This window comes from Prionailurus viverrinus, chromosome A1 (assembly GCF_022837055.1).
Source record: "Prionailurus viverrinus isolate Anna chromosome A1, UM_Priviv_1.0, whole genome shotgun sequence".
NCBI classification, from domain to species: Eukaryota; Metazoa; Chordata; class Mammalia; order Carnivora; family Felidae; genus Prionailurus; species Prionailurus viverrinus.
This window is the reverse complement of record NC_062561.1, coordinates 87,569,849-87,641,937: the sequence shown is the minus strand read 5'-3', so window position 1 is coordinate 87,641,937 and position 72,089 is coordinate 87,569,849. Positions and strand designations below refer to the sequence as shown.

Sequence of the window (72,089 nt, the reverse complement as noted above, 5' to 3'; positions counted from 1 at the left end):
TACACCCCTGGACTATGCTGTCATCATTTATCACCTGAATTATTGATCTAGTATCTAAACTTGCCTCCCTGCTTTTCTCATTAGTTCCCTTCAGGGCATTCTGAACACAGAGGCCAGAAGATTATGTTAAGATACAATGTGATCATATGTCTCCACTGCTTAACACCCTCATTTTCTTTGAGTAAGGCTTGCAGTGTCTTTCTCCCAAGACATCCATCCACAGACTTGCTTTCTCACCCTCTTCAGGTTGTTTTTCAAAAGTCATCTTCCATTGAGGTAAATGTGTTATATTTTTTGTTTTTATTTAAATTCCAATCAGTTAACCTATAGTGTAATATTAGTTTCAAGTGTACAAGATAGTGATTCAGCCCTTCCATACACTGAAGCAAAGGTGTAATTTAATAATGAAAACCTCCCAGCTCCCTTCTCTTCCTTTATTGCTTTATTTTTATTTGTATTACTTATCACCATAGAACAAATATGCTATTCTAATTTATTATGTTTGTACCTGTCTAACTCAGCTAGAGTATAAATTCCATGGACTCATGACTCTGTTTATTTTGCTTCTGGGTCCCCAGTGCCTAGCTCAGTGTGGCTTATGAAGATCCCTTAATCAATAGTAATTGAATGAAAAATTGTGAAACAGGTCATTAGAATATGTTTATGGTCATGATGGAGGAAGTACCAGAATGATATAAAGGCATAATTAAGGAATCTTCAGTGTAATCTCACAGCAGTGTTTTCAGGAAAGAACTATTGACCCAGATTAGTCCCTCTTCTTACACAGGTAGAAGAGAATAAACCATGACTTAGCAGGGAGAATGTGGGAAGCCAGAAATCCACATAGAGAAAAATGGACAATTCCAGTCTGCTTCAGATGTGCATGAAAAGTTCTGAGGTCCTTCTTTAAAAAAAAGCATTAATATTTTTCTTCCTTGTCTTTTACAAGGAAGAATAAATTCATTATAACTACAATCCATCCAGGTGTGAAGAACAGAACAGCTATAAACTCAATTGTCATCTCTTTTAAAATCCCAAGCGGTTTTAAAACTCTAAACTCATCTCTAAAACTGGAGGTTAACCAAGGAAAATAAACTTAAACACATGTGTTCATTCACATATTTAAAAATACATACACAGTTTCCATCATGAATATATAAAAATGGGGCTCAGAGAGCTTCAGCCATTTGCAAAAATGTATGAGCAGAAGCTGTACCAATGTGGAGGACACTCAGCCAACATTAGGAGACAATTATCTGATTGTTATATAGTAGATCAGTATAGAACTGATGCTCTGTAAAAGCATCTGGAAGATGGATTTGGACCCCCTTCAAACTGGGGAAACATTGAGAGTTGTGAGAACATAGATGGCTTCATAATATGGATATGAAAGAGAAGTGAATGAGGACAGATGTGTGCAACTGAACCATGATACAATAGAGTGATTATCCCTTACAGAAGTCATCTTGGGTGAGCATGGGGACATGCAAAAGTAAAGGGCAAAACAGAAAACTATATTGTTGCCTGTAGATATTAGCTTACCCTCTGTGGGGATGGGGAAAGCACATGGACTCACATATGAAGAAAATGTATGAACATCACCAGAGATGGTGGCCATAAGGTCAGTCACGACATAACAGTTCAATAGAATTTTTGAGGAAGTAGAGACCTTTATGGTGACCTGATCTATTTCTAGAACTTTTCAGTGATTTACCCAAAGTTCCATAGCTGCTCAGTGCTAGTACTGCAGCTACACCAGAGACTTTCAGATTCTTAGTACAAAAATAGCATTCCAAGTAGAGGAGAAGGTTTGTTCATTCACAGAGATTCACCAAAACTGTCACAATAAATAATAATTCTTGAAAATGTGATCCCTGTCCAAAGTCTTTGACATGATGACAAAGAAAGGTAGCATAGAGACAGTTATGAAAATGTTTTGAGTTCAAGTTTTGAGTCAGTTATGCAGTCACAAACTCTACTTCTGGATGTAGATAACCTGCTAAAATACCAAAGACCTCAAGAAGAGCAAGTCAGATTATTGAAATAGATCAGTGTTCATCAATCTTAACTGGAATTGACAGAAACTCTGTGACACCGGTTCACCTTAAATACCATAAACAAACAAATAAACAAACAAACAAACAAACAAATAAACAAAGCCAAGAATGTCACTTACTGATGGTGATCTAACAGCAGCATCTCCCTGTATGGAGATTGGAAATGTTATATAATGAAATATAATGGGGAGTATTTTACTTCAAAGATGGATAAAGTCCATAAATTCAGTGGATGTGGCATTAAAAAGTAGGAAAATAGCCATGGGATTTGAGAAGCCCTAAAATATTGTAAATCTCCAACTCACTGATGGAAGACATGTTAGATCCTATTTAAATGCATGTCTAAAAACACATTCTTGAGTTTTAAAATCAGAATAGGTTGAAATTAGAAACACTTTTTTTCCCCTATGAAAACTGTTAGCAAAAGGAATGAGGATGGCTCACAGTGTTTCCAGAATGGGATATACATGCCAACCCTCAAAGGACCAAGTATGTCATAAAACCTGTATAATCATGAGACATTCATTTTATCCTCTGGAGCATTGAGGAGGGAGACAGAGGGTGATGTATATGTCAGGGGAGTGAAACTGGAAGGAAAGAAACTTTTGGGATTTTTTTCCCTACTGAATAATTATAATTTCATTGTAATCAAAATAATTGATTACTTTTATGAATAAAACATTATTTTGTTTTTATACTGCCAAACATTGTTTATAAGAACATAAGAATGAAGTCTCTTTACACAAAGATTTATCATGCAGTGGAGGAGAGTCTGAATATTTTCTTATTACAGTAATTTTAGTACATGCTGCTATAGATTTTTTAAAAATTTAATTGTATAATCATTTGTGTATACCACAGCAATGAGCTAACATCTTTTCTTTAAAAATGAGATTATTTTTTATTGTATTAAAATGCATACAACATATAAATTTACTGTCCTAACAATTTTTGAAGTATACAAATCAGTGAATGATGTGCATTCACAAAATAGTGCAACTATCACCAACATCTAGTTCCAGAACTTTTTTGTCACCCCAGATGTTACTGTTCATTTGCTTTCTCTCTCCAGGCTCTGGCAACCACTAAACTGCTTTCTGTCTTTAAGAATCTGCCTATTTTGAATATTCCACATAAATGAAATCAGATATTTTATGGCTTTTTGTGTTTGGATTCTTTCACTTAGCATAAGTTTTCAAGGTTTATCCACATTGTAGCATATATCAGTATTTCATTTGTTCTGATAGCTGAATGAATATTCCATTGTGTGACTTCACCATATTATATTTACCTATTCATCTGCTGATGAACATTGGATATATTTGTTGATGGATATTTTGGCTGTTTCTACTTTTGGCTATTGTGAATAGAGCTTCTGTGAACCTTTCTCTACAAGTTTTGTTTGAATGTCTTTTTTCAGTTATTTCAGGTGTGCAGCTAGGAGTGGAACCCCTGGGTCATATGATAATTCTGTGTTTAACTTATTGGAGAACTGCCAAACTTTTTACAGTGACTGCACCATTTACATTCCTACAAGTACTGCACTGTATGTTCCAATTTCTCCACATTTTTGCAAATACTTTTTATTTGCCACTTAAACATTTTTTTTGTAATAATCCTGTGGGTGTGAAATCAGATTCCATTGTGTTTTTTATTTCCATACCCTAAAGACTGATGATATTGTGCATCTATTTATGTACTTTTGGTGAATTTATCTTTTTTAGAACAGTTTTATTCAGATCCTTTGTCCACTTTTAACTGCATTACTTGTGTCTTTTTGTTGTTAAGAGTTATTTATATATTCTGCTTATATCAGATACATCATATACAAATATTTTCTTCTGTGTTTCCGCTTTTTTCCCCACTCTTTTTTGTAGTGTGTTTTGATAATCTTTTTTCCTTATGAAGTCCAATTGTCTATTTTTTCTTTTGCTTCTTATGTTTAGGGTGTCATATTTAGGAAACCATTGCCAAATCAAGTCATGAAGTGGTTCTTCTGTATTTTCTTCCAAGAGTTTTATAATTTTAGCGCTTATAATTAGGTCATTTATCCTTATTTACTTACTTACTTATTTATTATTCATGTTTAAATATGGCATAAGATAGGGATTCAACTTCATTATTTAAACAGATATTTATCCAGTTGTTCCAGAACTATTTGTTGAAGGAACCGTTCTTTTCCCATTGAGTGGTCTTGGCACCCTTATCTAAAATCAGTTGCCATAGATCTATGAGTTTATTTCTGTACCACTGGTCTACATGTACATAGTTATGTAAATACCACACTTTTGATTACTATAGCTCTGTAGTGAGTTTTGAAATTGGAAAATGTGAGGTCTCCAAATTTGTTATTTTTTTTCCAATGTTGTTTTGGCTATTCTGGGTCCTTTGTAATTCAATATGAATATGATAATTGGCTTTTGTATTTTTGCAGCAATGACAAGAGAAAACATTGGTATTTTGATAGGCATTGCATTAAACCCATAGATCACTTTGGGGGATATTGCCATCTTAGTGATATTAGGTCTTTCCATTCATAGACATGGATGCCTTTCTATTTGTTTAGGTCTTCAATTCTTTTCATTAATAGTTTGTTGTTTTCAGTCTTAAATATCCTTAAATTTATTCCTAAGTATCTTTTTTCTCCTATGATGTTGTGATAGAATTATTCTGTTAACTTCCTTTTGGAATTGTTTATTGATAGTGTACAAAAATACAACTGCATTTTGTGTTTGATCAAATATCTTGCAACTTTAATGAATTCCTTTATTAACTTTAATAATTTTGTGGATTCTTCAGCATTGTACACATTGAAAATCATGCCATTTGTGAGTAGAGATCATTTTACTGCTCAATTTTCATTTTGGAAGTCTTTTATCTCTCTTGTTTGCCTAAATACTGAGGCTAGAACTTCAACACAATGTTGAATAGAGATGATAAAGTGGACACCATTGACTTGTTCCTGAATTTAGGAGTAATCTTGGGTTTTCACAATTGAGTATGATGTTAGCTGTGGGTTTTTATTTTTACTTTACTTTACTTTATTTAAATATTTATTTATTTTTGAGAGAGAGAGAGGGTGAGCAGGAGAGGGGCAGATGGGGGGGACAGAGGATCTGAAGCAGGCCCTGTGCTGACAGTAGCAAGCCTGATGTGGGGCTTGAACTCATGAACTGTGAGATCATGACCTGAGCTGATGTTCTATGCTCAACCAACTAAGCCACCCAGGGGTCCCATAGCTGTGAGTTTTTAAAAACATATTACGTTATTATGTTGAAGCAGTTTCCTTCTTAAATTACATGAATTGATTTTTGTATGTTGAATCATCTTTGCATTCCTGTAATAAATCTGACTTGGCATATAATGTTTTCAGTATGCTCTGAAAGATTTAATTTGCTATTTTCTTTGAAGATTTTTGTATCTATATTCATAAAGTACATTGTTCTGCAATTCTCCTGTCTTCAATGTCTTTATCTGACAGCAATACACTTTTACATATATTATGGAATAATTTCACTGGATAGTATTTCTTATTTCTCTAGCACTGGTCCCCAACTGAACCATGATTAATTTACTCTTCAGTTTGTGTAAACATTTGGGTAAGCATAATTACTAAGAATTTGGCTTTTGAAATTTGTCAAGACTGGATTTGCACATTGCACTTCAACTAACTAGTTCTGGCTATTAGTCTAGCCTCTTAAATTACTTGCCTTCCATTTTTTGATATGTACATTAAAATATTTGCAGAATATAATTCTAAATTTTTAAATTCTGTGAAGATAAGGGCTATATTTACTCTAGTTACTATTACATTGTGCCTTATCCTAATATATGCCTTGATATGACAGCATCCAATACATATACATTATTATTATTATTATTATTAATCAATGAATGAATGATTCTGGGTCTATTCTGTTTAGGAGTGTATAATGCTTTTGATATAACACAGGAATATAGTCATTGGAATATGCAATTGACATGATTTACTCCAATATGAGTCATTTTACATCCAAAATAATTTTATCTGATTTTTGAATTATCCCTGAATTATCCAGATTACTCCTAATTTAACTCTGTAAAGGGCTATTATGAATGCCATCTTAGAAATGGGGCCCCCGGGGCTTTGAATGGGCTTGCTAAAGGTCAAATGGCTATTAAAGGGTAGAGCAAGGACTGCACATAAGCTTGCACTTCTAAGTGATGTTTCTTTTATATTTCATGCACTTCCTTAGTGACCTAGTGTAATCCCTTCAAATACTAAATCCTGAAGACTTTCCAAATTATATCTGTGACCAGCACCTCTAAGCCAAACTTCAGATTTATGTAGCTAACTGCCTTTACTGAATCTTTGTTTGGGTGGTGGTATGGACTGAATTGTGTCCCCCCGCCCCCAATCTCCAGTGTAACTCCCATCTACAGTGAAAGAAATGTACTTTTAATTTTTCTTTCCTTGTGTTTGTGTTAGTGAGTTAATATGTGTGTGGCAAACTGTGATGGGAACATATGCATTAGTTTGCTAATGTTGATAGAACAAAATATGAAAAAAATGAGTATCTAAAGCAACAGGAATTTATTTCTCACTGTTCTGGAGGATACGGTTCTATAAAGATCAAGGTTCCATCAGGGTTGGTTTCTCCTGAGACATCTCTCCTTGGCTTGTAGATGGTAACACCTTTTTGTGTCTTGACATGCTTTTTTTCCCCCTCTATGTGTGCATTTCTGGTGTCTGGGTGTCCAAATCTCTTTTTATAACACCAGTCATTTTGGATTACTACCCACCCTATTGGCCTTATTTCAAGTTAATTACTGCTTTAAGGATTCTATATTCAAATATGCATTCTAAGGTACTGGAATCAAGCCTTCAAAATATGAATTGGGGGGAGGACATAATTCAGTCTGTAGCACTGTGGTTTTTCAATTCTAAAAGTTCAGAACAATGGTCAATGCCTTAAGAGGAAAAAGTTCAATTTTTTTTCTGTTTTATTGAGACATGATTGACAAATATATATATTTAAGGTGTGCATAGCAATATTTTTACATATGTATGCATTGCAAAATGATCCCCTTAATTAAGATAATTAACCTATCCATCACCACACATTTTTGCCTTTTTGGCCCCTGTGTGTGGTGAGAACATAGACTTATTCTTTTAGCACATTCCTTTTTTTTTCTTTTCCAGAAAGAAAGAGAGAGTGAGAGTGGGAGTGGGAGAGAGGAACAGAGGAAGAGAGAGAGAATATTAAGCAGGTTCCACACTCAGGACAGTGCCCAACATGGGGCTTGTTCTCATAACTATGAGATCATGACCTGAGCTGAAATCAAGAGTCAGATGCTCAACTTACTGAGCTACCCAGGTGCCCATTTTAGCACATTTCAAGTATATAACAGGATTTTTAGCTACAATCACTGTGTTGTATATTACACCACCAGAACTTATGAATCCTATAGCTGAAAGCTTATACCCTCATGTTAGTTAGCTCTGACAAATTCTAAAACTCTCATTTAAGCAAGCAATACAGAAACAATGTCACAAAGGACACCTCTCAGGCTAGCATGTGAGTTCTTACATCCCTCCCAGACAATTTGAGAAGACAAATTTTACTTAGGCAAAGACTCATGATACCTGTGTGCATGGCTGCACACATTCACATACACATACACCCACAAATACACATCCTATTATTGTCCACCATCTTTGCTGAAACACAGGTTAGCATCTGAGTATCATTCAGTCTACTTACAGAAATAGAAAAGAAATTTTTCTAATACCACAGATACATTAGAGCAGCTTGCTGGTTTTGGAAAAACAAAAGCAGGATGCTATTTGACTTGGTTATTATTATTTTTTTTTACTGTTTCTTTGCTTAACTGATCATGATCTATGGAATTAATTGAGATTTAAACTGTGGATGCTGAGGAACATCCATACTGTTTTCCACAGTATCTGTATCAATTTAGAGTCCTATTAACAATGCACACAAGTTCCTTTTTTCCACATTCTCACTTATTTTTGTTATCTCTTATCTTTTTGAAAATAAAGATTCCAGCAGGTGTGAAGTGCTATCTTATTATGGTTTTTATTTGCAATTCCTAATGACGAGTGGTGTTAAGCCCCCTTTTTATGTACCTGGTTTTCCATGTTCATTGTAACCTTATTCACAGTAGCCAAAATATGGAAATAACCTGTGTCTATTGGAGGGTGAATAGATAAAGAATATATGGATATACAAATATATAATGGAATATTATTCAGCCATAAAAGTGAAATCCTGCCATTTGAAACAACATTGGTGAAACCGGAGGGTGTTATGCTAAGTGAAATAAGTCATACAGAGAGAAAAAATACTGTATAATGTCATCTACATGTGGAAATGAAAAAGGGAAGAGGAAAGAAAGAAAGAAAGAAAGAAAGAAAGAAAGAAAGAAAAAGAAAAAGAAAGAAAGAAAGAAAGAAAGAAAAAGAAAGAAAATGAGAGGTAAAAGAAGGAAGGAAGGAATTCAAACTCATAGAAGCAGATAATAAAATGAAGGTTGTTAAGGGCTAGGGAGTGGGAAAAATGGGGAGATACTACTCAAAGGGTACAAACTTTTAGTTATTAGATAATTAAGTTCTGAGGATCTAATGAACAGCGTGGTGAATATTGTTTTATTGTTTTTGTTGTTGCTGTTGTTGTTTTTGGTTTCAGGAGTAGAATTAAGTGATTCATCATTTACATATAACACCCAGTGGTCATCACAACAAGTGCCCTCTTTAGTGACCATCACACATTTAGCTCATCTCCCATCTGCTTGTCCTCCAGCAACCCTCGGTTTGTTCTTTATAGTTAAAAGTCTTTTTTATGATTTATCTTGCTCTCTCCTTTTTCTTCTTTCTGCCATATTCATCTGTTTTGTTTCTTAAATTCCACATATAATTGAAATCATATAGTATTTGTCTTTCTCTGACTGACTTATTTTTCTTAGCATAATAAGTCTAGCACCATACAAGTCATTCATTGCAAATGGCAAGGTTTCATTCTTCCTAATGGCTGAGTAATATTCCTATTTGTACGTGTATGTATATATATTATATATCTGTGTGTATATACAGCCTGAAGTCCAGAATCTTGATGCCTCCATCTTTGCTTTTCTTTTTCAAGTTTGTTTTGACTATTCAGGGTCTTTTGTGGTACCATAGGTCTGTCCTAGCTCTGTGAAAAATGCTATTGGTATTTTGTAGGGATTGCATTAAATGTGTAGATTGCTTTGGGTAGTATGAACTTAAAAAAATATATTTGTACATCCATTCAAGATATATTACAAAGCTGTAATCATGAAAAAAATATGGTAGAGGCACAAAAACAGACACTCAGATCCGTGGAACAGAATAGAGAGCGCAGAAATGTACCCACAAATGTATGGCCAACTAATCTTTGACAAATCAGGAAAGAATATCTAATTGAATAAAGACAGTCTCTTCAGCAAATGGTGCTGGGAGAACTGAACAGCAACATGCAGAAAAATGAACCTAGACCATTTTCTTATACAATAAACAAAAATAAACTAAAAAATGGATGAAAGACCTAAATGTAAGACAGGAAGCCATCAAAATCCTAGAAGAGAAAGCAGGCAAAAACCTCTTTGACCTCGGCCCAGCATTCTTACTCAACACATCTCTGGAGGCAAGGAAAACAAAAGCAACACTGAGCTATTGGGACCTCATAAAAAAAAATTCTGCACAGTGAAGGAAACAATCAACAAAACAAAAAGGCAACCTATGGAATGGGAGAAGATATTTGCAAACGACAATGCAGATAAATTGTTAGTATCCAAAATCTATAAAGAACTTATCAAACTCAACACCCAAGAAACAAATAATCCAGTGAAGACATGGGCAAAAGACATGAATGGGCACTTCCAAAGAAGATATCCAGATGGCCAACATGAAAAAATGCTCAACATCACTCATCATCAGGGAAATACAAATTAAAACCACAATGAGATAACACTCCAGTCAGAATGGCTAAAGTTAACAACTCAGGCAATGACAGATGTTGGCAAGGATGTGGAGAAAGAGGATTTCCTTTGCACTGCTGGTGGGAATGCAAACTGGGGGCAGCCACTCTGGAAAAACAGTATGGAGTTTCCTAAAAAAAACAAAAAACAAAAAACAAAAACAAAACAAAACAACAACAACAACAACAACAATACAAAACTACCCTATGACCCAGCAATTGCACTACTAGGTATTTATCCAAGGGATACAGGTGTGCTGTTTTGAAGGGGCACATGTACCCCAATGTTTATAGCAGCACTATCATCAATAGCCAAAGTATGGAAAGAGCCCAAATGTCCACTGATGGATGAATGGATAAAGAAGACATGGTGTATATATACAATGAAGTATTACTTAGCAATAAAAAAGAATGAAATCATGCCATTTGCAACTACGTGGATGGAACTAGAGGGCATATGTTAAGCAAAATTAGTCAGAGAAAGACAAATATCATATGACTTCACTCATATGAGGACTTTAAGATACAAAACAGATGAACATAAAGGAAGGGAAGCAAAAATAATTTAAAAACAGGGAGGGGGAAAAATATAAAATATTTAAATATGGAGAACAGAGTATTGATGGAAGGACTGTGGGAGGGGGATGGTCTAAATGGGTGAGGGGCATTAAGGAATCTACTGAAATCATTGTTGCACTATATGCTAATGAACTTGTATGTAAATTACAAAAAAACCCACCCTTATTTACTATGAATATGTAAATCATAATGTAATTACCTATAATTAAAAAAATAAAAGTATATAAAAAATGTTTGTACTTCCAGTCCATGAGCATGAAATGTTTTCCATTTCTTTATTCCTTTTATTTATTTATTTATTTATTTATTTATTTTTTTTTTTTTCAACGTTTATTTATTTTTGGGACAGAGAGAGACAGAGCATGAACGGGGGAGGGGCAGAGAGAGAGGGAGACACAGAAGCGGAAACAGGCTCCAGGCTCTGAGCCATCAGCCCAGAGCCTGACGCGGGGCTCGAACTCATGGACCGCGAGATCGTGACCTGGCTGAAGTCGGACGCTTAACCGACTGCGCCACCCAGGCGCCCCTCTTTATTCCTTTTAACTCAAATTTATTTTATAAGTGTTTTATAGATTTTAGAATACAGATCTTTTACTTCTCTGGTTAAGGTTTATTCCTAGGTATCTTACAGTTTTTGGTTGTGTGTGTGTTTCTTTGTGTTGAGAAATTCAACTGTGTCTTGTGCTCTTGACAGTAGTGACTTTATGAAGAGAGGTCCTGTCATGCCCTGCAGTGCATTATCACCTATTCACCAGAACCTGGCTCTTCAGGAGAGTGTCCTATCTGTGTTGCTTACATTCTGCTGTTGTGTCTGAGTCACCTTTCTTTTGAGTGTGGTTTTCTGCACTGACTCTCTGCCTGTTATGGGTCTTGCTAGCTCTTTGTTGCTATATAAAACCCTGCCAGATGAGCTCTAAGGAACCATGTCTGCCAGGGAACTTGGGAGTAGCATGTGGTATTAGCAGAATTTGTGTTTAGCCACTAGTCTTATGCTGGATCCCCTGAAGCACTGTAGCAGCTGGGGGATTTCACGGGGGGCAGTGGGTGTGTGTGAGGCTGAGCACAGAGCGCCATGGCATGGCTGGGCATGGCTGTGCCTGGTTTGTGATGGTGGGTAGGCCCATTCAGAGATTTAACAAAATGTGACATGAGACCTGGATTTAGGCTACAAATATCTGTGCAACCTGACTTCCCGCAGGTGGCTCTGTGTTTATGCTGATGGGCAGGGGAGGAAAATGGCATCTGCCATCTCCCTACTTTTTAAAGAAGTCCCCCAACATGCTCTGGAAACAGTATGAACAGATCTGTCTCTCATTAGTGCCCAGCATTGAGTAACCTGCCAGTTTTTATACTGCCTCTCTGCACAGGTTGCTGTATCTTAGATTTGTGACTCAGGTATCACTTGCTTTCCTGACTTGTCCAGTGCTGAGTCAGTTGACTTTTAATGTTCCAGGCTCCATGTGAAGATTAGTCTTCCTGATTGGGCTCCCTGGTGAAGGCCTATTTCTGTGCCCTCTCTGAATGCAGAGCTCCTGCTCTCTCTCCTACAAGCAACCTCCCTTTGGCTATCTGACTTTCCTAACCTTTCAAGAATTATTTTTTTAAGATTTTATTTTTTAAAGTTTATTTATTTTGAGGTAGAGAGAGAGCACAAGGTGGGAAGGGCAGAGAGAGAGAGAAGAAAAGAGATTCCCAAGCAGGCTCTGCACTATGCAGAGCCCTACATGGGACTTGATCTCAGGGACCGTGAGATCAGGACCTGAGCCTAAACTGAGTTGAATACTTACCAACTAACTCACCCAGGAGCTACCCTTTCTTAATCTTTCAGATTCAATGTCTCTGTATTTAGTTGTGGAGTTTGTTCTGTCAGTCTTGGGATCCCTCTCTGGTTTATTAACTTGAATGTGGATGATATCTAGTTGAAAATATAGGATATTCTGAGGTCAGGGTCCTCCTACTCTGCCATCTTCCTGAGATCTCCCCCATCATGTTGTATACTTTAAATAAATACAGTTTTTTTAAAAAAGCAATTCTAACTAACTAACTAACTAAATTTTTTTAGAAAGTAAGAATGCTGATCTCTGGTCCAGGAAGATGGGGTATGGGGTACTCCACATCCTAAAGCCAGCTCTGTGTCATTCTTACTGAGAACCTTTTCACCAACATATATTCTAACAAAGCACAGCCCATGAGCTGTGCACCATGAGCACCACAGACATGATATGCTTCAAGAATGCAGACCCTTTACTGTCAGGGATTCTGGATCCACTATCCAGAGTAAAAGTTTGAATCAGTAGCTTTAATAACTCTCTATGGGCTTGTTTCATTTCCAGGATAAGGCAGAGCTCAGCTCCCCATCTGGATGAGCTCCATTTTCTGTGGCTTATTATAATGTATCTAGGGACCCATAGAGAGGGCAATTTTGATAATAATCTATTCAATTAGGTATTTTCATATTGTTTCTTTTCTTTTTCTTTTTTTAATTGAAGTATAATTGACATACAATATCCAATCAATTTTAGCTATACATCATAGTTATTAGATCTTTTTATGTTATGAAACAATCCCCACGAGTCCAGGTACCATCTGTCACCATACAAAGTTATTAAATTATTATTGACTTTATTCCCTATGATGTACTTTACATCCTTAAGATTTATTAGTTTTATAGCTGAAAATTTATACTTCTTAACCCCTTCACCCATTTTACCCATTCCCAACACCTCCCATCTCTGATAACCAACAGATATTTTTCCCTGTTTCTAGGAGTCTGTTTCTGTTTTGTTTGCTTATTTCTTTTTCAGATTACACATATAACTTAAATCATATTTGTCTTTTTCTGACTTATTCCATTTAGCATAATACCCTCAAGGTCCATCCAAGTTATATATATATATATATATATATATATATATATATATGTGTGTGTGTGTATCACATCTTTACCCATTCATCTGTCAATGGGCACTTAGTTGCTTCCACATATTGGATATTATAAATAATAATGCAATGAACATATGAGTTCAAATAGGTGTTTTCACTTTCTTTGGGTGAAAACCTAGAACTGGAATTGTTGGATCATATGGTAGTTCTGTTTTTAATTTTTTGAGAAACCTCTATACTACACCGATTTATATTTTTACCAACAGTGTATGAATGTTCCCTTTTCTCCACATCTTCACCAATTCTTTTTATTTTTGTCTTATAATAATAGTCAAACTGACAGATGTGAGGTGATATCTCATTGTGGTTTTGATTTGGTTTTCCTGATACTAGTGATGTTGAGTATAGTCTCATGAGCCTGTTGACCATTGGTATATCTGCTTAGAAGAATGTCTATTCAAGTCTGCTCATTTTTAAAAGTTGGGTTTTTTGTTTTTTGACACTAAATTATGTAAGATCTTTATATGTTTTGGATTTAGCCCCTTATCAAGTGTATGATTTGCAAATAGCTTCTCCCATCCAATAGGTTGCCTTTTCATTTTATTTAATGATTTTCTTCACTGTGCAAAAGCTTTTTATTTTAATGTAGTCCCAATGGTTTAATTTTTCTTTTGTTTCCCTTGCCTCAGGAGACATATCTAGAAAAATGTTGCATTCGCCTATTTCAAAGAAATTACTGCCTGTGCCTTCTCCTAGGATTTTTATAGTTTCAGGTATCACATTTAGATCTTTAATCCATTCTAAGTTTGTTTTTGTGTATGCTGTCAAAAAGTGATCCAGTTGTATTCTTTTTGCATGTAGCTGTTGTTTTCCTACCACCATTTGTTGAAAAGACTGTCTTTTATTCATCGTATATTCTTTCCTCCTTTGTCATAAACTAATTGACCATATAATTGTAGGTTTATTTCTGGGCTCTCTATTCTTTCACATTGATTTTTGTGTCTAGTTTAAGTGGAATATTAGTCATACAGAGGAAGAGATTGTGCCATTTAAGACAACATGGATAGACCTAGTGGGTATTCTGCTAAGTGAAAAAAATCAAACTGATAAAAACAAATACCATATGATTTCACTCATATGTGGCATCTTAAAAAAACCCAATGAACAAAATATAAAATTAGAATCAGACCTACAAGTACAAAGAAAAAACTGATTGTTCCCAGGTGGAATAGAGTGGGGGGTGTTGGGTAAAATGGGCTAAGGGGAGTGGAAGGTACAGGCTTCCAGTTATGGAATGAAGAAGTCATGGGTATAAAAGGGACAGCATAAGGAATGTAGTAAATTATACTATAATAGTTTGTAATGGGGCAGATGGTAGCTACAGTTGTGATGAGTATAGTGTAATGTACAAAATTGTTGAATCACTATGTTGTACACCTGAATGTAAGTTAACTTTTCATGTCAACTATATCAATTAAAAATGGTTTTGAAGTGAAAAAAATCATAGTGATAGGATAGAGCTGGTAGCTAATTGACAATGCAGGTGGTAATCATTTTGTGCTGTATGAATGTATCAAATCAACACATTATCTTATACTTCTTATACTTCTACAATATTATATGTCAAGTATATCTTAGTAAAAAATTAAAGGTGTTGGCATACTTAAATTTTTTTAAACGTATATTTAATATTGAAAGACAGAGAGAGACACAGCATAAGCATGGGAGGGGAAGAGAGAGGAATAACACAGAATCCAAAGGAGGCTCTAAGCTCTGAGCTGTCATCACAGAGCCCTACGTGGGCTGGAACTCACAAACCACGAGATCATGACCTGAGCCGAAGTCGAACGCTTCACCAACTGAGCCACCCAGGCTCATACTTTAAAAAAAGAAAGAAATGGACATAATTTAAAAAAGAAAGAAAATAGGAGAAGGAAATGCCCATGCATATGTAATTTAACCATAAAACCTGATTAATTGTCCTCAGTATGATGTGTCTTTCTACTGGAAAAGAAAGCAGAATGTTCAAATTTTATTTTGAGGAATATGTGAAAATATTTTTATTGACTTCCTCCTTCCTCCTCCTCCTCCTCTTCTTCTTGTTCTTCTTCTTCTATTAATTATTGAGGACATAGCAGAATGACAAAAGAGCTTGTTCTAAGAACATTTTGTTTTTTTTTAAATTTTTTTTTTTTCAACTTTTATTTATTTTTGGGACAGAGAGAAACAGAGCATGAACGGGGGAGGGGCAGAGAGAGAGGGAGACACAGAATCGGAAACAGGCTCCAGGCTCTGAGCCATCAGCCCAGAGCCTGACGCGGGGCTCGAACCCACAGACCGCGAGATCATGACCTGGCTGAAGTCGGACGCTTAACCGACTGCGCCACCCAGGCGCCCCAGAACATTTTGAATAATAGAGATTTTTGTTATTCTACAGTGACAAAATTAAGATTACTAAATTATATATAATTTTAACGTTATACTTAGAACAAATCTAAAACCACCTGCTTTTCTATCAGTGATAAGTGCATAATAACATCAATTTCTACAGCTTTACCTCTAATATTGTTAGAACATAAGCACTAGAAACCTTAAAATTTGCTAATTCCTAGTGTCAAAGAAAACAACAGAGTACCAGGGCACTAAAGGCAGCTGAGGTAGTCCAGACAAGAGACAATATGCCTGGGGAAAAGTGCACCATGAAATCTGCTGAGAGGAAAGTTCCCAGGAAGTTACAGGAAGAATGTTCATAACAGGTGTGCTAATGAAAGGTTAAATACTTGCATTCCAGACACATGCAGTAAGGCCACAAATCTGTGCAGTTTGTCAAACCAAACTGCAACGTTCATCGTTCAGGCAAATGTTTTCAACTAGGTTCTGATCCTAAAAAGGATGGTGGATAGGACCTCCTCAAATCCTCCAACACTTTGACTTCTGTAGCCTTCAAATTTCTGGTCATTTTTGAGCAACAGCACTGGAGGAAACACAACACTTCATTGTGACATATTCAGGCAAGTGGCATCATAATAGGAAATTTTTCTTCTACATTTGCAAATATTTTGTGACCAGGTACATTCCCAACAAATTCCTGATGAGGACCAATTAGGCCAATTATATAATTCTTAAGCACAAAGCAATCATGATCATGATAGAGATCATCAGCCAAGAAATTATAAGGGAAGAAAACTTTAGATAAAACTTAGTAAAAGCTTCAGTAAAAACATGGTTCCTGGGGTCTTGTGAATTAAACTAACAACAGAAAGATTAACCGAGACAAAGCTTACAAATTTATTAATTTTTAGTTTTACATTCATGGAGTTTCACAGCAAGGAAGTGAATTTCTAATGGACCAATAAAATATGAGAGCTTATATACCACCTTATCAAGGTAAAGTAAAGGGACAAAAGCACACTTAAAAACTTAAAAATTTGTTAGAAGAATATAACTCATGTTAAGTATTTTTAACACACACACACAGCCCAAAAGGACATAAGGAAACTACTTTTGGAGGTGATATATACCCTTATAACTTTGATCGTGATGATGGTATTATCATGACTGTGTTGTATATACAGCCAAATTCACCAGAGTGTAACTATATTCAATAACAACACTCGGAGGATTGGTGGCCTAGTGTCTAGCTACTCAAAGGAACTGCTGGAGTGGCATGACCAGCAGCTTGTTAGAATGGCAGAATGTTGAGCTGAGTTTGACAGAATCAGAATTTGCATTTAACAGAGTCCTCTGATGATTGGTAAGATGTGAAAGTCTGGGAAACAGGGTTTGGTGCATAAGTTCTCAAATATGAATTTGGTAAAGCATAACCCCAGCATGCGGTGTGTGACAGTCCTGCTTCAAATACAGTTTTCCCATGCTCTGATTGAAACAAAAAAAGAGTAATACAATATTTAGAAATGATTGCAAAGCATTTGAAACCCTTGAGCTCTGCTGATGGGGAGCAGTAACAAACTTCCTCAGTCTTGGTGTCATCATACAGTTTAAAAAAACACTTTGGGATAGATGAGCATATAATTCTGAAGTTAGCAAATCAATTCCTTGTTGGATAAAAACTGAAGTTTTTATCTGTTCTACACTCTGTTGGGTGAGAGACATTGTGAATAAGCTACTTCATTCCCCCAACAGCAACAACTCAGGGTCAGCAGTCAGCTAATCGCCTGTCTGGAAATTATCACTGAGGCCAGCTTGTACTCTGTGGCTCTGCTGGGTGGTGTAGGGGAGGAAGTGGGAGACCAGATGGTAGAGATGGGTCTGTCAGGCTCTTCTCTTTCCCCATTGCAACACTAGCCTTGGAACAACAGGAAGAAGCACATTTGCTTCTTTACCTAGCTTGAATAACATCAGTACTCTTCTATTTTCATACTTTTTCTCTCTTTTTTCCATCTTATTTTTTTGAAGTATTAGACCTCTTAGGAAAAACATTTATGTTTGATTTAACTTTTACAACCCCAGGAACAAGAAAATTTCACTTTTTTTTACACATTCCCTACAAGAAGCTTTCTTTTTGTGTGTTTGGAAGAGGACAAAATATTGGTATTTTGGAGATCTCAGATTTCTGAAGAATAGGAAAGCTCCTACCCCTTCTGACTCTCCAATCTGGAATTTCCTTGGAAGCAAAGTGAACACAGAATGTTAGGTTTAATCTCTGATGTTTCAGCTTGATTTTTCTTTATACACAAGCACACATGCATGTCTTCCTTTCCCCCTCCCCTTCAGAGCAGTTCCTGCCTTCTCTACCATGCCCAGCCCTTAGCAGCTCATGGTTGTGACCACACAAGCCAGTGGTCAGATGCAACGTCCTGCTCATAACTGTGCCCATTTTTGCCGAAAGTGGAGTGAAACTCAGGAGCTGAAAAACAGGGTCACAGTGAGAAAATGGGGAATTCTCTACTGAGAGAACTCAAGTAAGTCTGGCTCTGGGCAAGGCTGTTTCTTGGAAGAAGAGGGAAAAGGAGACTGGGTGTATACATTTTGAATGATGAGACAGTTTGCTTTAAGAGTTGTGTGCCTGAAGACAGCATTCTTTAAGAACTCACAGTGACCTCTCGCTGCCTCAATTTACTCCTTCTTTTGCCTTACTTTGGAAAGGTCATAAGGTTACCATATTTAGAAAATAAAAACACAGGATGCCAATTCAAGTTTGAATTCAGATAAACAATTTTTTTTAGTGTATATATGCCTTATGTAATATTTGGAGCATTATTGCTTGGTCATACTTATACTAAAAAAATTATTTGTTCTTTATCTGAAATTCAAATTTAACTGTGCATTTTGCATTTTATTCAGGAACCTTGGTCTGTAGTCACTTGAATCTTTCTGCACCTTTCTATTCTCATCTGGGTATGGGATTTATCTTCCCACTCTTCAACTTCATGGGGTCTCTCTGTATGAGAATAAACAGTCAGGTTCTTGAAAGTCATGGATACAAAATAATGTACACCAATCCTTTTGATCTAAGTAGTGCCTTTTTGTGGTGACTTTATCCTTCCTTATCTTCTTTGAGTGCTTTTGAAGTTGTAGAATACATATGGATAATAGGCATCACTCTGCTTAATCTTAGAGGATTGTTTTTCAGCACCTCACTCTCCCATCCACTTACCCTAACTCCTTCCACACAATCTTATTATCTTGTGTTATATAGCACGAGTAGATCTTTAAAATTAAGATATAGGGACGCCTGGGTGGCTCAGTCGGTTGAGCAACCAACTTCGGCTCAGGTCATGATCTCACGGTTTGTGAGTTCAAGCCCCGCGTCGGGCTCTGTGCTGACAGCTCAGAGCCTGGAGCCTGCTTCCGATTCTGTGTCTCCCTCTCTCTCTCTGCCCCTCCTCCACTCATGCTCTGTCTCTCTCTGTCTCAGAAATAAAGAAACATTAAAAAAATTTTAAAAAGTAAAAATAAAATTAAGATATAATTTACATGTAACATTGTACACATTTAAAGTGCACCACTTGCTACTTTGATACATATATATGTTGTACTGTGTTACTGCCATAGTGTTAACAAACACCTCTATCACAACATATAAATTATCATTTCTTTTTTTTTGTGATTGGAACAATTAATATCTAGTCCCTTAGCAAGTTTGAAATTTACAATATAATCTTATTGATTATAATCACTATACTGTGAGTTACATCTCCAGGACATATTTATGTATTCATTGCAAGTTTGGGCCCTTAAATAATATCTCCCTAATTCCCCACCCCCGGCCCTGGTAACCACCATTCTACTCTTGGTTTGTACTAATTTAGCTTTTTAAAATTGCAAAGATACGGGATATTTGTCTTTCTCTGTCTGGCTTATTTCACTTAGCATAGTGCCCTCAAGGTCATGCCTTATATTATATAATACATAACATATATTATCTATCTATCTATCTATCCATCCATCCATCATCTGTCACATCTTCTCTATATACTTGTCTATTGATAGTCACTTAGGTTGTTTCCACATCCTGAGTAGTGTAAGTCATTTTGCAATAAACATTGCAGTGCAGATATCTCTTTGATACCCTGTTTTCATTTCCTTTGGCTGTATATACAGAAGTGGGATTGTTGAATTATATGGTAGTTCAATTTTTAATTCAAAAATTGCTTTCCATAGTGGCTAGGTCAACTTACATTTCTACCAGCAGTGTAAAAGGGTTCCATTTTCTCTACATCCTTGCCAACACTTGATTTCTTCTTCTTGATGGTAGCTATTCTAACAGGTGTGAGGTGATATCTCATTGTGGTTTTGATTTGCATTCCCCCACTAATTAGTGACATGGAACATATTTTCATGGACCTATTGGCCATCTGTATGTCTTATTTGGAACAATGTCTATTTAGATACTCTGCCCACTTTTTTTTTTAAGTTTATTTATTTTGAGGGAGAAATATTGGTTTTGAGAAAGTGGTTTTGATATGTGTTTCCCTAGTGATTAGTAATGTTGAGCACTATTTAATGTAACTTTTGGCCACTTGGTTGTGTTCTTTGACACAACTGCGTTAATCTGCCCATGGCAAAACTCTAATCACCTTACTCCTGTGTTTCAGCGGGCACATCCATTTCCCACTACCTAACATGTAAATTATATACCACTTGTTTTGCAATTTGAGGTCTTATATATTCTGTTTTACTAAGTCCCTCCTTCTTGTTCTCTTATCACTTTGGGCATTGCCTCCATCACTTGACTTAGCAACCAAACTCTAATCAACTTTTTTCTATTTACTAGGGAATCTCTCAAGGGTAATTGTTGCCTTGTCTCTGTGTCTCTCTAGAACTTAGCACAAAGCAAGGATTTAAAGAAAGTATAATTAATTTTGTTAAATATACTTTTCTGCCCTTTCTACCATAAATATGTTTTATGGACCTTATATCCTTATCAATCTGACCACTGGTTTCTCTTTTAATTTTAAGCTTGTGTGCACTGGCTATCAGAACTCTTAGTCAAAAGTACATTTTCAACCATCTTTCCTTATCAAAATATTCATTCTGCAATGCCCTGGCCAAATGCTACATCTTTCTTATCTCTGCCAGAAATTATCCTTTCACTTTTTTGTGACTTGTAAATGGTTTATGTGCATTTGTGACGCTAACCACATTCTACCTAGTGTCATGATTATACATACACAAGTCTTTTAGATTATGGATCCTCTGATTACAATGACAGTGCCTTTAAAACCTGAAAAATCCCTGAAACTTGTGCTTATATTCTATGGAAAGTAGGCTTTCTATATATATTTTTTTCTTTTGGCTGTTATGAAGAAGCATGTATAATTCTCATTCCAGAATGATGATCTGCTTCAGAATACTGAGATTAAAAGGAGTTTTCCATTTTTAGTCTTGTCCCTTTTTGCATTGATTTTTAAATTTTATTTTTTAATGTTTATTTTGAGAGAAAGAGTGGGGGAGGGAGATAAAGAGCAGTGGGGAGCAGAGAAAAAGGGAGAGAGTATTCCAAGCAGGCTCCATGCTGTCAGAACAGAGCCCAGTGTGGGGCTCAGTGTCACAAAACATGAGATCATGACCTGAACCAAAATCAAGAGTTGGACACTTAATTGACTGAGCCATGCAGGCACTCTGATAATAACACCGTTTGAAACATGGGCACTTAACTCCACACCAGTTGTCTGGTCATAATGCAACTAAATTTGAAACTAAAGGGAAAATAATTCTAAAGAAGTTCTAAACTTGGGGAAGAAAACACGCATGCAGATATTTGGCTCTTAGAGAGTTTGTGACTGCATAGATAAAATAATCTGCAGTCAGTGATTACTTCCAGGAGTCAGAGGATGAATATTCATTGAATGATGTTCCTTGTGAACTACATAATTCCTGTGAGTGATTCACTGAGACAAAATATACACTATATAGCACAAGAACCTGAAAACAAGTAGTTAAAAAACAGCTATCACTGATTAATCACCTACCATGTTCTTTCTAGCTTGTATGAATTGTTTCATTTTATCTTCACTACTAAATCTAGGATCTGGCAATATTCATACCCCTACTTTGAATATGGGGATATGGAATCAAAGAAACCAAGGAATGTATCCAGTACTATAGGAAAAGCAAGAAGGGATTTCCAAGGTGAAATTTATTGGGAACTATCTATTCCCTTTTTATCTAATTGTATGACCTCCAAGCAATGATGCTAATGTGCTTTCCAAAGTTCACCAATAATTTACTCAAATAATACAGGAACACTAATTCAAAGGGATACATACACCCCTTTGTTTATAGCAGCATTGTTTACAATAGCCAAGATATAGAGGCAACCCCAGTATCCATGGATTGATGAATGGATAAAGATGTGGTATGTATATACAATGGAATATTATTTAGCCACAAAAGAGACTGAAATCTTGCCATTTACAATGACATGGATGGAGCTAGAGAGTATTATGTTAAGCAAAATAAGTCAGAGAAAGACAAATACTATATGATTTCACTCATATATGGAATTTAAGAAACAAAACAAATGAGCCAATGGAAAAAAATAAGAGAGAGACAAATCAAGAAATGACCTCTTAATTATAGAGAGAAAAACTAATGGCTACCAGAGGGGAGGCGGGTGTGGGGATGGATTACATCATTGTTGGGGATTAAGGAGTACACTTGTTTTGATGAGCACCAGGTAATATATGGAAGCATTGAATTAGTATATTGAAAATTTGAAATTAATATAATACTGTATATTAGGTAACTGAAATTAAAATAAAAACTTAAAAAAATCCAAATACTACCCATATATTCCAATTAATTAATAGCTGTCTAAAGTTCCTTTGAACTGTTAGGGTTTTTTCCACTCTTGTTTTTCCCTCTTGGAATTTATCTGTTGAAGAAATGATCTGGATTTTATTGGTTACATTTGTATGCTGTTGTTTCAAATATGTCTCTTATAAGTTGTAATTATAAACTGATGTTTATATCTAGCTTCTTGATCAAATCCAAGTTTGAAGTTGGCGGAGAGGGATACTCCATAGGCAGTTTGTAGACTTTCCTTAGGAGGTACATATTTTTTCCCTAACTTTACTAAGATATAATTGACAAAATTGTTTTGTAATGTAAAAAAAAATATTCTGGATAAATAAAAAAATTCACCAGTGAAAGGGGTGCTCTAGACAGAAATTAGCTTATTTTACTTACTGGAATAAAATATCTCCCATTACCAATTAATCAACATGTCCAACCGTGCAGCCCACATTTATTTGCCTGTTTATTTATTTCATGATCATAGTATATGAGGGTAATAATAACAACCACATCATACAGTAATTATAGAAAATAATGAGATAATCTTGTGAAATTCTTAAAGACTTTAAAAAAATGTTTATTTTTGAGAAAGAGAGAGAGAGAGAGAGAGAGAGAGAGAGAGAGAGAGAGATGATGAACCAGGGAGGGGCAGACAGAGAGGGAGACAGAGCATCCCAAGCAGGCTCTGTGCTGTCAGAGCAGAGCCTGACTCAGGGCTTGAACTCACAAGTTCTGAGATCATGACCTGAACCAAAATCAAGAGTTGGACGCTCAACCAACTGAGCCACCCAGGTGTCCCTTGTACTTTGTTTTTCTGAGATATCTATTTTAAGTCATCATGTTTATTATGTAATAGTTCATACTATTTGTTTTTATCTCTGTAGCACTTATTCTGATTTACTTATTTATTTATTTATTTATTTATTTAAAGTGTGAGAGAGCAAGCAGAGGAGGGGCAGAGAGAGAGGGGAAGAGAGAGAATCCCAAGCAGGTTCCATGTTGTCAGCACAGAATGTGGGGCCCAATCTCACGACCCTGTGATCATGACCTGAACTGAAAGCGAGTCGGATACTTAACTGACTGAGCCACTCAGGCAACTCTCTGAAATGTGTTTTCATGTTTGTTTAATTCCCCTTTTCTTTCTACTTAATCGATTTTGCCAGATTTTTGCTCATCCTGCCAATTTTATCCTTTTCTAATATTTAGTTTTCTACCACATTTCTTTCCATAACTTTCCTTCTTTCTTCTTTCTTTTTTCCAACTTCTTGAGATATCTGCTTATGTTGTCATTTTCAATCATTTGTTTCTTCTTATGAATGTATTTTAACAGCTCATTTTCTTCACATTTCCTTTTATTTATATCTTGAAAATTGTCTTCTATGGCTTTCATATCATTTTAAGAGTATTTCAGGAAATTTTCTTTATTGTTTCCTTCTTTAAAATAAGGATTAATTATTACATTACAGTGCCTGACATATGTACATTTTTAGATATTTAATTCTTGATTTTCGATTGACTTCATAAAGAAATCAGGTGAAAGGGCACCTAGGTGGCTCAGTTGGTTAAGCGTCCGACTTCAACTTAGGTCACGATCTCGCAGTCTGTGAGTTCAAGCCCTGCGTCGGGGTCTAGGCTGATGGCTCAGAGCCTGGATCTTGCTTCGGATTCTGTGTCTCCCTCTCTCTCTGTCCCTCCCCTGTTCATGCTCTGTCTCTCTCTGTCTCAAAAATAAATAAACGTTAAAAAAATTTAAAAAAAAGAAATCAAGTGAAAATTGTTGATTTTTTGGTATTTAGATTTCCTTTATGAAGTTATAATGTCTGAAACTTATGCCAAATATTTGGGAAGTAAAAAAAAATAATTGTCAAAAAACACAGAAAGTATGGAAAAATTACGTTTGATCTCAACACTTCGACCAAGATACATTTTAAGGTTAATTTAATGTCTATTGTTTTAATTATTAGTTTTAATGATTCCTTAATTCAGTCAACAAATGTTTATGGCCTGGCATTATCTAAATTTTGCTTGATTAAAGAAATAGTGTACAGCAGAATTTAGTGTTCATTTCTGTTCAGTAATAATGACATGGAATTTCAATTAGGTTCCTGCTAATGTTAAGGATTTTATGGTTTTTTTTTTAACTTTAAAATGCAAACATGTCTTAGAAGGATGTCAGTGAACTATTAATAATCTCAAGGAGAATTGTTTTATAAGATTCTTCATTGGCCAGTTTAGAAAAGTGGAATTATGAGAAAACCAGGCTCTAGGGAAAAAGAAGAGAGCACATAGGACACTAAAATTAAATGTTGTCTGATTTGCAGTCTATGCTATTTGGTAATCATTACATCCAAATTTAACCGTTAGTGAATATTATCCAGAAATCTGTATGTCAGAACTTATCTCCACAAAGGACTCTTCTTCCAAAAATCTGATTTACTTTGTATTTAACAAATACATATGTATTCTATTCTTTGCTTACTGGTCAAATATGCCCATATATGATGATGATATTGAGCTTTTAAACATGAACACTGAGGAAATATCTTCTGTAAATATTGATGGCAAGCAAGAGTGGGGATCTTGCTATCATAGTCTGGGATATTTTGCATACAATCTTCTATATAGAAGCAGGAGAACAGACACATGTTTGGGATGTGATAATATAGGAAAAGAAAACATTCAAAGAAATACGATTTGGACAACTGGTGTAGAAGAAAATTTGATTCACTGAATCACAAGCTTGGGTCTGTATCTCACTATTGTATAAGCAAGAAAGCCACTGATTTCTCTCAACTCAATTCCATCACTGAGTGCTTGCTTGATTCTTATAAGGATGATGATAGTTGGTGGGAAAACATCAAGAGTAATATGCACAACCAACTTCTCTGAAGGTGGGTGAGGATCATAATGTTCTGTATGTATATGTATGGCCAAACAGCAAGGCTTGAAGAATCTTGCTTTGGATCACATGACCAAGGTTGATAGTGCTAGTATTCCACAGGGATGGATGCACCTGAGATGCTGGTCTCCTCTGGTCATCCTAGAGAAGTCAAGCCTTTCTGTGGTTAGGATCTTTCTCTATTCTTGGCCCCTCCCACCACCTTCTGACAGATCAGACTGTAGCCATTTCATCCTATTGTAGGCTTGGCCTCTTGTGGTTAATTTCTGAACTGCATTCTATATCTGTGACTGCCCTTTCTAAAGGACAAAGAAGTTTGTCAAAAAGAAAAGGCAGACTTTGTTTTAACAGTAAGGAAAGCAAGAAAAGGGGGTGAAGACATTTGAAGGGAGATAAGAATCTCTTCTTTTCTATGTGTTTCCATCTAGTTGCCTGAGAAACAATCAAAAGAAGCACAAGAAAGTAAACCAACATGTGGAAAGAAAATGGTAAGAACACAGCATATCAGAGTATTTTTCTCTGAGATTTATCTCTGTCTCACAAGAGACTGAGAATCTCTGTCTCACAAAAGTTAACATCTTATTTGAAACCTCTTAGAGCTGGACAGAATGATAGAATTCTTTGGTCTTTGCCTCTAAGACTTGGCAGAAGTTTATTTGGAGACCCTAAAAATAATGGGCTATTGGTGCACATATGTTTCATTTCTTCATGGTTATACAAAGTACATGTACAAACAGAACTGAAATAAAGGATGGTTATTTCAGGTTGGCTATTTACAATGGACACACTTCCAACTTATTCTTCACACTTAGAATAATTTTTGGGAAATATAAGTCTCATCATGCTTTTTCCTCGAGACCCTTCAATTGTTCTCCACTGTATTCAGAATAAAATACAAACTCTTCACCAGGGACTACAATCCTATAAGGATTGACCCCTGAATGCCTCTCTACTCTCATTCCCCACTCCCCATCCTCATCCATTATCTTCCAGGAATTCTGCTGTCATTTAATGTTCTTTAAGCCACCAAGCTCAGCCTGAAGTCAATGCCCTACTGTGCACTAGTACTGCTCTTTTAGCACTCATGGTTTTTATTTTGTCCTTATGCCTGAAAGGATCTCTTCCTGGAAATTTTGACTCTCACACTGTTCTCCCAAAAATGTCCTTAAGTACATGATGTGAGAACATTGCATCCACACCCCATGGATTTCCTGTACTGCATTAAACCTTTCTATCAACTGGTAATCTTATATTTGTTAGTTTAGCTTTTTATAGTCCATGTGCTCTTTGGATCTCTGACCACTGCTTGACTTGCCATTGTCTCTCTGTTGCCCAACCTTTACAAGATACTCAAAGTAAAAAAAAAAAAAAAAAAAAAGTGGAAAAACAACAGCTTTCTCACACTGATAACTTGCCCCAGCTTATATAGAAAGAAACACCCTCCCTTCTTTGCTGACCATGGGATTTTCATATCTTTGTATTCAACCTCTTTCCTAATCATTGTATCTCACCATCTGGGTTTTTATCTATGAGATGGTTTCTTTTTCTCTAAGTGTGAAACAATGAGGGATTGAGGGGAAGGCCCATATTTGTTGGTGATATGAAATGATGTTTGGAGTAATTAGCCATTCCCTAAGTATTTAATTTATGCTTTCTTTTCACAGAGGAAAAGGTAGAGACAGTAGGGTGGCTATGCCGCCATTGTAATGAACCCCCTTTATAGTGTGTGGCTGAAGAGATGATGTTATTGAACCAAGATCCTTTTCTCAGGCTGCCACAAATACATTCTGTACAATGCAAAGTCATTTAAACTTGGCTTTTGCTTTATCATCTCTGAAATGAGATCTATGCTACTGTTCTTTTCTAATTTTCCCTTTTAAAGGAATTGAAGTGTTGACATTTTCAAATACATGCAAGTTTTTATTATAAACAGACAATAACTAAATGAAGAAAAATGAAATGGTCTATGGTGTTCCCATCCAAACGATTTTTTTAAAGTTTTATTTTAATTCCAGTTAGTTAACATAGAGTGTTATATTAGTTTCAGGCATACAATATATTGATTCAATATTCTATAGATTACTCAGTGCTTATCATGCTAAGGGAGGACTTAATCACCTTCATCTATTTCATTCATCCCCCCACCCACCTCCCCTCTGGTAGCCATCAGTTTGCTGTCTATAGTTAATAGTCTGCTTCTTGGTTTGCCTTTCTTTCTCTCTTTCTTTACCCTTTACTCATCTATTTTGTTTCTTAAATTCCACATATGAGTGAGATCATGTGGCATTTGTCTGATCAACTTATTTCACTTAGCATAATACTCTCTAGCTCCATCCATGTCATTGCAGATGAAAAGATCTCATTCTTTTTTTATGCCTGAGTAATATTCCATGGATATTTGGGCTTCCATATCTTGACTATTGTAGATAATGCTGCTATAAACATCGGGGTGCATATATCCATTTGAATTTGTGTTTGTATCCTTTGGGTAAATACCTAGTAGTGTGATTGCTGGATCATCAGTGTAGTTCTATTTTGAACTTTTAGAGGAACCTCCAAACCATTTTCCAGAGTGACTGCAAATTTTATGAATAGGATTCAGAATTTTAACCAGTCAGCTTGGTGAGGAAGATTTCAATTGTTTTGACTACCCAAGTCAATTGTAATCATATATATAATATAAGACTTAAGTGGGCTAGAATTAAATTCAGTTTCATTTTTGGCTAGTTTGATAGGATGATGTTCTTTGAATGATGTTATGTTCTGTGCATCTTCCTGAGTCAGTTTTGGTTATCTTATTTTCACTAGAATATTCTCATTTAATTCATTATTTTAAACATATGTTTAAGGATAGTATGAGCTCTTTCAAGTCACTTAATTTTTTAAAATATAGTTTTATAGAGCTATAGTACCATAAAGTTCACACTGTTAGGTAAATCGTGTGATAAGTTTAGGAAAACATATATTCATGTCATCTCAGTTAAGATATGGAATATTTTTATCACTTTTCCCCTCACCAGCAACCCCTGGCAACCACTGATCTGATTTCTGTTTTGCTTTTTTTCTCAAGATGTCACAGTATCATTGCTTTTGTCATTATGAGGTTTTTATTTTTGCTTTCCTTATTTTTTCACTGTTGCTCTTCTAATTGCCTAGAATTCAAAACTTAAATTTTGTGTTTTCTATTTTTTTTCTAATTTAAAAATTGGACATGCAGGAATATAAATTTTTCTCTAAATAATATTTCATCTGTATGTATCCCATGTGTTGCTAAAGGAAATATTATTTTCCAACATTTTGTTACTTTGCTTTTTATGTTTTCTTGAATATGAGTTGTTTTTAATTCCAAATTTGTTTTCTATTTTTGATAATAAGTTCTGATTTTATTGCATTATAATGTTATTTCTGCTTGTGGATTTTATCAAAATTCTTTACCATCTATTGTGCCTCAACATTGAAACAAGTTACTTATATTCTTTAAATTGTGGTTTCTTCATATGGAAAATAATTTTAAAATTAAAAATACTGTAACTTTAGATTGTAAAGGTAACATTTTAAAAATTAACATTCATATGTTAGTACAATGCCTGAGTGGAACCAGCATTTGATAAGTATTAGTTAGCATTTTGTTTATTATGCCGCATAGACTTTGAAAATTACAATGACGGGTTTTTTTAAGGGTCATACTTTTTGAAATTTATTAGGAAAACTTGATGTTTAAATTTTTTTAAATGTTTATTCATTTGAGAGAGAGAGAGAGAGAGAGAGAGAGAGAGAGAGCAGGAGAGGGACAGAGAGAGAAAGGGACACAGAACCTGAAGAAGGCTCCAGGCTCTGAGCTGTCAGCACAGAACCCGGTGCGGGGCTTGAACTCACAGACTACGAGATCTTGACCTAAGCTGAAGGTAGTGCTTAACCAACTGAGCCACCCAGGTGCCCCAGGAAACTTGATTAATTATGTATTTCAGATATTCTCTGTTCTTATTTTTCTTGATTTTTTCTTGCTGTCTGAGAGAAATTAATCTACTACTACTTTGTTTCCATTCATGTTCATTTTTTTTTCTTTCCTTCATATTGATTCTATGTTGGTAAGTAATAGTTCATCACAATTGTAGGTATTTGTGGTTTTGTCTTTATCTATGTCATATCCTGTCCATCTTTGTTCTGAAATGAGAGCAGTTTATTGTCTTTATCTTGTAATATGTGTGTAGACCGATGTGGTGGAAGGGTCAAGGTAGGTTGGGGAATAGCAGGCAACTCCCCTGCAGGAAACAAAGAGGATAAGAGTGAGTATGTATTAACACTTAATATTGTCTGAACTAATTTCTACATATTAGGCTGCATTCGTTTTGCTTGGGCTACCATGATGAAGTTCCATAAACTGGGAAATTCAACAGAAATATATTTTGTCACAATTCTTGATGCCTCAAATCCAAGATCAAAGTGCTAGGGAGTGAGTCTCTTCTCAGGCCTCTCACTTTGGCTTATATCCCTATCTTTTCCCTGTGTCTTCATATCATCTTTGCTCTATGACTATCTGTGTCTAAATTGCCTCTTCTTATAAGGACAAAACTCAAATTATGAATTATGGCCAGACCTTCAACCACAGAGCTGGCTGCACAGGTTAGATTCATCATTCAACAACTTCTTTATAACATGACTTTGCATTTTATAAAATTGAAATGTGGTTTTACAGTCATCTTCTGATTTGTTCTTTTTTCCTAAAGAATTCATAGGTTTTATATCCCCTCAATACTAATATATTTGACAATACCCATTTTCATTTATTGGAGAGTCATAGGATTCTTGTAATCCTATTTTCCTCACCATTTTGTGGGCTTGCCTTCAGATGGAAGTTTGGGCTACCTTAAACGCACCTCACTGATGAAGTAGTTTCACAATGTTTTCCTCATGGATGTTTTAGAATTTATCATTATTCTTGAAGTGCAGAATCTATTGCATATCTCAATGTTCCATGTGATTTGTGTTAGTTCTCCATAAAATCAATTTTCAGGCTGAAGTCTTTATTTCAGGTATCTTATTGTATCTTTGAATGGTTTTGTTTCATTTATGTGGTTCTCATCTCCAAGATTAACTATTCTGTATGTATGACATCATCTCTTTATGTTTTATTTTCCTTTCTCTAACCATACTACATTCTCATTTTCTACAAGTTAATGTTTATTTTAAGCATATGCTGCTGGCTTGTTTTAGAAATAATTGATTTTACATATTGATGCTTTTAGTGCTGTTTTAATCTCTCTAAATATTTTATCGTTTCTTTCAATTGTTTTCATGCTTTATGCTAGCCACTTACTTTATCCATTTATTATTTTTAATAATAATTAACATATTACATCTATCTGCCTTTAATATATTTTCTGCTTTCTTTTTATTATTATTATTATTATTATTTTATCTAATTCATATTTGCAACTTTGTGCTTAGTGTTTTGAATGGAAGTAGGTGAGATAACATGGTGTGTGTTTACCTTTGTGTATTTCTTTAGGGAAGATACAAAGGAGAAATAAGCTAAGATTCAAGCTTTGCTTTTGGTATGTTGTCTCGGACTGCCTCCTCACCAAAAATTCTTCCTCTGCAGTGGGCACATCTCTGTTCTGTGTATATTGCCCTCTTTGAGGTGGGCAGGTCATTACAAAATTCTTTGTCTACATTTTCTCTCAAGTTTATGAGACTGGGAGACAGAGAAATAGTAGACCATGTGTTGGTACTCAATCTCCTTTTAGCCACTCACTCCCTGTTCTGGTGTGGAATTGTGTCACTGTAGAGATAATCTCTATTTCTCTCATCACCAGTCTGCACTTATTAATTTATGTCATTGTAAATTTGTGTTCTGAATTTTTTGGACCTTCTTATTTACCTTCCTTTGTTTTCTTCCTTTTTTTTTTTTTACCTTATTTACCTCCCTCATCAAGAACAACAGAGAAATAAATTGGCTTTCAATATTCTCCCTCAAGTTGTTCCAAATTTCACTATATTGCACATATGTTCCACATACATATGATATTATACCTAGTATGATAGTCTAGTAATTCTTTAAGTTTCATAAAATATGGAGTTTTATTCTCTGCTTCTTATTCTTTTGCTAGACTTTGGGTTTTTCTTTCCTGCTTCATTGGGTTATAATTGACAAAATTTTAAAATACTTAAAGCAAATGTGATTTATGTATACTTTGTGAAAAGAATCCCCCTCATCAACTTAATTAACATAACCATCAACTCTCACAGTGTTATCAGCTCTATTTCATGGTTTTTCCGAAACAAAGTAAGCAGGATTTAATTTCAATTAACACTTGAATTCTAAATTTACCAATGACTTTATGTTAAGAGCAGTGAAACATTTCCTTCAAGTGTGTTTTCAGCTTCAGATAACTGGAGTGTATCATGTTATTATCTCTTTCCTTTGTAGGCAGGAAATGGCTACATTTGAGAGAGAAAATCCAGTTCAAGATAAGAAAAGTAAGTCATTGCTTCATGATATTTTTCATACAAGGGAAGTTGTAAGTTTAAACACCTAAAGTGGTTCTGATACTATGTTAGACAGGATTGAAGGAAGCACTGTTTGGTGTCACTATTATCATTATTATTATTATTATTATTATTATTATTATTTTGTCTAACAAAACTGATCTTATTACTTTTTGTATGACAGTAATGATTTATTTATGATTTATTTTGTTTTATTTATATTGTTTTCCTTAGATTTTTACTTTTTTTTACACTTTTGTAGTCATTTTTTATTAGAGATATAATTTATTTACCTTGTTAAAAATCTAATAATCCAAAGACTGTTGACCAAATGACATGTAACATACAGGAAAAAAAAACCAGATTCTTAGCTATACGCTCTATTAGAAATATTTAAGTTTTTCTTGGGTAGCCTGAATTTCTTTTTTTTTTTTGTGAATTGCACATTTTTATTTATTAGGTTTTTTGAAAATTCTAGTATATTTAACATACAGTGGTATATTAGTTTCAGGTGTACAATATAGTGATTCAACAATTCTATACATTACCCAGTGCTCATCATGACAAGTATACTTTAAAAAAAATGAAACTTATTGCCAAATTGGCTTCCATACAAAACCCAGTGCTCATCCCAACAGGTGCCCTCTTCAATGTCCATCACCCACTTACCCCTACCTCCCACCGCCCCCCGCCAACCTTCAGTTTATTCTCAGTTTTTAAGAGTCTCTTATTGTTTGCCTCCTTCCCTGTCTGTAAATTTTTTTTTCCACTACCCTTCCCCAATGGTCTTCTGTTAAGTTTCTCAGGATCCACATAAGAGTGAAAACATATGGTATCTGTCTTTCTCTGTATGACTTATTTCACTTAGCATAACACTCTCCAGTTCCATCCATGTTGCTACAAAAGGCCATATATCTTTCATTCTCATTGCCACGTAATATTCCATTGTGTATATAAACCACAATTTCTTTATCCATTCATCAGTTGATGGACATTTAGGCTCTTTCCATAATTTGGCTACTGTTGAAAGAGCTGCTATAAACATTGGGGTACAAGAGCCCCTCTGCATCAGCACTTCTGTATCCCTTGGGTAAATTCCTAGCAGTGCTATTGCTGGGTCATAGGGTACATCTATTTTTTATTTTTTGTGGAACCTCCACACTGTTTTCCAGAGTGGCTGAACAAGTTTGCATTCCCACCAACAGTGCAAGAGGATTCCCATTTCTCCACATCCTCTCCAGCATCTATAGTCTCCTGATTTGTTCATTTTAGCCACTCTGACTGGCATGAGGTGATATCTCAGTGTGGTTCTGATTTTTATTTCCCTGATGAGGAGTGACGTTGAACATCTTTTCATGTGCCTGTTGGCCATTGGATGTCTTTTTTAAATTTTTTTAATGTTTGTTTTTGAAGGAGAGAGAGAGACAGAATATGAGTGGGGGAGGGGAAAAGAGAGAGGGAGACACCGAATCCAAAGCAGGCTCCTGGTTCTGAGCTGTCAGCACAGACCTGACGCGAGGGCTCAAACTCACAAACCACGAGATCATGACCTGAGCCGAAGTTGGATGCCCAACCAACTGAGCAACCCAGGCACCACTGGATGTCTTCTTTAGAGAAGAGTCTATTTATGTTTTCTGCCCATTTCTTCACTGGATTATTGTTTTTTGGGTGTGGACTTTGGTGAGTTCTTTATAGATTTTGGATACTAGCCCTTTGTCTGATATGTCATTGGCAAATATCTTTTGCCATTCCGTTCGTTGCCTTTGAGTTTTGTTGATTGTTTCCTTTGCAATGCAGAAGCTTGTTATCTGCAAGAGGTCCCAATTGTTCATTTTTGCTTTTAATTCCCTTATCTTTGGAGATGTGTCAAGTAAGAACTGCTGCAGCTGAGGTCAGAGAAGTTTTTTTTCCTGCTTTCTCCTCTAGGGTTTTGATGGTTTCCTGTCTCACATTCAGGACCTTCATCCATTTTGAGTTTACTTTTGTGAATGGTGTAAGAAAGTGGTCTAGTTTCATTCTTCTGCATGTTGCTGTCCAGTTCTCCCAGCACCATTTGTTAAAGAGACTTTTTTCCATTGGATATTCTTTCGTGCTTTGTCCAAGATTAGTTGGCCATCCTTTTGTGGGTCTAATTCTGGGGCTTCTATTCTACTCCATTGGCCTATGTGTCTGTTTTTGTGCCAATACCATGCTGTCTTGATGATTACAGCTTGGTAGGAGATGCTATACTCTGGGATTGTGATGCAGCCCGTTATGGTCTTCTTCAAAGTTACTTTGGCTATTCGTGGTCTTTTGTGGTTCCATACACATTTTAGGATTGCTTGTTCTAGCTTTGAGAAGAATGCTGGTGCAATTTTGATTGGGATTGTACTTAATGTGTAGATTTATTTGGGTAGTATTGACATTTAACAGTACTTATTCTTCCAATTCATGAGCACGGAAAGTTTTTCCATTTCTTTGAATTTCCTCAATTTCATAAGCTTTCTACAATTCTCAGCATACAGATCTTTTACATCTTTGGTTAGGTTTATTCCTAGGTATTTTATGATTCTTGTGCAATTGTGAATGGGATCAGTTTCTTTATTTCTTTTTTTTTTTTGCTTCATTTTAGTGTATAAGAATGCAACTGATTTCTGTACATTAATTTTATATGCTGAGACTTTGCTGAATTCATGTACCAGTTCTAGAAGAGTTTTGGTGCAGTCTCTCAGTTTTTCCACGTATAGTCTCATGTCATCTGCAAAAAGTGAAAGCTTAACTTCATCTTTGCCAATTTTGATGCCTTTGATTTCCTTTTGTTGTTTGATTGCTGATGCTAGAACTTCCAACACTATGTTAAACAACAGTGGTGAGAGTGGACACCCTTGTCGTGTTCCTGATCTCAAGGGGAAAGCTGTCAGTTTTTCCTAATTGAGGATATTAGCTGTGGGGTTTTCATAAATGGCTTTTATGATGTTTAAGTATGTTCCCTCTATCCCGACATTTTTGAGGAGTTTTATTAAGAAAGGATGCTGAATTTTGTCAAATGATTTTCTGCATTGATTGAATGGATCATATGGTTATTTTCTTTTCTTTTATTAATATGATGTATCACATTGGTTAATTTGTGAATGTTGAACCAGCCCTGCATCCCAGGAATGAATCCTACTTGATCATGGTGAATAATTCTTTCTATATGCTGTTGAATTCGATTTGCTAGTATCTTATTGAGAATTTTTGTATCCATATTCATCAGGGATATTGGCCTGTAGTTCCCTTTATTGGCTGGGTCTCTGGTTTGGGAATCAAAGTAATGCTAGCTTCATAGAATAAGTCTGGAAGTTTTCCTTCCCGTTCTATATTTTGGAACAGCTTGAGAAAGGTAGGAAATATATCTACTTTATTTTTTTTTTCCAATGTATGGAATTTGTTGCCAAATTGGATTCCATACAACACCCAGTGCTCATCCCAAAAGGTGCCCTCCTCAATACCCATCACCCACCCTCCCCACCCTCCCACCCCCCATCAACCCTCAGTTTCTTCTCACTTTTTAAGAGTCACTTATGCTTTGGCTTTCTCCCACTCTAACCTCTTTTTTTTTCCTTCCCCTCCCCCATGGGTTTCTGTTAAGTTTCTCAGGATCCACATAAGAGTGAAAACATATGGTATCTGTCTTTCTCTGTATGGCTTATTTCACTTAGCATTACACTTTCCAGTTCCATCCACATTGCTACAAAGGGCCATATTTCATTCTTTCTCATTGCCACATAGAACTCCATTGTTATATAAACCACAATTTCTTTATCCATTCAAGAGTTGATGGACATTTAGGCTCTTTCCATAATTTGGCTATTGTTGAGAGTGCTGCTATAAACATTGGGGTACAAGTGCCCCTATGCATCAGTACTCCTGTATCCCTTGGGTAAATTCTTAGGAGTGCTACTGCTGGATCATAGGGTAGGTCTACTTTTAATTTCCTGAGGAACCTCCACACTGTTTTCCAGAGTGGCTGCACCAATTTGCATTCCCACCAACAGTGCAAGAGGGTTCCCGTTTCTCCACATCCTCTCCAGCATCTATCGTCTCCTGATTTGTTCATTTTGGCCACTCTGACTGGCGTGAGGTGATATCTGAGTGTGGTTTGGATTTGTATTTCCCTGATAAGGAGTGACGTTGAGCATCTTTTCATGTGCCTGTTGGCCATCTGGATGTCTTCTTTAGAGAAGTGTCTATTCATGTCTTCTGCCCATTTCTTCACTGGATTATTTGTTTTTCAGGTGTGGAGTTTGGTGAACTCTTTATAGATTTTGGATACTAGCCGTTTGTCTGATATGTCATTGGCAAATATCTTTTCCCATTCCGTTGGCTGCCTTTTAGTTTTCTTGGTTGTTTCCTTTACTGTGCAGAAGCTTTTTATCTTCATAAGGTCCCAGTAGTTCATTTTTGCTTTTAATTCCCTTGCCTTTGGGGATGTGTCAAGTAAGAGATTGCTACAGCTGAGGTCAGAGAGGTCTTTTCCTGCTTTCTCCTCTAGGGTTTTGATGGTTTCCTGTGTCACATTCAGGTCCTTCATCCATTTTGAGTTTATTTTTGTGAATGGTGTGAGAAAGTGGTCTAGTTTCAACCTTCTGCATGTTGCTGTCCAGTTCTCCCAGCACCATTTGTTAAAGAGGCTGTCTTTTTTCCACTGGATGTTCTTTCCTGCTTTATCAACGATGAGTTGGCCATCCATTTGTGGGTCTAGTTCTGGGGTTTCTATTCTATTCCATTGGTCTATGTGTCTGTTTTTGTGCCAATACCATGCTGTCTTGATGATGACAGCTTTCTAGTAGAGGCTAAAGTCTGGGATTGTGATGCCTCCTGCTTTGGTCTTCTTCTTCAAAATTCCTTTGGCTATTCGGGGCCTTTTGTGGTTCCATATGAATTTTAGGATTGCTTGTTCTAGTTTCGAGAAGAATGCTGGTGCAATTTTGATTGGGATTGCATTGAATGTGTAGATAGCTTTGGGTAGTATTGACATTTTGACAATATTTATTCTTCCAATCCATGAGCAGGGAATGTTTTTCCATTTCTATATACCTTCTTCAATTTCCTTCATAAACTTTCTGTAGTTTTCAGCATACAGATCTTTTACATCTTTGGTTAGATTTATTCCTAGGTATTTCATGCTTCTTAGTGCAATTGTGAATGGGATAAGTTTCTTTATTTGTCTTTTGTTGCTTCATTGTTAGTGTATAAGAATGCAACTGATTTGTGTACATTGATTTGTATCCTGCAACTTTGCTGAATTCATGTATCAGTTCTAGCAGACATTTGGCGGAGTCAATCGGATTTTCCATGTATAGTATCATGTCATCTGCAAAAAGCGAAAGCTTGACTTCATCTTTGCCAATTTTGATGCCTTTGATTTCCTTTTGTTGTCTGATTGCTGATGCTAGAACTTCCAACACTATGTTAAACAACTGCGGTGAGAGTGCGCATCCCTGTCGTGTTCCTGATCTCAGGGAAAAAGCTCTCAGTTTCTCCCCATTGAGGATGATATTAGCTGTGGGCTTTTCATAAATGGCTTTTATGATCTTTAAGTATGTTCCTTCTATCCCGACTTTCTCAAGGGTTTTTATTAAGAAAGGATGCTGAATTTTGTCAAAGGCCTTTTCTGCATCGATTGACAGGATCATATGGTTCTTATCTTTTCTTTTATTAATGTGATGTATCACATTGATTGATTTGTGAATGTTGAACCAGCCCTGCATCCCAGGAATGAATCCCACTTGATCATGGTGAATAATTCTTTCTATATGCTGTTGAATTCGATTTGCTAGTATCTTATTGAGAATTTTTGTATCCATATTCATCAGGGATATTGGCCTGTAGTTCCCTTTTTGGCTGGGTCTCTAGTTTGGGAATCAAAGTAATGCTAGCTTCATAGAACAATTCTGGAAGGTTTTCTTCCCTTTCTATGTTTTGGAACAGCTTGAGAAAGATAGGAAATATATCTACTTTAAATGTCTGGTACAATTCCCCAGGGAAGCCGTCTGGTCCTGGAGTCTTATTGGGAGATTTTTGTAACTGATCCAATTTGTTCGCTGGTTATGGCTCTAGTCAAGTTTTTTATTTCTTCCTGTTTGAGTTTTGGAAGTTTGTGGGTGCTTAGGAATTTGTTCATTTCTTCCAGGTTGTCCAGTTTGTTGCCATATAATTTTTCATAGTTTTCCCTGATAATTGCTTTTATTTCTGAGGTATTGGTTGTAATAATTCCATTTCATTGATGATTTTATCTATTTGTGTCATCTCCCTTTTCTTTTTGAGAAACCTGGCTAGAGGTTTATCTTTTTTTTTTTTTTTTTCAAAAAACCAACTTTTGGTTTCATTGATCTGTTCTACAGGTTTTTTTTAGATTCTATATTGTTTACTTCTGCTCTGATCTTCATTATTTCTCTTCTTCTGCTGGGTTTGGGATATCTTTGCTGTTCTGCTCGTATTTCCTTTAGGTGTGATGTTAGATTTTATATTTGGGATTTTTCTTGTTTCTGGAGATAGGCCTGGATTGCAATGTATTCTCCTCTCAGGACTGCCTTCGCTGCATCCCAAAGCATTTAAATTGTTATATTTTGATTTTCATTTGTTTCCATATGTTGTTTAATTTTTTCTCTTATTGCCTGTTTGACCCATTTATTCTTTAGTAGGGTGTTCTTTAACCTCCATGCTTTTGGAGGTTTTCCAGACTTTTTCCTGTGGTTGATTTCAAGTTTCATAGCATTGTTGTCTGAAAGTGTGCATGGTATGATCTCAATTCTTGTATACTTATGAAGGGCTGTTTTGTGACCCAGTATGTGATATATCTTGCAGAATGTTTCATGTTCCCTGGAGAAGAAAGTGCATTCTGTTGCTTTGGGGTGCAGAGTTCTACATATATCTGTCATGTCCATATGATCCAATGTATCATTCATGGGCCTCGTTTCTTTATTGATCCTGTGTCAAGATGATGTATTCATTACTGTAAGTGGAGTATTAAAGTCCCTTGCAATTGCCACATTCTTATCAATAAGGTTGGTTTGTTTGTGATTAATTGTTTTATGTATTTGCAGGCTCCCGTATTCAGCGCATAGACATTTATAATGTTAGCTCTTCCTGATGGATAGACCCTGTAATTATTACATAATGCCATTCTTCATCTCTTGTTACAGCCTTTAATTTGAAGTCTAGTTTGTCTGATATAAGTATGGCTACTCCAGCTTTCTTTGGACTTCCAGTGGCAATGGTAGATAGTTCTCCATCCCCTCACTTACAATCTGAAGGTGTCCTCAGGTCTAAAATGAGTCTCTTGTAGGGGCGCCTGGGTGGCGCAGTCGGTTAAGTGTCCGACTTCAGCCAGGTCACGATCTTGCGGTCCGTGAGTTCGAGCCCCGCGTCAGGCTCTGGGCTGATGGCTCAGAGCCTGGAACCTGTTTCTGATTCTGTGTCTCCCTCTCTCTCTGCCCCTCCCCCGTTCATGCTCTGTCTCTCTCTGTCCCAAAAATAAATAAACGTTGAAAAAAAAAATAAAAATAAAATGAGTCTCTTGTAGACAGTAATTAAATGGGTCCTGTTTTTTTTTTATCCATTCTGATACCCTATGTCTTTTGGTTGGAGCATTTAGTGCATTTACAGTTGGTGTTATTATTGAAAGATATAGGTAGAGTCATTGTGATGTCTGTAGGTTTCATGCTTGTAGTGATGTCTCTGGTACTTTGTGGTCCTTGCAACATTTCACTCACAGAATCCCCCTTAGGATCTCTTGTAGGGCTGGTTTAGTGGTGATGAATTCATTCAGTTATTGTTTGTTTGGGAAGACCTTTATCTGTCCTTCTATTCTGAATGACAGAGTTGCTGGATAAAGGATTCTTGGCTGCATATTTTTTCTGTTCATCACATTGAAGATTTCCTGCCATTCCTTTCTGGCCTGCCAAGTTTCATTAGATAGGTCTGCCACTACTCTTATGGGTCTCCCTGTATAAGTTAGAGCCTGTTTATCCTTAGCTGCTTTCAGAATTCTCTCTTTATCCTTGTATTTTGCTAGTTTCACTATGATATGTCATGCAGAAGATCAAGTGTGAAGGGAGTTCTCTGTTCTTCTTGGATTTCACTGCCTTTTTACTTCCCCAGATCAGGGAAGTTCACAGCTATGATTTTTTTAAATATGCCTTCAGCCCCTTTGTCTCTCTCTTCTTCTCCTGGAATTCCTATGATATGAATATTGTTCCCTTTTATTGCATCATTTAGTTCTCTAATGCTCCCCTCATACTCCTGGATTTTTAAATCTCTTTTTCTCAGCTTCTTCTTTATCCATAGTTTTATCTTCTAATTCACCTATACTGTCCTCTGCATCTTCAATCCCCACTGTGGCTGCCTCCATTTTATTTTGCACCTAATTTATAGCATTTTTTAATTCATCATGACTATTTTTTAGTCCTTGATCTCTGTAGCAATAGATTCTCTGCTGTCCTCTATGATTTTTTCAAGCCCAGCGATTAATTTTATGACTATTTTCCCAAATTCTTATTCCATTATATTGCTTAAATCGTTTTTTATGTATTCATTAGCTGTCGCTACTTCCTGCAGTTTCTTTTGAGGAGGATTTTCCATTTCATCATTTTGGCTATTTTTCTTTCCCTTACCATTTTAAAGGCTTGTGTCCTCTACACCTGCAAGCACTTTCATATTAATAGATGGCCATAGACTGCCCATGGCCTTTCAAGAGGTGTTTTTCGGGGATTGTTACTTGCTCTCTGTTGTTGTGACTTTGGTTATTTTATTACCCTATTCGTAGTAATATTTTGTACCTTCCCCCCAGGTGTGCTTTGATTTGTTCCTTGGAATAGCCCTAGTGTTAATCCAGGTAATGCTGCATCACTTGTAGGTAGTTACTGTCTCTAGGGTCTGTGCTACTCTGGTGGATATGCAGTTACTCAGTACAAGGGGGCATGGTTTGATGTTTTCTGGACCCACCTCGACTATGGGCCCAGGGAGTGACCCCTGAGGCCCTGCCTTGATGGTGGTGGTGGTGGTGGGGGGGGAATGGTGATTTCCCAGTCTCTTTTCCATGGAACCAGACCCAGTGGACACTGAATCATTCTCACTATGCCAGTGGGTGCAGATGGGGGCGGCCTTCTCACTCCACCAAGTCCCCTGACCCTGTGCTTGGCTAGGATTCAACATCCCACTCTGTGCTCTGGCGCTGGGGAAGTGCCTCTCTGTGTGGCGATATGTGGTCCCAGCTGGCTTTGTGCAGCTGCATGTCAGGGAGGACTGCCTCCCTGTGGACTGAGCCACAGCCTTCACCATCAACAGCCCCCAGGGTGACAGACACAGGTAGGCTTTGTCTTTTCCCACAACACTGCAGAGAAATGGCGGCCTTATCCTCCTGCAGACTGAGCCCTCTGCCCAACCACGGCACCCAGGGGTGGAAGATGCAGGCAGGTTCTGTGCTATCATGCAGCCCTCAGGGAGTGAACCACTTTCTCCAGCTGTGGACTGAGTTTCTGACCTACAACCTCACCCAGGCCTGGCTCCCCACTTCCCCAGGTGCGTAAACACGGAGCTGGCCCCAGTCTGAAGAAAATCCCCACAGTTAGAGATCAGATCCCTCTCAGTCTCAGTCCAAGGTCTTTCTCCTGTCTAGATATGGTTCGACAATTCCCTATCTGCTCTTTCTCTTCCCTTTGTTTCTCTGCAGAAAGGGGTCCCTCCCCTCTATGCCCATGCAGCCTTTTTTATCTCCTCCAGTTCACAATCACCCACCTATCTTTTCTCTAGTTTTCCCATTTTCTTCCTAGTAGATTCAGTCTCTTTTCCTCCCAGGCTCTGGTGTTCAAAGTCCTTTGGCTTCTACACTTCTTTGTTTGAGGGACACGGGACAGATGGATCCCCCTGTCTCTCTGCCATTTGGGGCAAGCATATCCCCTCACAAGTATATTTCTTAGTAACCATCACCTACTTCACTCATCCTTTCATCCACCACCCCACTGGTAACCATTAGTTTCTTCTTTATAATTAACAATGTTTTTTGGTTTGCCTCTCTCTCTCCTCTCTCTCCTTTTTTGTTCCTTAGTTCACTAGTTTTGTTAAATTCCATGTATGAGTGAAGTCATATGATATTTGCCTTTCTCTGACTGACTTATTTTCTTAGCATAATAGTCTCTAGTTTCATTCATGTCATTGCAAATGACAAAATTTCATTCTTGTTTTACTACTGAATAATATTCTACTGCATACATATACATACATATGAATAATATTCTATAGAATAAAATAGAATAGAATAATATTCTATTGCACATATATACATATTATATGTATATATGTTGCTTGGGTTGCTTCCATAACTTAGCTATAGTAAATAATGCTGCTATAAACATAGGAATACGTGTATCCCTTTGAAATTGTTTTTGTATTTTTGGGTAAATGACCAGTAGTGTGATTACTGGGTTATAAGGTAGTGCTATTTTTAACTTTTTGAGGAACATCCATACTATTTTCCAGAGTCACTGTGCCAGTTTGCATTCCTACCAATAGTGTAAAAGTGTTCCTTTTTCCCCACATTGTCATCAACACCTGTTGTTTCCCGTGCTGTTAATTTTAACCATTCTGACTGGTGTGAAGTGATACCTCATTTAGTTTTGGTTTGTATTCTCCTATGATAAGTGATGTTGAGCATCTTCTCATGTGTCTATTGGGTATCTGTATGTGCTTTCTGCAAAAATATCTATTCAGTTCCCCTGTCCATTTTTGTAATTGATTGTTTTTGGTGTTGATTTGTGTAAGTTATTTACACATTTTGGATATTAAATCTTTATATATAAGATACATCATTTGCAAATGTCTTGTCCTATTGAATTGGTTTCCTTTTTGTTTTGCTGATGGCCACCTTTGCAAAAACTTTTGGTTTTTTTGCAAAAAGTTTTGGTGTAATTACTCCTAACTCTTTGATTCAACATAGTACTGGAAGTACTAGCCACAATAATCAAACAAGCGAAAGAAATAAAAGACATCCAAATTGACGAGGAATATGTAAAACTTTCATTTGCAGATAATGTGACACTATATATAGAAAACCCTGAAGACTCCATCAAAAACTAGTAGAACTGATAAATGAATTTAGTAAATTTGCAAAATTCAAAATTAGTATACAGAAATCTGCTGCATTTCTATGCACTAATAATGAAGTAGAAAAAGAGAAATTAAAGAAAAAGAACAATACCATTTACATTTGCACTAAAGAGAATAATATATCTTAGAATAAACTGAACCAAGGAGGTTAAAAATCTGGACTCTGAAAACCGTAAAACATTGAGGGAATAAATTGAAGATAACACAAATAAATGGAGAGGATATTCCATGTTTATGGATTGCAAGAACCAGTATTGTTAAAAGGTACACATTACCCAAAACAATCTACAGATTTAAGGAAACCCTCATCAAAATGCCAAAGTTTTCACAAAACTAGAACAAATAACAAAATTTGTATGGAACCAGGAAAGACCCTGAATAGCCAAAGCAATTTTGAAAAAGAACAAAACCAGAAATATTACAATGTCAGATTCTAAGTTATACTACAAAGCTGTAGTAATCAAAACAGTATAGAACTGGCATAAAAATAGACACATAGATCAATGGAACAGAATAAAGACCCCAGTAATAAATCCACACTTACACAGTCAATTAATCTATGATAAAGCAGCAAGAATATGTAATTGGAAAAAGTCTTTTCAACAAATGACGTTGGGAAAACTGGACAGCAACATGTGAGAGAATGAAATTGGGCCACTTCTTTACACCATACACACACACACACACACACACACAGCTCAAATGAAAGAAAGACCGAAATGTGAGACCTGAAACCATAAAACACAGAAACAAGAAAACACAGGCAGTCACTCCTTTGACATTGGTCATGTACACATTTTTTAAAAAAGATATGTTTTATCTGACAAGGGAAACAAAAGCTAAATTAAACTATTTTATATGATTTATTTATACTTTATAAATATATATATATATATTTATAAATATATTTATAAACTTCTATGGGAAGTAATTAACCTAAATCCTGCTGATTTTAATTTATGTATAGATGTTTTAAATAGGACCATTTTGAATATGAGCTTGTGTTATGTGTTTCTTTTTTCTTTTCCTTTTCTTTTTTGTTTTGGGCTAGTCTTCACTTTTTTTACATAGTATGCAGGTGCAGTAATCATGTTAACTTCTCAGAATACACAGTTATGAACAACAATATGTTTGTGGGACAGACATATCTGAAACAAACTCACTTCTTATAGGTATTCTTCAACTGTCTTCTCATTTTACAACCAAGTGTGTTTAAAAAAATTGTGTAGCCTCATCATTTGAAACTTTGCATTTCTTAATCACCTCTCAGCTCATGGTGACATGCTTGTGGTACTACTGTTTCATTGAGCACATTTCATGGGCTATGAAATAAATGTATTTCATTAAACCTCATCACAGCCATAAATAGAATAACATATTTTGAAAAGCATCATAGTGCATTACACATAAAATTGTCATATAAGACAATTATATTGATTGTATGTCTATGTAAATGATTGTACTAAAGTATGGTATAAAATACATGTCTAACTGTGTGTTTTGTTTAAAAAAATATGAATGCCTCTGCCAAAATGTAACTACAGAGTCTAAAGAACAATTGTCAATGTTAGTTTCAATGATCTTATCTCTAGCACTTACAAACATTGCTCAACATCTCCCTCTTAACATCGTTCCTTCCTCCATTTCTCTGACCTCTACACTCTCTTAGGTCACAGTAACCTTTATGCTACCTGACACTGCCCTTTCTTGGGGACACCTAAAATTCTGGTGTCCTTCAGTAATCCAGCCTTGGATTTTTTTCTACTTTCATGAAGATTTGTGTCTGATTAATCTTTCTTCTTGTAGTCTTTGGTAGAATTTTCTGGTGAAGCTATCTAGGGCGATGACATTTATTTAAAAACTTCTTTGCGTACAGATAAAAATGCTTCTGTGATTACAGACTATTCTTATTTTCTGTTTCATCTTGTCAGCCTTACAAGTTCCATTTCTCATTAAATTGGTCTTTTTCAATTAAAATTTTAAAGTCTTAAATCTTACAATTGTTATTATATCTCTGTGTGTATTTAATGTTTACAGGATCTATAGTGGTGCTTCTTGCTCATTTCTAATGTTTCTGTGTGTGGATGCATGTGTGTGTGCTTTCCATCTGTTTTTTAATTAATCAGTTTTGCTAGTGTTCATTCATTTCATTAATAGTTTTATGAAATCAAATTTTGTATTAGTCCTCTACCACAGGAGAATCTCTTTCTGGGTCCAATTTAAAGTGGTATATGGTTTACTCAAAATCAAAGAGACTCACAAAATACTGTGCTGTTTTGACAGCAGAGATGCGAAATGATTTGGATGGGTTTACCCTGAAATAATTCAGAAAATTCACTGAGATGCTGGCTCTTTCATTTTCCTTAGACATGCATTTAAAGTAACCTAGGGTACCTGACCCTTCCTGTTCACCTACACTTAGCTTTATGTTCTCCATGTAGTAGACCATGGATATATGAAATGATCAATATTTCTGCAAAGCATATTTTCACCAAAAGACAGAAATTGATAGAGCCCGGAAGTACACTAATGTAGCTGTGCTGATGTCCCTCCACGTAAAATAAAATGCATGTTAGATGTCTGTCATTGTATACTTTACTCAAGTAAACAGACCTCAATTGAAGTAGTAAATGCAATTGAACTTGCCATTTAATTGAATTTGTGAAAATGTCCAAAAAAGGGAAATTAAATGGGGAAGTTGGGGATTTATGAGTGTACTTTTGATGAGCACCTCTTGTATGGAATTGTTGATTCACTGTATTGTACACCTGCAACTAATATTACACCGTATGTTAACTACCTGGAAATTAAATAAAAACTTAAAAAAAATCACCACCTTTATATCTTTTCCTGATTTCCTTAGGGGAAGATACACTGCTGTTGATTAGTTTGTTTACATTCCATTTGGACCAGGTCACCAGAGAACAGGAGAAACAATGTGATGCTGCTGCCCATTGTTAACATAACTATTTTACCCATGTTTTCATGGTGTGGTGAAATTCACAGGATGTGTTTATGAATCCTTTCCACTCATTCTGAAACAAGTACAGGGAAGAAAATATTTTCTCCTTTACTCTGACTAGTGGGCTAAGGTACGAAGGAGATCCTTTCAAAGCAATTTCATTCGGCCTTTTGACCAAATTTATTTGGTCTTGAATTACAAATGATTGTCTCATGATCTCTGTTTATGTGCTTCAGAAGCAATAAGTTTATAGCTCCAATCTTTATACTCCTCATTCTTTCCATAATGGCCTGTTGAAGTGTTTATGCTGGCCTTTTCCACTTGGGGAACTACAAGTTAACTTTAACAAACTCTTTGCTGTGTGTGCTGTGGACCACTTGTGTCTCATATTTCAATACCATTGTGATCCTCTCTACTTCCAAACAAAACCAGGTGATAAAACTAAAACCAGGTTTTCATATTTTGGAGAGTTTGTTACCTTCAATCATTCATGGAACCAACTGTTGCAGTTCGGTCATAAATATTGGGTTGAATTGCAGAAAAGACATTGCAGTTCACTAACATCTCACAAATAATAGGACTACCAGACTTCCTAAAAAGGAAACAGTGAGTTAATTTTGTGTTTGAGAAAGCAAGATAATGCTCATGGTATAAGGGACTTGGGAAAAATATTTTTTTGTGTGCTATTTTATGAAATGTGGGGGATGGATGAGCAGGTTACATTAATATATTTTCTTTAAGGGGCTCCCGGGTGGCTCAGTCAGTTAAGCATCCGACTTCGGCACAGGTCATGATCTCACAGCTTGTGAGTTGGAGCCCCATGTTGGGCTCTGTGTTGACAGCTCAGAACCTGGAGCCTGCTTTGGAGTCTGTGTCTCCCCCTCTCTCTGCCCCTCCCCTGCTCGTATTCTGTCTGTCTGTCTGTCTCTCTCTCTAAAAAATAAATAAACATTAAATATATATGTATATATTTATTTTAATGTTCATATAGTCCCAAATCTTGAGATATTTTTGTTTTTTTCAATACTAATGAATACATGTGTGGTAGGCAGAATTAAGGCCCCAAAGATATCCAATTTAAATCTGAATTATTTTTTCTTTAATATGAAAAAAGGGATTTTTGAGGATATAATTAAGAATCTTAAAATGGGGAGAGTATCCTGGATTTTTTTCTTTTTAGTTTTTTATTTTAATTCCAGTTAGTTAACATACAATGTAATATTAGTTTCAGGTGTAAAATTTAGTGATTCATCACTTACGTATAACACCCAGTTCTCATTACAAGTGCCCTCCTTAATACCCATCACCCATAGAACCCATCCTGCTACCCACTTCCCCTCCAGCAACTCTCAATTTTTTCTCTATAGTTAAGAGTCTGTTTGCTGGTTTGAATCTTTTTTCCAAAACCCCTACATTCATCATTTTTTTAAAATTCCACGTATGAGTGAAATCATGTATATACCACATGTTTTTTATCCATTCATCAGTTGATGGACACTTGACTGCTTCCATGTTTTGGCTATTGTAGGTAATATTGCTATCAACATTGGGATGCATGTATTCATTTGAACTGGTGTTTTTGCAATCTTTGGGTAAATACCCAGTAGTGGGATTGCTGGATCATAGGGTAGTTCTACTTTTAACTTTTTCAGAAACCACCATACAGTTTTCCAGAGTGGCTGTGCCAGTTTGCATTCCCGCCAACACTGTAAGAGGGTTCCCCTTTCTCCACAACCTCCCCAATGCCTGTTGTTTCTTGTGTTGTTAATTTTAGCTATTCTGACAATGGCAAGGTGATATCTAATTGGAGTTTTGATTTGCATTTCCCTAATGATAAGTCATGATGAGCATTTTTTCATGTGTCTTTTGGCCATCTGGATGTCTTCTTTGGAGAAATGTCTGTTCATGCCTTCTGCTCATTTTTAATTGGATTATTTGGTTTTTGGGTGCTGAATTTTATAAGTTCATTATATATTTTGGATACTAATCTTTTATTGGTTAATTCATTTGCAAATATTTTCTCCTATTCTCTAGGATTTTTATGGCTTTGGGTCTCACATTTAGGTCTTTAATCCCATTTTGAATTTATTTTTGTGTACGGTATAAGAAAGCAGCAATTTCTTTTCTTTTTTTTTTTTATGTTAGTGTCCAGTTTCCCAACACCATTTGTTGAAGATACTGTCTTTTTCTCATTGGATATTATTTCCTGAATTTGTGAAAATATTTGACCACATAATTGTGGACTTATTTCTGGGTTTTCAATTTTGTTCCATTGATCTATGTGTCTATTTTTGTGCCAGTATCATATTGTTTGGATTACTATAGCTCTGTGATATAACTTGAAGTCCAGATTGTGTTGCCTCCAGCTTTGCTTTTCTTTTTCAAAATTGCTGTGGATATTCAGGTTCTTTTATGGCTTCATACAAATTTTAAAATTGTTCATTACAGTTCTGTAAAAAATGTTAGTATTTTGATAAGTATTACCTTGATAGATTGCTTTGGGTAGTATAGACATTTGAACAATATTTGTTCTTCCAATCCACTAGCATAGAATGTCTTTTCATTTCTTTGTGTTCTTTTCAATTTCTTTCACTAGTGTTTTATAGTTTAAGAGTACAGGTCTTTTACCTCTTTGGTTAGGTCTATTCCTAAGCATCTTATTATTTTCAGTGCAATTCTAAATGGGATTGATTCCTTGATTTCTTTTTCTGCAGCTTCATTATTAATTATAGAAATGCAACAGATTTCTGTACAGGGGTTTTGCATCCTGTGACGTTACTGAATTTATTCATCAGTCTTAGCAGTTTTTTGGATGAGCCTTTCAAGTTTTCTATATAGGGTATCATGTCATCTGAAGATAGTGAAAGTTTTTACTTCTTCCTTACTGATCACATGCCATGTATGTATGTATGTATGTATGTCTGATTGTGGTGGCTAGGGCCTCCATTACTATATTGAGTAAAAGAGGTGAGAGTGGATATCCTTTTCTTATTCTTGACCTTAAGGGAAAAGCTCTCGGTTTTCATTCATTACAAATGATGATAGCTGTTGGTTTTTTATATAAGGCCTTTATGGTGTTGAAGTGTGTTCTTTCTAAAGCTACTTTGTTAATTTTTTTTTTCATGAATTGATGTTGTAGTTTGTCAAATGCTTTATCTGGATGTATTGAAATTATCATATGGCTGTTATCCTTTCTCTTACCTTTTTCATGTTTTGTTGAAATTGTTTGATACTATGTTGTCAAGGATTTTTGCATCTGTGTTCATCAGAGATATTGGCCTGTAGTTTTCTTTTTTTAGTGGAGTCTATCTGGTTTTGCAAGTAGTGTAATTCTAGGTTCATAGAAATTTAGAAGTTTTCATTCCTTTTCTATTTTAGTTTGAGAAGAATAGATACTAACTCTCTTTAAATGTTTGGTAGAAATTGCCTATGAAATTATCTGGCCCTGGACTTTTGTTTGTTGGGAGGTTTTTGATTACTGTTTGAATTACTTTGCTGGTAATTCATCTTTTCAGGTTTACTCTTTCTTTCTGTTTCAATTTTGGTAATTTATATGCTTCTAGGAATTTTTCCATTTCTACTAGGTTGTCCAATTTGCTGGCCGATAGTTTTTTATAATATTCTCTTATAATTGTTATTCTGTGATTTTTCTTATTTTTGCTCTCTCATTTGTGATTTTATTTATTTGAGTCCTTTATCTTTTCTTCTGAGTAGTCTGACCACAGGCTTATCAATTTTACTATTTTTTTCTAAGAACAGCTTCTAGTTTCATCGATCTTTTCTGCTTTTTTCATTGTTTCTATATCATTTATTTCTGCTCTAATCTTTATTATTTCCTCTTCTTCTGGCTTTAGGTTTCACTTGTTCTTTTTCTAGCTCCTTTGGGTGTAAGATTAGGCTGTTGATTTGAAAATTTTCTTGCTTCTTGAGGTAGATCTGCATTGCTATATAATTCTCTCTTATGACCACTTTTGCTGTATCCGAAAGGTTTTTGACAGTTGTGCTTTCATTTTCACCCTTTTCCATGTACTTTTTAAAAATTTATTCTTTGATTTCTTGGTTAATCCATTCATTATTTAGTAGCATATCATTTAACCTCCATATATATGTGTTCTGTCCAGATTTTTTCTTTTGGTTGACTTCTAGTTTCATAGTGTTGTGGTCAGAAAAGTTGCATTGTATGATTTCAATCTTTTTCAATTTGTTGAGGTTTGTTTTTTGGCCTAATATGTGATATATTCTGGAGAATGTCATCTGCACTTGAAAAAAATGTGTATTCTGTTGTTTTAGGATGGAATGTTCTGAATATAACTGTCAAGTCCATCTGTCCAGCGTGCTGTTCAAAACCATTGTTTCTTTGTTGATTTTCATTTAGACGACGTGTTCATTGATGCAGTGGGGTGTGAAAGTCCCCTGTTGCTATTGTATTTTTATCAATTTATTGTTTTATGTTTCTTATTAACTGTTTTATGGATTTGGGAGCACCTATGCTATGTGCATAAATATTTACAATTGTTAGTTCTTCATGCTAGATTGTCCCTGTTATTATTATATAGTGTCCTTTTTTTCTCTTATTACCTATTTTAAAGCTTATTTTTTACAATATAAGTATTGTACTCTAACTTTCGTTTGACATCCATTTGCATAATACATGTTTCTCCCACTCCCTTTCAATTAGCAAGTATCTTTATTTCTTTTTTATTAATTTTTAAAGAGTTTTATTTATTTTTGAGAGACAAAGAGAGACAGAGCACCAGTAGGGGAGGGTAGAAAGAGAAGGAGACACAGAATCTGAAGCAGGCTCCAGGCTCTGAGCTGTCAGCACAGAGCCCTATGTGGGGCTCACACCCATGAACTGTGAGATCATGACCTGAGCTAAAATCAGCTGCTTAACTGACTGAGCCACCCAGGTGCCCCGAATATCTTTAGTTCTCAAATGAGTCTCTTGTAGGCAGTATATAGATGAGTATTGTCTTTTTTTAAAATCCTTTTGGTCTTTTGATTGGACCATTTAGTTCATTTACATTCAATGTGGTTATTGGTAGATACATATTTATTGCCATTTTATTACTTGTTTTGTGGTTGTTTCTGAATATTTTCTTTGTTACATTCTTGTTCTCTCTTCTATAGTTTGCTGATTTTCTTTAGTGTTACATTTAAATTTCTTTTTCCTTATTCTTTGTATTTTTTACTAGTTTTTGATTTGTGGTTAACATTAGGTTTGTATATAACAACTTCTGCATGTAGCAGTCTTATTAAGTTGATGGTTATTTAACTTTGGATCCATTCTTCACTCCTCTCCTCTCCACATTTTGGGTATGTGGTGTCAAATTTTCATCTGAGACTATCCTGGTTTATCCAGGTGAGGCCAGTGTAAACACAAAGGTCTTTAAATGGTTTAAGAGAGGAACAGCAGAAACTGTCAGAATAATGCAGTAGGAGTAAAATTCAAACAGCCAATGCTGGTTTTATATCACAGGCATTGAAAAAAGGGGGTTTATTATCCAAGGACTGAGGCCACCTTCTAGAAGTTAGAAAAGACAAAGAATATAACTCCCCTAAGGTCTGCACAAATGAGTTCAGCCATATCAATTCCTTGATGTGAGACTCATTTTGTAATTCTGATCTCCAGTATTTAAGATAATTGACATGTATTGTTTTAACCATCAGGTTTGTGGTAATTGGTTATAGCAGCAAAAGGAGACTAATACAACATGAAACACTGGAGCTAATTTTGCTAATTTTGCCATTGCTGAGATCAATTTCTAGGCATCCACTCTAATTAATGATTAGAAGTGCTTTTAAATCTCTGAGTTGCAGTATTAAGTCCAGACCCTCTGGTAAGTGCACTGATATGAAGACATTCAGTCATATAAAATACGTATGCTTTCCTCAAAATCTAGGAATTCATTCAATAACAAAACCATGATGCTGAATTAACACTTTTGTTTTCTTGATTTGGTGTTTTCTTAGCATAATACCTTGCTATTACAATCTACCCCATTTCAAAGACATGTTGGGTCTGATTTTCATTTTGAGGATAAATACATTGAAGTGCTTTTGATAAGGCATAATCTTTGACTTTTTCTTACAAGATGATGTCTTCAAGGTTTTCAGTATGAAGATCCTCATTATCCAGTAACAGAAGGAGTGCCTCATCTGACAAAAGCCTTGGAGGTTAGGATTCAGGGTAATTGTAGTCATCAGAAATTCTCCCAGATATTATCATTCTGACTTTAAGAGTCATATTCTTTTCTAATCAATACCCTAACTTTACATAAGAAATCTACTCTGAATCTTAATTCAACTGGACTTTAGTGCAGTCATGGCATGTTCCATGTTTTTAACCTGAGATTAAATATGCTTGTTCCTGAAAATTTTAACATCTTCATCACCAATAATGACAACTACTTCACCCAGTAGTCTGATTTTCTCATCCCCTTTATATGGATAGTTTGTTCTTCAAATTTTTGTTAATGGTATAATTGAATTGTATTAAGGCCGTGTAATTCCCTCAGTTCATGATAATAAAACAGTATTAAGGTTATTTTGTTTAATTAAATAATTGTATATGAATACATTTATAAAGTTATATATATATACATATATATGTATATGTACATATATACATACATATATGTTATTCTATACATGAAATCAGTGCATTGAACATGACTTTTTATTTATGAAAAATAGTGAGCTATGAGAAATTATTAACATATTGTTGTTTTGCAGAAACTGTTAAATTTATTTAATATATACAAAGATTTTATGGGTCACCATCAAGTCGATTAAGTTGTAAATTTAAGAATTACTCAATATTCCTCTTATAAATTGGGATTTTTGCCATATTTAGTACTCTTTGACTTCCCTCATTCTATATTGCTAATTTAAAAAATACTAGTTGTGGGGAGCAGGAAAATGGCAGTGGAGTAGGAGGAATCTAGTCTTCCCTCTTTCCAAAAACATGACTAGATAAGCAAATTATCCTAAATACCCCACAAATGGAGGGCGAGAGTAACAGAACAAACTCAACAATGAAAGGGAGAGAAGAAACCACAATTAAGAAGGGAGGAAGTGCAGAAATGTAGTTTAGGGGAGAAAAAGATCACGGGTGCTGTAGAAGGGAGGTAGCCATGGTTGCAGAGAAGGATGGGAGAGAGATTAGCAAACAGAGGAATGAACAAGGAGAACATTTCCCCAAAACCATTGGCTTAGAAAATGAGAGCACCTGAATTTTGTGAGTTCTTGCAACCAGTAGGGCCTAAAAGTTGGAATTTTAAATGGCAGCAGGCTGGGCTGACAACCTGGGAGCAGACAGCCTGGAAACAACGATCTGAAGGAGTTGGGGCACACGGGTGGGAGATTATTTGGTCTTCTCAGAATGCATCCCTGAGAGGTAGCTTTCATGGAGACACTTCTCTGGGAACAAAGGATCTGGCCAGTGCCATTTCCATCACCTGCACACCTCAGCATAAGCACAGATCACCTGCAAAAAACAGCATAGTGCAGACACTGGATAATTTGCTTACACCAAGACCAACGGAACTGCGATCTGGTGAACTGCTCTTTTCAGTCACATTTGCCTCACTCCCAGCATGGGACTTCCCCAGAAGACCAGCTAAAACCCCTCCCCGCACTATGTTTCCCAAGAAAACAAGAGAGTTCTGCAGGGCCTCACTTCCAGTGGTACTGGTGTCAAGTTTCATTACACAAGCAGATCAAAGCACACCTAGTTAAAACTCACGACATTCTGACTAGGGGCAAAATACTGACGATTGCAGGCAAGGAGAGCCTCTACAGATTACTGGCATGAAGGATGGAGCAGCCAGAAGACAAGAGCAGAGCACGCACAGCACACACAACACACTCCCTGAGGTGCTAGCCACTACCTAACTTCTTTTTCACAAGGCCATTACTTTCAGGAATAGGAGACATAAGTGGCTTTTCTAACACACAAAAGAAGTCAGAGACTTAGACAAAATGTGAAGACAGAGGAATTTATCCCAAATGAAAGAACAACATAAGGCCTTGGGCAGAGATCTAAGTGAAACGTATATAAGTAACATGCCTGATATAGAATTCAAGGCAATGATCATATAGATACTCACGGGGCTTGAGAAAAGAATAGAAGACAACAGTGAGACCCTTACCACAGCGACAAAACAAAAAACAACAATCAGAGATGAAGGATGAAATAAACAAGGTGAAAAACGCACTTGATGCCAGGAGCAGCAGGGTAGAAGAGTCAGAAGAATGAATTAATGGTCTGTGAGACAAAGTAATGAAATGCAATGAAGCTGAACAAAGATAGAAGGAAGAATTATGAAAAGGAGAATAGATTTAGGGAACCCAGTGACTCCATCAAATATAATAACATTCATATCATAGTAGTTCTAAAAGAAGAAAATAGAGAAAGGGGCATAAAAATTTACTTGAAGAAATAATGGCTGAAACCTTCCCTCATTTGGGGAAGGAAACAGACATCCAGAGCCAGGAGACACAGAGAACTCCCTTCAAGATCAATAAATGCCAAACAACACCAAGACATTGTAAATACATTTGCAAAATAGAGCAATAAAGAGAAAATCATAAAAGCAGCAAGACAAAAGAAGTTATTAACTTACATGGAGGGCCATAATGCTAGATGGAGATTTCTTAACAGAAACTTTGTAGGCCAGAGGGAGTGGCATGCTATATAAAACATGATAAATGGAAAAATCTGCATCCAAGAATACATTGTCCACCAGGACTGTCTTTCAGAATAGAAGGAGAGATAATGAGTTTCCCAGACACAAAAACATGAGAGGAGTTTGTGACCATTGAACCAGCCTTGCAATAAATATTAAAAAGGACTCTTTTTTTTGTTTTTAAACTGAAATTTTGTTTTTTTCAATATATGAAGTGAATTGTCAAATTGGTTTCCATACAACACCCAGTGCTCATCCCAAAAGGTGCCCTCCTCAATACCCATCACCCACCCTCCCCTCCCTCCCACCTCCTATCAACCCTCAGTTTGTTCTCAGCTTTTAAGAGTCTCTACTGCTTTGAATCTCTCCCAATCTAACCTCCTTTTTTTCCTTTCCCTCCCCCATGGGTTTCTGTTAAGTTTTTCAGAATCCACATAAGAGTGATCTGTCTTTCTCTGTATGGCTTATTTCACTTAGCATTACACTCTCCAGTTCCATCCACGTTGCTACAAAGGGCTATATTTCATTCTTTCTCATTGCCACATAGTACTCCATTGTGTATATAAACCACAATTTCTTTATCCATTCATCAGTTGATGGACATTTAGGCTCTTTCCATAATTTGGCTATTGTTGAGAGTGCTGCTATAAACATTGGGGTACAAGTGCCCCTATGCATCAGTACTCCTGTATCCCTTGGGTAAATTCCTAGCAGTGCTACTGTTGGGTCATAGGGTAGGTCTACTTTTAATTTCCTGAGGAACCTCCACACTGTTTTCCAGAGTGGCTGCACCAATTTGCATTCCCACCAACAGTGCAAGAGGGTTCCCGTTTCTCCACATCCTCTCCAGCATCTATCGTCTCCTGATTTGTTCATTTTGGCCACTCTGACTGGCGTGAGGTGATATCTGAGTGTGGTTTGGATTTGTATTTCCCTGATAAGGGGTGACGTTGAGCATCTTTTCATGTGCCTGTTGGCCATCCGGATGTCTTCTTTAGAGAAATGTCTATTCATGTTTTCTGCCAATTTCTTCACTGGATTATTTGTTTTTCAGGTGTGGAGTTTGGTGAGCTCTTTATAGATTTTGGATACTGGCCCTTTGTCTGATATGTCATTTGCAAATATCTTTTCCCATTCCGTTGGTTGCCTTTTAGTTTTCTTGGTTGTTTCCTTTGCTGTGCAGAAGCTTTTTATCTTCATAAGGTCCCAGTAGTTCATTTTTGCTTTTAATTCCCTTGCCTTTGGGGATGTGTAGAGTAAGAAATTGCTATGGCTGAGGTCAGAGAGGTTTTTTCCTGCTTTCTCCTCTAGGGTTTTGATGGTTTCCTGTCTCACATTCAGGTCCTTCATCCATTTTGAGTTTATTTTTGTGAATGGTGTGAGAAAGTGGTCTACTTTCAATCTTCTGCACGTTGCTGTCCAGTTCTCCCAGCATCATTTGTTAAAGAAACTGTCTTTTTTCCATTGGATGTTCTTTCCTGCTTTGTCAAAGATGAGTTGGCCATACGTTTGTGGGTCTAGTTCTGGGGTTTCTATTCTATTCCATTGGTCTATGTGTCTGCTTTTGTGCCAATACCATGCTGTCTTGATGATGACAGCTTTGTAGTAGAGGCTAAAGTCTGGGATTTTGATGCCTCCTGCTTTGGTCTTCTTCTTCAAAATTACTTTGGCTATTCGGGCCTTTTGTGGTTCCATATGAATTTTAGGATTGCTTGTTTTCGTTTCGAGAAGAATGCTGGTGCAATTTTGATTGGGATTGCATTGAATGTGTAGATAGCTTTGGGTAGTATTGATATTTTGACAACATTTATTCTTCCAATCCCTGAGCATGGAATGTTTTTCCATTTCTTTATATCTTCTTCAATTTCCTTCATAAGCTTTCTATTGTTTTCAGCATACAGATATTTTACATCTTTGGTTAGATTTATTCCTAGGTATTTCATGCTTCTTGGTGCAATTGTGAATGGGATCAGTTTCTTTATTTGTCTTTCTGTTGCTTCATTATTAGTGTATAAGAATGTAACTGATTTCTGTACATTGATTTTGTATCTTGCAACTTTGCTGAATTCATGTATCAGTTCTAGCAGACTTTTGGTGGAGTCTATCAGGTTTTCCATGTATAATATCATGTCATCTGCAAAAAGTGAAAGCTTAACTTCATCTTTGCCAAGTTTTATGCCTTTGATTTCCTTTTGTTGTCTGATTGCTGATGCTAGAACTTCCAACACTATGTTAAACAACAGCGGTGAAAGTGGGCATCCCTGTCGTGTTCCTGATCTCAGGGAAAAAGCTCTCAGTTTTTCCCCATTGAGGATGATGTTAGCTGTGGGGTTTTCATAAATGGCTTTTATGATCTCTAAGTATGTTCCTTCTATCCCGACTTTCTCGAGGGTTTTTATTAAGAAAGCGTGCTGAATTTTGTCAAAGGCCTTTCTGCATTGATTGACAGGATCATATGGTTCTTATCTTTTCTTAATGTGATGTATCACGTTGATTGATTTGTGAATGTTGAACCAGCCCTGAATCCCAGGAATGAATCCCACTCGATCATGGTGAATAATTCTTTGTATATGCTGTTGAATTCGATTTGCTAGTATCTTATGGAGAATATTTGCATCCATCTTCATCAGGGATATTGGCCTGTAGTTCTCTTTTTTTACTGGGTCTCTGTCTGGTTTAGGAATCAAAGTAATACTGGCTTCATAGAATGAGTCTGGAAGTTTTCCTTCCCTTTCTATTTTTTGGACTAGCTTTAGAAGGATAGGTATTATCTCTGCTTTAAATGTCTGGTAGAACTCCCCTGGGAAGCCATCTGGCCCTGGACTCTTATTTGTTGGGACATTTTGATGACTGATTCAATTTCTTTGCTGGTTATGGGTCTGTTCAAGCTTTCTATTTCCTCCTGAGTTTTAGAAGCGTGTGGGTGTTTAGGAATTTGTCCATTTCTTCCAGGTTGTCCAATTTGTTGCCATATAACTTTTCATAGTATTCCCTGATAATTGCTTGTATCTCTGAGGGATTGTTTGTAATAATTCTATTTTCATTCATGATTTTATCTATTTGGGTCATCTCCATTTTCTTTTTGAGAAGCCTGGCTAGAGGTTTATCAATTTTGTTTATTTTTTCAAAAAAAAAATAACTCTTGGTTTCGTTGATCTGCTCTACAGTTTATTTAGATTCTATATTGTTTATTTCTGCTCTGATCTTTATTATTTCTCTTCTTCTGCTGGGTTTAGGCTGTCTTTGCTGTTCTGCTTCTATTTCCTTTAGGTGTGCTGTTAGATTTTGTGTTTGGGATTTTCTTGTTTCTTAAGATAGGCCTGGATTGCAATGTATTTTCCTCTCAGGACTGCCTTCGCTGCATCCCAAAGCGTTTGGATTGTTGTATTTTCATTTTCATTTGTTTCCATATATTTTTTAATTTCTTCTCTAATTGCCCGGTTGACCCACTCATTCTTTAGTAGGGTGTTCTTTAACCTCCATGCTTTTGGAGGTTTTCCAGACTTTTTCCTGTGGTTGATTTCAAGCTCCATAGTATTGTGGTCTGAAAGTATGCATGGTATGATCTCAATTCTTGTATACTTATGAAGGGCTGTTTTGTGACCCAGTATATGATCTATCTTGGAGAATGTTCCATGTGCACTCGAGAAGAAAGTATATTCTGTTGCTTTGGGATGCAGAGTTCTAAATATATCTGTCAAGTCCATCTGATCCAATGTATCATTCAGGGATCTTGTTTCTTTATTGACCATTTGTCTAGATGATCTATTCATTTCTGTAACTGGAGTGTTCAAGTCCCCTGCAATTACCACATTCTTATCAGTAAGGTTGGTTATGTTTGCGAGTAATGCTTTATATATTTGGGGGCTCCTGTTTCGGTGCATAGACATTTATAATTGTTAGCTCTTCCTGATGGACAGAACCTGTGATTATTGTATAATGCCCTTCTTCATCTCTTGTTACAGCCTTTAATTTAAAGTCTAGTTTGTCTGATATAAGTATGGCTACTCCAGCTTTCTTTTGACTTCCAGTAGCATGATAAATAGTTCTCCATCCCCTCACTCTCAATCTGAAGGTGTCCTCAGGTCTAAAATGAGTCTCTTGTAGACAGCAAATAGATAGGTCTTGTTTTTTTATCCATTCTGATACCCTATGTCTTTTGGTTGGCGCATTTAGTCCATTTACATTCAGTGTTATTATAGAAAGATATGGGTTTAGAGTCATTGTCATGTCCGTAGGTTTCATGCTTGTAGTCATGTCTCTGGTACTTTGTCTCACAGGATCCCCCTTAGGATCTCTTGTAGGGCTGGTTTAGTGGTGATGAATTCCTTCAGTTTTTGTTTGTGTGGGAAGACCTTTATCTCTCCTTCTATTCTAAATGACAGACTTGCTGGATAAAGGATTCTGGGCTGCATATTTTTTCTGTTCATCACATTGAAGATCTCCTGCCATTCCTTTCTGGCCTGTCAAGTTTCAGTAGAGAGATCGGTCACGAGTCTTATAGGTCTCCCTTTATATGTTACAGCACGTTAATCTCTAGCTACTTTCAGAATTCTTTCTTTATCCTTGTATTTTGCCAGTTTCACTATGATATGTCATGCAGAAGATTGATTAAAGTTACGTCTGAAGGCAGTTCTCTGTGCCTCTTGGATTTCAATGCCTTTTTCCTTCCACAGATCAGGGAAGTTCTCAGCTATGATTTCTTCAAGTACACCTTCTGCACCTTTCCCTCTCTCTTCCTCCTCTGGAATACCAATTATGCGTAGATTATTTCTCTTTAGTGCATCACTTAGTTCTCTACTTTTCCCCTCATACTCCTGGATTTTTTTTAACTCTCTTTTTCTCAGCTTATTCTTTTTCCATAATTTTATCTTCTAGTTCACCTATTCTCTCCTCTGCCTCTTCAATCCAAGCCTTGGTTGTCTCCATTTTATTTTGCAGCTCATTGATAGCATTTTTTAGCTCCTCCTGTCTGTTCCTTAGTCCCTGGATCTCTGTAGCAATAGATTCTCTGCTGTCCTTTATACTGTTTTCAAGCCCAGTGATTAATTTTATGACTATTATTGTAAATTCACTTTCTGTTATATTGTTTAAATCGTTTTTGATCAGTTCGTTACCTGTTGTTTTTTCCTGGACATTTTTTTGAGGGGAATTCTTCCATTTCGTCATTTTGGATACTCCCTGGTGTGGTGGGGAACTGAAGGGCACTTCCCCTGTGCTGTCTTGAATAACTTGAGTTGGTGGGCGGGGCCACAGTCAGGTTGATGTCTGCCCCCAGCCCACTGCTGGGGCCACAGTCAGACTGGTGTTGCCTTCTCTCCCTCTCTCCTAGGGGAGGGATCACTGTGGGGTGGTGTGGCCCATCTGGGCTACTTGCACACTGCCAGGCTTGTGGTGCTGGGGATCTGGTGTATTAGCTGGGGTGGATTGGCAAAGTGTACAGAGGCGGGAGGGGCAGGCTCAGCTTGCTTTTCCTTCAGAGATCCGCTTCGGGAGGGGCCCCTCTTCTTTGGGCCTCTCGTCTGCACTTGGCTCTGTGGACTCTGTTCTGCTAGTCTTCTGTTGGTTTTCTGGGTTATTTAGGCAGGTGTAAGTGGAATCTAAGTGATCAGCAGGACACGCAGTGGGCCCAGCGCCCTCCTATGCCGCCATCTTCCCAGCTGCCTCTGAAATTTTGTCCCCCTGAGTCTAAAGAGGACTCTTTAAGTGCAAAGGAGAGATCTCAAGTGACAGTGTAAACACATGAAACAGAAAAGTAGTAAAAATGAATATATCTATAAAATTTGGTCAAGGAACTCACACTAGAAAAAAAGGTTATAAAATATGATAACATAAAACAGGGGAGGGAAGGGGAAAAATGGGTTGAAACTTGAATGGGTATCAACTTAATATAGATTTCAATTTGAATAAGAGTTTGTATACAAATGTAATAGTAACCATATAGTAAGAACCAGTAGTAAACATGCAAACAATAAAGAGAAAGAATTCAAATATACCATTAAAGAAAATCAGGAAAGCATAGAAAGACAAGCAAGGATCAGAGAAAATCTCCAGAAACAACCACAAAATAAGTAATAAAATTGCAATAAATACATATCTATCAATAATTATTTTGAATGTAAATGGATTAAATACTTCACTCAAAACACATAAAGTGTCAGAATGGATTGAAAAAATAAAGACCCATCCTTTTCCATGCTACCCAGAGAGGGATTCATATGATATTGCATTCTAGTCATAACTGAAAGGGAAGAATCCAGAGACTTGATGTCCTGCAAATGAATGAGGAGGATGTCCTCAAATTCCTTGTGGCAGGAACCCATATAGGTGGCACCAACCTTGACTTCCAAATGGAACAGTATATCTACAAAAGAAAAATTATGGCATCTATGTCATAGATCTGAAGAGAACCTGAGAGAAGCTTCTGCTGGCAGCTTGTGCCTGTGTTGCCATTGAAAACCTGGCTGATGTCAGTGTTATCCCATCCAGGAATATTGGCCAGCGAGCTGGGCTGCAGTGTGTTGATGCTACTGGAGCCACACTTATTGCTGGCCATTTCATTTTTGGAAACTTCACTAACTAGATCCAGGAGGTCTTCTGGGAACCAAGACCTCTGATGGCTACTGATCCCAGGGCTGACAAGCAGCTCTCACAGAGGCATCTTATGTTAACCTGCCTACCATCGCTTTGTGTAACACAGACTCTCCTCTGCACTATGTGGACATTGCCATCTTGTGCAACAATAGGGAGCTCACTAAATGGGTCTGATCTGGTGGATGCTTGCCCAGGAAGTTGTTTGAATGAATGATATCATAGCCTGTGAACACTTAAGGATATCATACCCGATCTCTACTTCTACAGAGATCCTGAAAAGAAAGAGCACACCTCTGCTCAAAAGACTGTGATCAAGGAGCAATTTCCAGGTGAATGTACTTTTTCACCTCCTGAGTTCACTCATCCTGAAGTCGCAGACTGCCCTGAAGGCATGCAGGTGCCCTCTGCACCTATTCAGCAGTTCCCTACTGAAGACTGGAGTACTCAGCTTGCCACTGAAAACTAGTCTGCAGCTCCCACTGTTCAGGCTGCTGAATGGGTAGGAACAGCCATTGAGTGATCTTAAATTGCTCTTCCAAAAGACTGAAAGTGAAGGGCTAGAGAAACATTTATCATGCAAATGTATGTCAAAAGAAATCCAGAGTAGCAATACTTATATTGGACAATTTATAATTTAAAACAAACACTATAACTTTTTAGAGAACCTCCGTACTGTTTTCTACAGTTGCTGCACCAGTTTGCATCCCCACCAACAGTGCAAGAAGGTTCCCCTTTTTCCACATCCTCACCAACACCTGTTGTTTTGTGTGTTGTTAATTTTAGCCATTCTGACAGGTGTGAGGTGGTATCAACATGGCTTTAATTTGTATTAACCTGATAATGAGTGATGTTAAGCATATTTTCATGTGTCTGTTGGTCATCTGGATGTCTTCTTTGGAAAAATGTCTAAGTCTTCTGCCCATTTTGTAATTGGATTATGTTTTTTGGGTATTGAGTTTTATAAGTTCTTAATATGTTTTAGATACTAAACCTTTATCAAATATGTCATTTGTAAATATCTTCTATCATTTTGTAGGTTACCTTTTTAGTTTTGTAAACTCTCTGGCATTGTCTGTAGCAAGTTCTTTCTAGATATGTCTCCTGAGGCAAGGAAATGAAAAACCAAAATAAACTCTTAAAAATTGACATGAACAAGTGAATATATAAGTATCTAAAAAATGGTACTTGTGAATCTAATCTTAACAACAAAAATACAAACTACTTCAGCATTGACAGATATAATTAGCCTGAATATATTTGTATTTAATTTGAAATAGTTATTCTTGTTATTTGAGTATCTATCTCTATGATTGCTTATCTTTAAAAATTATATGTGGTGTCTGGGTGGCTCAGTCGGTTAAGCATCCGACTTTGGCTCAGGTAATGATCTCGCAGTTTGCAAGTTCAAGCCCTACATCAGACCCTGTGCTGACACCTCAAGAGCCTGGAGTCTGCTTCAGATTCTTTGTCTCCTGCTCTCTCTTTACTCCTACGCCGCTTGCACTCTGTCTCTCCCTTTCTCAAAAGTTAGTAAACTTTAAAAAATTAAAAAAGATACATATGATTTCCCTATGATACTTTAATCAAATTTATATCCTAAATTTCATATATAATTTTTTTTTCTTTGAACTTTCCATACTTTATTTTTATGGCATGTTTGTGGAGAAAATTTTATTACCCAATTCCAAAATCCACATTTATTCAGCAAATATGGTGCATGTCACTTACACAGAAACATAGTATTAATGCTTCCTGAACATATATTCTTTCTTGATCTTGTCATTCAGGTCTGAGAACCTCCATAACAACATGAGATAGTGTCACATGCTTAGATGATGGGCTTCTTTGCAGTTAGATCACTGTATTGAAAACCTTTTCCCCCTAACTTGTGATAGTCCAAAAATGTCAATTTTTGTTTTTATCCTTTAGGCAAAGAAGTTTTATCTGCCTCAAATCAGGTAATAAAAATATTAACTTGTGTGATAAATGTCAAAATACAGATGACTTTATTTAAGGGTAGCTATAGGTCCTTCTGATAATTTCTGAATGAACTTGTAAAGCACTTTATGTTTTAAATAATTTTCCTTCTATTTTTAATTCAAAAATTGTAAAATTAAAAAAATATATATTTTAACTGATCTAAATGATTGGCAAGTTTGTTGTTGTCCTTGTTGTTGTCCTAATTCTACTGAAGCTTATCATTTTAATTTTCAAAACTACTGTAACAAAAATAAAATTAAGTCAATTTACACTTATAATTTGACCACCAAAAACATTAATTCTTTTCAGCTTTCCATATTGCCTTCTAATGTTTCAACCCATGAATTAGCATTTATATTTACAAACATGGTGGACCACATGGTGGTTAATAGACACATAAAGAATGTTTATTCCTTTTAATACTATATCACAAGCATTTTATTGATTTAATTATAATGCAGTATTTTAATGTTTTCCATTTTTTTTTCATGGTCTATGCAACAAAAATGTTTTTAAGGTCAAAATTTTAATCGTAATTTATCTTATGACACTTTATTTTTTATGTAGTTTGACTACTTATTGACATATAATTATTGCATATATTATGTCTGAATATCTGTGACTTAATGTATATCATTACTTTTTAAAAAAAATATTCAGAAGGATAATAGTATCCTTCTTTTCCCTTTTAATATTTGAAGTGAAATGAAAGTATAATGAGTAGTAGTTTGGATACCTAATGTAAGATCACCATCAGACAAGAAGAAACAAAGGGCAGATGTTGAGCTCAAATTTGATAGATGATCCTGGATCCTTTATTTATTATTATTTTTATTTTTCTGTGCTTGGCAGGAACATGAGAATGGCAGTGGTTCTGAAGAAGTGTGCTACACTGTCATTAGTCACAATTCCTATCGGAGGCCCTCCCTGAGCTCCAACGATGATGGTTATGAGAATATCGACTCCACCACAAAGACAGTGAAGCCATTTAGAAATGGGCCCGAAACAGAATATGCCCTTCTCAGGATGACTTGTGCTACTAGGCCTTCTTCCTGTACCGCTGACCATGATTATGAACTTGTGCTTCCCCACTAGAAATCTCATGCTTCCACTAAAAAAGATGATACAAACTAGTAGCCTCCAAAGGAGTGTTTCTGCATCTCTGAAACATGACATCTTTGTGGTTTGGGTTAAGCCATATAAATTGACATAAGGTTATAGAGTATTCTACATTTCTTTGTAAGGTTTGAGGACATGGAAATGGTGGAATCTTCCTAGGGCATTGAACATCCATCAATATATGACCTAACATCCAATTCCAACACTGCTCTACAAATTTCAAATGACAAAATTTCCACTCATAATCTATTTCATTTTTGAGGAATAATCTACTCAATAAACTTTTAAAATATAAGATCAATGACCAGACCATTTGTTAACCTGATTTTTACTTAAATTTTGACTTTTTTGACATATTGGAAGTTTTTGCTTGTTAACTTGAGGTCACAGTTCAAAAATCCATAGGTTTTGATATTGACCTTTCTGAGAGGAGAAGCTGGGAGTCATTATAAAAGAATAAATGTATCAAATTTAGTTGCTTATTGTATTTTCCTTCAATGATAAATCAAGATTCAAGGATTAGTAAAAAACAAATATAAGGTTTGTGCATATAGCTTTGCTCACAACATACTAATTAATTTAATCTATGACTAGCTACTTCTGCTGAAGGAAGGTGAATAGTTTTGAGTCTTAAAATTCAGTATATTGGATTTCTGGGAAGATGGAAGGCATAGGAAGATCCTGAGATCACTTCGCCCCACAGAGACATTGACATAACAGACACATCAATGCAACCAACTCTGAAAAGGTCCTGAAGACTGGGAGAACAGATCTTCCAGAGTTAATCATAAAGAGGAGGCCATATTGAAAAAAGTAGAAAAGGAAGATACATAGTTGGGAAACAAATACTTGTCAAGACTAATCACAAATGAGAAAGCCACCACAAGCATAGTAAAACAAGAAGATAAGCCGTCTACACTAGATACCCCAGGCATGGGGGACCTGAACTAAGACAAGTGCCCATAACATTTGGCTTTGGAAACAAGTGGGTTTCTATAGTCAGTGGGCCTTAACTCCAGGTACTTTAAAAATCAGTGGGTTTATCTCTAGGACAGCTGGAGGGCAATAGGAAACTGAGTGCCCACCCTTAAGGAGACAACATAAGAGTGAACCCTACTGAGATGCAGCATAGAAGCAGCAGTTTGAAAAGTGCCTAGAGTGTACAAGAGATTTATTTACTAATCTCAGAACATGTATTGGAGGGGCAGGTATCATTAAAAGGCTTCACCAAGAATAAAAATACTGGTGGTCACCATTTTCTAAATAACCAGACAATATTTGCAGGAATGTCTTCCACATTGCTAATTCCATGCACTTCACCCACACATTTACCTGCAGATCTACACCCTCTAACCCACCCCACTCTGTAGGCCTCCCTCCAAAGTGCCTCAAGCCCCAACACACCCTGGAAGCAACCCCAACAGGGACTAGTACCACTTGGAAGTGACTCCTGCCCTGGGGAGAAGAGAAGGTAATCAGACCAGTGTACCAGCAGTCCCAGCAACTGAATCTTATAGCTGGCAGCACAGAGAGAGTGCTTGACTGATCAGTGCAATTTCAACCCAAGTGGATGAACTGGGGGCAGGCATCTAGCCTAACTGATCTTGCCCACCAATGAAAGCTTTTCAGGGGACAATACAGGGAGAGCACCTTTCAAGTTGGTGTGACTGAAGTCTCAATAGATGGATTTAGAGTAGTCATCTGGTCTGATGGCCAGATCATTCCAACAACAAAAGTTTCTCAGGAGGCAGCATAGTGAAAGTGCCCTGCATTCACTGTGACAGCAGTCCCAGCAAATAGGCTGAGGGAGGCATCAGCTCTGACTACTGACACTGCCAACTACAAGCCCATGGCAGCTGGAGACAAGCCCATTAACAGAACTAGAACCAAACCCAGCTTAGTGTGCATATAACAGGCAAAATGGGTCACTGCAGACAACTGGACTGAAAACAAACATGGCTCAGCTGCAAGAGTTGGGAACATACAACTGACATGGAAGATGCACCTGAAGTGCTGGTTCTGGTGAATAGGAGATATTGTGCTACAAGGCACCATAGGAGTCTTCTTCATAAAGCACTACTTTCAAGATCAGGAACATAGATGACTTTCTTAATACATAGAAACAAATACAGACAGTCAGACACAATGAGGAGACAGAGGGACATGTCTCAAATAAAAGAATAGCACAATGCCACAGCAAAAGAGCAAAATGAAACAAATAGGCAATATGCCTGTTAGAAAATTCAAAGTAATGGTCATAAAGATACTCACTGGACTTGAGGAAAGAGGAGAAAATCTCAGTGAGACCTTCAACAAAGAGAGAGAAAATATAAAAAAGAACCAGAGATGAAGATCTCAATAACTGAAATAAAACATACAGTAAAGGGAATCAATAGCATATTAGAGGGAGCAGAAGAGCCGATCAATGATCTGGAAGACAGCATAATGGAAAGCAATGAAGCTAAACAGCAAAGAGAAAAAAATTGTAAAAAATATAAGAATAGGTTAAGGGAATTAGGTGACATTATCAAACCTAATACCATTTGCATTATAAAGATACCAGAAAGAGAAGACAGAGAGATGGGGGCAAAACATTTGTTTAAAGAAATAATAGCTGAAAATTTCCCTAATATGGGGAAGAAAACAGATAGCCACATCCAGGAGGCACAGAGAACCCCCGAAAAATCAACCCCAGGATATGTACACCAAGATACATAACAAATAAAATGGTAAAAAGTAGCGATAAAAGAACTTTAAAAGCAGTAGAGAAGAGAAAAGTTATATATAAGGGAAATCCCATAAAGCTATCAGCTGATCTTTTAAAAAATTTTCTTTTAGTTTAATTAATTAATTAATTAATTTATTTATTCTGAGAGAGAGAGAGAGAGACAGAAAGTAAGCAAGGGAGGGGCAGAGAGAGAAGGAGAGAGAGAATGTGAAACAGGCTCCACACTGTCAGCACAGAGTCCAATGCAGGGGCTTGACCTCACAAATCATGACATCATGACCTGAGTCAAAACCAAGACTTGGACAGTTAACCGACTCAGCCATCAGGTGACCTATATCAACTGACCTTTTAACAAAAACTTTACAAGCCAAAAGAAGGAAGCATGATATATTCAAAGCCCTCAAAAGATTAAAAAAAATCCTGAAGCCAAGAAAATCCAGCAAAATTACTATTCAGAATAGAAGGGGTTATAAAATTTCCCAGATAAACAAGAGTTAAAGAAGTTTATTATCATTTAACCAGCCTTACAAAAAATATGATAGGGAATTATTTGAGTGGAAAGAAAAGACCATAATCAGGAGAAAGAATATTATAAAAAGAAAACCTTTAGAAGGTAATGCAAACATATAAAAAGGTAGTAGATTAATCATTATAAAAATCAGCATGGTGCCTAAAACACAAAAGCAGTAAAATAAATTATAAATTCAAAAATCAGCCAAGGGATGCACAAAATAAAGAATGTAAACTATGACATAATATACATAAAATATGCAGAGTGGAGTAAAAATCTAGTGCTTTTAAAATTAGGTTCAAACTTTAGTGATAATGTAGACTACTATATTAATAAGATGTTATATGTGAACCTAATGGTAAACACAATTAAAAAACCTATAACAGATAAACAAAAATTTTAAAGGATTTTAAAGCATTCCATTAAAGAAATAGTGAAAATAGTAAGACAAAATGAAAGGAACACACAATAATTACAAAAACAACCACAAAGTGAGAAATAAAATGACAATAAGTACATACCAATCAATAATTACTTTAAATCTAAATAAACTAAATGCTCCAATCAAAAGACATAGGGTGTTTGGCAGAGACATGCACAAACATTTCTCCAGAGAAGACATCCAGATTTCCAACAGACACATAAAAAGATGCTCAACATCATTCATCTATGGGAAATTGAAATTAAAACCATGATAAGATATTTCCTCACACCTGTCGAAATGGCTAAAAGAAACATACACACACACACACACACCCACACACACATGCACAAGAAACACATATTGGCAAGGATGTGGAGAAAAAGGAACTCTTGTGCATTGTTGGTGGGAATGCAAATTGGTGCAGCCACTGAAAAACAGTATAGACATTCTTCAGATAATTAAAAATAGAAATACCATATAATCCAGTAACTCCACTACTGGATATTTACCTAAAGAACACAAAGACTCTAATTTGAATAGATATAGATATAGATATAGATATAGATATAGATATATAGATATAGTAATACTATAGATATAGTAATATATATAGAAATACTATATATATAGTGTATTATATATATGTATAATATATATGGTAATACTATATATATAGTAACATATATAGTGATACTAGATATATGGTGTATTATGTATATATATGTTATATATAACATATATATATATAAAACTAATACAAGAAAATAATGAAATCTTGCAATTTGCAACATTGATAGATCTAGAAAGTGTAATGCTTAGTGAATAGGTCAATCAGAGAAAGATAAATACCATATGATTTCATTCATATGCGGAATTTAAGAAACAAAATAAACAAAGAAAAAAGAGACAAACAAAAAACAGTCTCCTACGTAGAGAGAACAAACTGATGGTTACTAGAGGGGAAGTGGGTGGGGGATGGGTGAAATAAGTGAAGGGGATTAAGAGTATACTTATCATGATGAGCACTGAGTAATGTATAGAATTACTGAATCTCTATATTATACACCTGAAACTAATATAACACTGTATGGCAGAGAGAGAGGCTGAATGGATAAAAAAGCAAGACTCATCTATATGCTGCCTACAAGAGGAGTCACTTCAGACCTAAAGATACCTGCAGATTGAAAGTGAGGGGATAGAGAAATATTTACTAATGTAAATGGAAGCAAAAGGAAACCTGGGATAGCAATACTTATATTGGACAAAATATACTTGAAAACAGAATGGAATAAGAGATTCAGAATAACTCTATATAATGATAAAATAAGTAACCTAAGGATATAAAAATTATAAATATATATGCACCAAACATGGAAAACACCTAAATATGTAAAACAGAAATAAAGGGCAAAATGACAGAAATACAATAATAGCAAAGGACTTTTAAAAAACACACTTACATCAATGGATAGATTATCCAGACAGAAAAACAATGAAACTGGCTTTGAATGACACATTGGACCAGATGGATCTAACATATATTCAAAACACTGCATTTAGAACAGTGGGTTACACATTACTTTCAAGTACACATAGAACATTCTTCAGAATAGATCATATCTTAGGCCACAAAACAAGTCTTAATACATTAAAAAAGATAGAAATCATATCATACACCTTTTCTGACTAGAATGGTATGGAACTAGAAATCAATCCTAGAAATATATCTGAGAAAATTACAAAATACCTTTAGGCTAAATTACATGCTACTAAACAATAAATGAGTCAACCAAGAAATCAAAAGGGAATGAAAAAAAATGCCATGGAGACAAATGAAATTGAAAATACAATGGTTCAAAATCTTTAGGATGTAGCAACAGCTGTTCTAAAAGGGATATTTTTTAGCAATATAGACCTACCTTAAGAAGCAAGAAAAACATGAACTAAACAACTTAATCTGACAGATAAGGGACCTAGAAAAAGAAGAACAAAATCCAAAGCCAGCAGAAAAAAAAATTAAATAATAAAAATTAAATCAGAAATGTATAAAATAGAGAAAAAAAATAGAACACAAGAATGAAACCAGGAGCTGGTTCTTTGAAAAGATCAACAACAAAAAAACAAAATTGATAAACTTTTAATCACATTCATCAACAAAAAAAAAGAAATGAGTCAAATAAATAAAATCAGAAATAAAAGTGCAGAAATAAAAACCAACATAAACTGAAACTAACATCACACTGTATGTTAACTAACTGAAATTTGAATAAACATTATAAAAACAAAAAAAAATAACAGAAATACAAAGGATTATAGGAGAATATTATGAAAAAGTGTTGCCAACAAGTTGGACAACCTAAAGAAATAGATAAATTCCAAGAAATATGTCATCTTTCAAAACTGATTCAGGAATAAATAGAATATTTGAACAGACTGGTTACTAGAAATAAAGTTGAGTCAGTAATAATAATAAAAACTCCCAAAAAACAGGGATCCCTGGGTGGCTCAGTCGGTTAAGTGTCTGACTTCGGCTTAGGTCATGATCTTGTGGTTCATGAGTTCAAGCCCTGTGTCGGGTTCTGTGCTGACAGAAACACAGAGCCTGGAGCTTGTTTCAGATTCTGTGTCTCCCTCTCTCTTTGCCCTCCCCCCCTCACATTCTGTCTCTGTCTCTCTCTCTCAAAAACAAATAAACATTTAAAAAAAAAAAAAAACTCCCAACAAAGAGAAGTTCAAGAATAGTTGACTTCACAAGTTAATTCTACCAAACTTTTAAAGAAGAATGAATAAATATGCTTCTCAAACTATTTAAAAAAATAGAAGGAGAGATTCCAACTTCATTCTATGAAGCTAACATCACCCTGATATCAAAACCAGATGAAGACACTGCAAACAAAGAAAACATCAGGCCAAATTTCAGGCCAAAATCCCTGATGAACATAGATGCAAAACTGCCCAAAATATTACCAAAAAGAATCCAACAATGCATTAAAAAATCATTCACCATGATCAAGTGGGATTTTTTTAGGGATGAAACTGGTTCAATATTTGGTGGTTCAATATTTGCAAATCAATCAATGTGACACATAACATTAACAAGAGAAAAGATAAAACCAATATGATTATTTCAATAGACACAGAAAAAGCATTTGTCAAAATTGAGCCTCCATTCATGATTAAAAAAACTCTCAAAAGGGTAGGTTTAGAGGGAACATAACTCAATGTGATAAAGGCTATATGTGAAAAACCCATAGCTAACATTATATTCAGTGGTGGAAAACTGAGAGCTAAGATACTTTAGGATCAGAGACAAGAAAAGAATGTCCACTCTCCCCATTTTTATTTAACATATTATTGGAAGTCCTAGCCCCAGTTATCAGACAAGACAAAAAAATAAAACCCATCTAAATTGATAAGGAATAACTAAAACTGTCACTTTTTTGTAGATGACATGCTACTATACATAGAAAATCCTAAAGACTCCACCAAAAAATATTAGAACTGATAAATGAATTCAGCAAATCCACAAGATAAAAATTAACATAAAGAAATAGGTTGCATTTCTATATACTAATAGTGAAATAGCAGAGAAATTAAGAAAACACTCTCATTTACAATTGCACCAAAAAGAATAAAACACCTAGGAATAAACTTACCCAGCAGGTGAAAGACTTATGCTCTCAAAACTATAAAACACTGCTGAAAGAAATTGAAGACAACACAAGCAAATGGAAAGATACACCATGCTTATGGATTGGAAGAACCAATATTGTTAGAATGTGTATACTA

At 36.0% G+C, this 72,089-nt stretch overlaps 1 protein-coding gene across 2 annotated transcripts; it reads left to right on the top strand.

The window, feature by feature from the left end:
• Positions 1–18,305: 18,305 nt before the first annotated feature.
• On the top strand, positions 18,306–65,111 carry GCSAML (germinal center associated signaling and motility like). Of its 2 annotated transcripts, XM_047865035.1 has the most exons (5): positions 18,306–18,438; positions 26,105–26,164; positions 32,107–32,156; positions 63,468–63,496; positions 64,371–65,111. In XM_047865035.1, exons 1-5 carry the CDS (start codon positions 18,410–18,412, stop codon positions 64,611–64,613), a joined length of 411 nt encoding a protein of 136 aa, XP_047720991.1. In that variant the 5' UTR covers positions 18,306–18,409; the 3' UTR covers positions 64,614–65,111. The 2 variants fall into 2 exon arrangements, with proteins under 2 accessions (XP_047720991.1, XP_047721002.1); XM_047865046.1 differs by lacking the exon at positions 26,105–26,164 and having other exon boundaries at positions 18,313–18,438.
• The last annotated feature ends 6,978 nt before the right edge of the window (positions 65,112–72,089 follow it).

Bases quoted from the DNA above. Each gene is read 5' to 3' on its own strand.
- GCSAML (XM_047865035.1), top strand. From the start codon at position 18,410: ATGGGGAATTCTCTACTGAGAGAACTCAA. The intron at 32,157-63,467 runs GTAAGTCATTGC...TTTATCCTTTAG, and splicing joins TCCAGTTCAAGATAAGAAAA to GCAAAGAAGTTTTATCTGCC. The intron at 63,497-64,370 runs GTAATAAAAATA...TGTGCTTGGCAG, and splicing joins TTTTATCTGCCTCAAATCAG to GAACATGAGAATGGCAGTGG.